Raw genomic sequence first — 68,582 nt, 5'->3', positions numbered from 1 at the left:
ACTCCCCCATCTCCTCCCTGCTTCCCAGTCACACTTATGTAGTTTCTGTGCTAACCTGCATATCCTTTGCCTGTCACTTAACAATAGATTTTGGTTTTAGTTTGTTTTTTTGTTTAATGCATCAATGGCTCTCTGGGAGTATATAATCTGAATCCATGCAAACACCCAAGGGGCCATAGTAGAGCCCATGTGACTGGCAGCTTCTGTAAAGCATCACCATCCCACAAGCCACTTGGGCATTCTTTATGCCTCCGCCAGTGAGTCTCAAGTATTCCACAGGCAAAGCAAGTGGGTTGGTTTCTCCTAAAGAGAAGCCTGATTGCTTGGGTTTGAATCCCAGCTCTTCCACTTACTCTGGGCAAGTTACTTAACCTCTCTGTTCCTCGGTGCTCTCATCTTACCAGATAGGTCAACAATACCTACCTCATAGAGTGGCAGTGCCAATTAAATGAGTTAATACAATGTAAAGCTCTTAGAATACATAGCATGTGTTATAATATGTATGATAACATTTATAAGAGTATATATTATATAGTATGTATAATAATAGCTTATGCTATTATTATTATTGTAGGAAAGACAATAACTCCGAGAAGCTGTGCCCTCACCCCCACCCCCATACATACCTGGGTCGTGCGGCCCAGTCCCCCTTTCTTGCCGGGATCCCATATTACCCTTCTCCAAACCTGCCCATCTGGCCCCTGTGCAGTCTTACCCTTACCCAGCCCCCTTCTCTCCCCTGGAGCCCAAACCGGGGTGTTGGGGAGGGAAGGAGGAAAGGAGGGAAAACATGGCCATTTTAGGGCAGAGGAGCTGTTCGAGGGGAGAGGGCATGCGAGCAGCAGGGGAGTGGACCCGGAGTTCAAGACTCCTTATTGGGAAAGGCCCCTGTCTGATTCTGTGAGACAGAGCCCAGGCCTGGGCACTCAGCCAAGTGCAAAGAGCGGGCCCCAGGCCCTCATCCTGGCCCCGAAGGCAGCACCGGTGAAGGGACTAGATGCTCCGTTGCTTTGGGCCCTTTTCCACACAGCACAGTCCCCTACAGCAACCCCACCCCTTCTGCCTAAACCTCCGTGGCCGTTAAGATGGCTGGACTCAGGAGTACCACCTCCGTGTGTGTGTGTTTGTGTGTGTGTGTGTGTGTGTGTGTTGGGAGCAGGGGGCTCCTGCTTTGGCACTCTCTGGGACACTGCCCACCAGACACAACCCCTGCTACTGCTACCTCCCCTCCACGTCCAACACCGGAGCTCCTCCTATGGGAATTCAGCCAGTTCTGGGGAGACGACTGCCGGTGAGGGGGGTGCCCAAGGGTGAGTAACAGTTCCCGTGGGGATCGGGGCGCCCATGACTAATCAATGGGAGAGTGAGGGAGGAAACTTACATTCCTTGACTTGTAGGGCAGTGGATGGAGGTGGGAGGTGGGGCAGGGGCAGACTGAGGCAAGGACAGCCAAGTAGGGACACAGAGATGGAAGCCAGGCTGGGGTGGGGGTGGGGTGTCTCTCCAGCCCTGATCTCTCCATACCCCAGGCTGAAGGAGAGGCAGGCTCCAGGTAACCAAACACCTGGGCCCCTTCTTTGCTCAGAGAGCTTCCCACTTGGCTGGCCAATGAGCCCCTCCCTCGATCACTCAAGTCAGTTTACAGACCTTGAATGGGTTGAGGGAGGGGCTCACTGGCATCTCATTTGCATTCCTCAGCCCCCATTCCCATTCATCTGGGGGTCCCCATGCCCAGAAACCCAGCGTGGAAAAGCTCTACGGTGCCAGGTCGAGGGCTGCACTAAGGGCATAAGAGCGGAAATGAGCTGGGAGCCAAGGTGCCGTGGGGAGGAAGGAAGCCAGTCTGCCGCCACAGAGGAGTCAGGAAAGAGGGGGAACAAACAGCCCAAGGCTTCCTGCCCACCCTCATCCCTGCCTCCCCCTCACACGCCCCACCAACCTCCTTCAGCCTATCCCAGCATCTTGGGGCTGGGGAGAGGGAGAAGAGGGGTGCAGAGACCCACACCAGACACCCAGTGATGCTTGCCGCTCAGTAGCCTTCACGGCAGGGTGCCAGGGGCTACTCTTACAGCAGCCCCTGCACCCGCCCGCTGGGTGATCATCCCCCACCCCAGCCAGCTCGGAAACCCCTTGCCCCAGTTCCTTCCATGGGGACGAGAGTGACCCATTCCTCTCTCTGTTTTCTGGCTTACTTTCTCCAGCCTTCCCGTTGTCTGTGGTTGAAAGAGAAGGCCCTGGGTTAGGGAAGGGATGGGGTGACGGGGAGGGCAGGCAGCTGTCTCACCTCCCACTGTACTGGGAAGGGAGCAGGGTGGCCTCACTCACACACACACACACACACACACACACACACACACACACACACACAGGTTTTCACCTCACATAAACATTCACATCACACAGCATCTTCCCAGTCCTGCCAGTGCAAAATGGTCAACATTCACGTGTAGGGATAAAGAAACCTGGGCCAACTTGGGCCCAAAAATCTATCCTAGCTTTGGCTCTTCTCAAGGCCAGTTTCTCCTGTGCCCTTGCTCCTCCCCCAAGGGCTTTCCATGCTGAGCACAGCAGAGGTGGGTTGGGGGCACCTGAGGGTGTCCCATCCCCAAGCCGGCTTGTGAGACTAGGTCAGCACTGTCTGGGTTTCTGGAACCCAGCCCCCCTCCCTGAGGTGATCACATGGAAAATGTCCAGCTGTGGTTGCTTGGAGAGATGAGCTCAGCCAGTCTGAGTGGGGCTGGGGGCCTGGACTCAGCGTCAGACTTTCCACCTCAGACGTTTCCCCTCCCCCCACCCGCAAATACCACCCCAGGGACTCAGGAGCAGGAAGGAGGCTAGAGGGACTTCTGATACACATTCTCAGCCCTGCACTGGTTTGGAGAAGGAGGGGGACCACTGAGTGCAGACTAGATCAGACCTGGATGCAACTCTGGTCTGTTTCATCCCTGCCCACCCACTTCAAAGACAGAAACCCAGAAAAGAGGGCCACGGGAGACTGCCCCGCAATGTGATGAGTGGGAAGGACGTTGACTTCAGAAATCTGTGCCCAAGAGATGAGGGTGGGGAGGGAAGGGAACCAGAGGAGGAAGAGTCAATTCAAGGACCCCAAAATGACAAAGGACATAGAAAGTCCTAAATGGGAAGGGGGTAGGGAGCAGACAGGTGGCCTGCAGGCTGTCTGACCGTCCAAACTGCCGACAAGAGGCCAGAGGGGAGTGTTCCCCTTTTCTACCCATCTCCCACTCCCCATGGCTCTGCACCCAGCCTCTCTCTCTCTGCCGGTCCTCTCCCTCCATTCCCCTCCCTCTTCTTTCCTTCTCCTTTCCTTTCCCCTTCCCTCCCTCCTACCATCTTTTGGAGGCCCTCCTTCCTACTTCCTCCACCACCTTCATTTCACTCCCCACATCACTCCTGGCTCGCCCTCTGTGGTCACTCTGCCTTTTGTCTCCTTGGAAGCCTCTCTCTACCTCTTTGCTCTTATCTGTGTCTCACCTCAGCCCAATTACCCCTCTTCTTCTCCCTCTTTATGCCTCCCAGCATGGCCCACTGAGCTTTGTACATAATTAGCACCCAAAGATGTATATTGAATTGGATCACTACACTTACTATGTGACTTGCACAGTTTTAGACACTTTATTTTCTTTTTTATAAATTTATTTATTTTACTTATTTATTTGTGGCTGCATTGGGTCTTTGTTGCTGCACGCTGGCTTTCTCTAGTTGCAGCGAGCGAAGGCTACTCTTTGTTGCAGTGCAAGGGCTTCTCATTGCGGTGGCTTCTCTTATTGTGGAGCACAGGCTCTAGGCGTGCGGGCTCAGTAGCTGTGGCCCATGGGCTCTAGAGCGCAGGCTCAGTAGTTGTGGCGCATGACCTTAGTTGCTCTGCGGCATGTGGGGTCTTTGCAGACCAGGGCTCGAACCCATGTCTCCTGCATTGGCCAGTGGATTCTTAACCACTGTGCCACCAGGGAAGTCTCAGTTCTAGACACTTTAGAGTAGATATATCTTTACTGATTAAAAAGTTGAAGCCAGGGAAGGTTTTGAGCTGACAAGGAACATCCTTTGAGCCTTGGTGAAGAAGATTAATTTGTCTGCTTGCAGTGAGTAGGGTGAGTTGCAGGGAGATGAGACCCTTTTTTATGTCCTTTCTCTCTCCAGCTGTTTCCCTCTGGCTCCTCTTCATCTTCACAGGCTTCCCCACCTGACCACAGCTTCTCCCTCTCTCCCTTCCATGGATCTCCCTCTCCTTCCTTCAGTTTTCCTTCTCTGCACCCCCTTTCCACCCTCCCTTCTCTCAACCCCCCCCTTTCCTAGAACATCTGTAAGCAATCGGCTTGTGGAGGGGGGGTAGGGTTGAGAGCTCTTCCCAGCCAGCTGTGGAGGGTGTGGCCTAAAGGAAGGGCTGATCTCCAGGAGGTGAAAGCTTAGAGCACCATCCCACCTTCCCCTCCCCCAGCCACTCGGCTCTCTACCCAAACCCCAAACTTTCCTTCTTCTCCTATCAGTCTCTACCACACACCCATCCTCTATCTTTGAGACCTGAAGGCCCTAGCCCTGCCCCTAGCCCCACAATTCCGTCATCTGGGACCCTCTAGTCAAACCTAGATCAGAGAGGTGTCCCAGTGCCCAGCCTCTGAACTGCTGGACAGCTATTGAAAGGGATCTAAGCCAAAAGGTCAGGGAGTTCCTCTCCTTGGCTTTTCCCCTGGGGCTTTGAAGTCCAATCTAGGGTTGAGGCCAGAGGTGAGAAGAGATGGAGGCTGAAAGGGCATAGTCCATTCGACCTTTGCTGCAGGTAAGACAGGAAGCCCAATATATTTTTATGCATCAGACTTGTAAATTGTATCCACCACTACCTTCTATGATATTAATATCTCAACTCAGTAAAGCCACAAGCTTGAAGTCCAGAGGTTGTTTCAAAATCTTTTAGGGCTTGGTTCCCCCTCCAGCTATAGCTATGGAAGAGAGGGCTGTGGAGAGGAGCTCTCCCTATCACTGGGCTCCTGAATCTCAGCCCCAGAGACTTCTCATTTTCCCCTTGGGGTTGGCTGCTGGGAACACCTGGATCCCTTGCAGGGATCACTGTATACCCCATTTACCCCCTAATTCATTACCCCAACATGTTATATCTCCCTGAAGGGAAGGGCAAGGGGAGGGACCTATTCTTAGCCCTGTACATGATAGCTGGCAAACAAATGTGCTCATTACGAGGTGACGATGGACAGGAAGGAATTGGCAGCCAAGGAAGGAGTGTGTGTTTGTTTGGGGGTGGAGGGGTGAGAAGTGCCAGAAGTCCAGAGAACTCATGGGAAGACTTACCCCTTTTCATGAAAAGCAAGAAGGGGAACATGCTAGCCCCCATCCCCAACCTGATGCCAAAGCCAGTTTATTGTGTGTTTAAGGACAAATGGCATACCTATGCTGTACACACACACACACACACACGCATGCACGCACGCGCGCACACGCACACGAACATCCTGATTCCAAACTGATCAGAGATGCTGTCTCTTTTTTTTTTTTTTTGGCTGCACCACATGGCCTGTGGGATCTTAGCTCCCCAACCCGGGCCCTCAGTAGTGAAAGCAAGGAGCCCTAACCATTGGACAACCAGGGAATTCTCGCTGTCATCTTTATAGAGCCAGAAAAAGCTGAAGCTAGTGAAATAGTATGTCTGTGTTTTGGGTGCAATCTCTGGCCCTCTTGCCCTCCTCCCGGCCCCTTCCAATGCCCTAACTTTCTGGCTGGGATTGGTAATCTTTCCCAAGAGCAGGCTAGAAATGGCAAGTGTTGTGGGGGTGGGAGGGAACGTCTGGCTCATCCTCAGCTCCGCACAGCCCCAGTTGGGTGTGCAGTGGGAATCCTGGTGCTCCAGGTCCCTCCCTGATGGGCTCCAGATGTGCTTACATCTGGGAAGGCCATCCCAGGAAACAACGCTCCCGCCCACAGCTCCCACCCTGGATGGATCTCTCCTTCAGCTGCCAGGCCCTTGAGCCCAGAAGCTTCAGGCACTCCTTTCTTCTTCAGAGGTAGGTACATGGCAGCAAAGGAGAGAAAAGGATGGAAAGCAATGGGGGTGGGGTGGGTGAGCAAATAAAATGAGGTCAATGCTTAGGACACCCCAGAGAATCTTATTTCCCTTTTAACTTCCTATGTGAAGTTGTTACATTTTCCTGCAGAATTCTGTTGCCTCAAAAAAAAAATGCCAAAAAGTAGAACAGAAAAACTGAAGAGGGTTTGGAAAAGAAGACACTAGCTTGAATGGTGGAAATTCCTTCCCATTAATCTGATTGTTCTGGACCCCTGGGCCTTGTATTTTTTTACCCCAGTGTTCCCTTAGCCCTGCCCCTCTGCCCCTCCCAAACCTAGTGCAGCCTGGAAAAACTCCCAGTTTCGTCCCTACAGAGACACCTGAGCACAGTCTCAAGCCTTAGGTTCAGAGCCCTAGAGCAAGAGAACCAAAGCATCTCACCTCCCAGGACTGGTCTTGTCCCCATGATGTCTAGCAAACATCCTTCATCCACCCCTCCTGTGCTCTGAGCAAAGTTGGGGTAGAAAGGGGAGGGGAGTCTACATTTATTTTAGGTCAGGACGTGGGGGAGGGGTTCTCCCCCGCCCCCCCCCCCTCCCCGAGTCAGACAGGGAGTGCGGATGGTGGTGGGTGACTCACAGATGATGGCGCCATCAGTTCCCCTAAGCAGAGACCTGAGTCAGGGTGGCGACAGAGCTTTAGGGTTCATAGGGCCCACGCCTGTACTTTCCAATTTCTCTCTCTTGGACACACATACGTTTCAATGCTCCAACTTTAGCAGGCTCCGGATCCAGACTCCTGGGATAACCAGGATCCTACTCTACTTCCAGAATCCTCCCCCCAAACCCTTGCAGCTCCATAATTTGTATACCTTTCCCTCCTTCCTTCCCTCTGGGAGACCCCACTCCCACTGATCACCCCACCACAGGGCAGGAGGAGGGGGCCCCAGGAGCCGCAAACCAATAAGCTCCCCTGATCCCTTTGTCCAACAAAGTCTTCCCACCTTTTTTGCATCGTATCACATTGAGAACATTTGATTTGGACCATCCCCAGAGGTAGTGAGAGAAGTGGCTCTGGCCAGAAGCCACTAGCCTGGGGTCTCTGGTGCTCCCAGGTCTTACCAGGCTGCGAGGGTTGAGGGGATTGATACCTGCCTCAGCACACCTACAGCCCATCTGTGTGTGTTAACACGCACCAGTTGGGAAGTGTTATTTCAGGAAGACCTCACCCAGCCTATGCCACCCCACCAGGCTTCTTACAGGCCCCACAAGGCTCAAGTCTATTCCCCGAAATCAGGATATCCAGCCTCAGTGCTCTCAGAGTTTCCAGGCATTTGAGAATCTGGAAGAAGCAACCCCAGAGAAATCACACACACACACACACACACTTCCATCCTCTTTCTGAGGATTAATGAATTGTGCACCCAATCTTCCCCACCCCCACCCTAGGAACAATGGTCCTATGTTAAATATCTCTGCTCCAGAATCTTCCCCCTGTAGAAACCGAGCCCAGTTTGGAGGACTAAACTAACAGTGCAGTGGGAAAAGCAAGGCCTTTGGGATCACTTGGGATGAAATTTGGATTCTACCTCTGCCCCCTTTCTTTCTGCTGACCTTGTCTTAGTCACTTCATTCTCTGGGCCTCAGTGTCCTGACAGTAAAATGAGAATCATAATACTGGCAGTGCTGGAGATATTTGGAAGATGAAATGGGATAAAGGCAGGTTAATGGTCAAGCCCAAGGCCAGGCATATAGCATATGCTAAATAAACTATTATTAATATTCCTCACCCCTCTCCCACACCACTGACACTCAGAGTGGCTCCTGGCTTTAAAACTTGCACCTCTACCCTGAACTCCTTGGCGGAAATTCAGTCTCCTAGTTCTAAGCTCCAGCCTTCAGGGGCAGACAGGCTGGTGACAGCAGGAGTCTGGTGAGTGTCCTGCCCTTGCCCTTCACCCCTTCTGCCCCTCTGTCAAGCAGACCGTGATTAATAATAATCAGTCATCACAGCAAATCATTCTTACTAAGCAATGAAGGGACAGAGGGTAGCAGAGAGGTCAGAGCCGAGAGAGAAAACAGAGACACTTGGAGACACACAGACTGGCCAGAGACAAGCTGAGAGATACACAGAGAAAAAGCTGACAGGAGACAGAGCATTTAGTGGGCAGTGGGCTGAGAGGAGAGAGTATTGGGTTTAGAGTCCAAACACTTAGGTTCCAGACTCACCACTAACTGGTAGCCATTTGACCTTGGACAAGTCAATTCACCTCTCTACACCCATTTCCTCTTCTGAAGGAGAGGGTTGGGCTGATGATCCCTAGGAACCCCCTCCTGGCTGACCTTTCTAGGCCAGCTTCCAGACCTGGAGGGCTGCCTGAAGCAGCTCCAACTAGGAGGGAACCCCAAGTGCAGGCCTGACCCGGAGCAGAGGAAGGGAGGGCCAGGCAGCGGCAGGCATGGTGAGATGGAAGGCAGGAGGGTTGGGGCCACTGGGAGAGGACTTATAAGGGCAGAGAGAGCCAAGAGAGGAGGGATATTGGGGAGAGTAGAAAAGCCAGCCAGAGAATGACTAAGGGGCTCCCGGTGTAAACAGGAGCAGGGAATGGACAGGGAGGGGGCCTGTTTGACTTGGCCAAGCCGGGGGTGTGTGTGTGGGGGGGGTGGAGTGGGGAGGAGAACTGGGGCAGGACGCTATGTCCCCTGTCCCTCACCAAGGCTCCTGGGAGGAGCTGACTCACACACCTCCCTCCCTGTATCCATTCCCACCCCCACCCCAAGCTCCCAAATCCTGGGAAAATCTAAAGAGCTTGTGCCTGCGCTGAAAAGGAGAGATTTGGGTTCACACACACATGCTCTGCTGGGTTATACAGCAGTCAGCCCTCAACCTCTTTCCTCCCAGAGAGGGTCTCAGCCCTTGGCTTGAGTGGTTTTCACCTAGAGGTTACCTTCACGGCAGTTGCTGTGCTTAAGATCCTGACCCAGAGATTCTTTGGGTTCCTCGCCTAAGAGGGGGTCAGGACCTGCAGATGTGAGAGTGGGATGGGAGCCAGCATCACTCCACAGTCTGACCAGCTGCCTTCTCTCTTGGGCTGCAGCTGGCTCTGGAGAGGGGCTTTTAAAAAACAGCTGGGTGATTTGGGACAGGAAGTAGAGTAGTAGAATGAGGAGGAGACTCGTGGCGAAGGAAAAAGCATTGATTCTGAGTCCCCCAAGCCAGAGTGGGGCAGGGGACTGGAGAAGAGAAGGGGCAGGGTTCTGATTCGGGGGATTATTATTCTGGAAGGGGAGGAGTCCTGGAGGAAAAAGACAGGAAGAGGGCTGGAAAGGAGAGGAGGTTAGGAGAGAATCTAGGCCCCTTGGTCCCCCTCCCCCAGACTAAGATAAAGACTAGAATCCTGAAAGGTGATCTCATCACACAGAGCCAGGGCTGGGGGAAGGGATGGGCAGGGGGTCACTGCCTTCTCCTGCTACAGTCCCTTCCTCTACATCCACAGGGCATCTTGGGAGAATGGGGTCCTGTGTTCCAGCTCCCAGAGCCTAAAGACAATAGAAGCTAAAGGTTGGGCCCCTTTGCAAGACACCACCCCACCCCATCCTACGATTCTCCAGGTTTGTAGGAATCAGGCCAGTTTGATCAAGGAGACACCGAGGGGCCAAAGCAACCCTTTCCCCCCCACTACCAGGCTCTTGGTCAACTGCCAGATTCTCGGAAGGGACTCAGCAGAGATTTCCATATCCTACAACCAAGAAAGGGGGAGGCCTGGACCGGAATCCTCCTGGTGAAGTAACCCCAAATTTCTGGACTCCTGGGTTTTCAATTCTAGCAACTTGTGGGGGCGGGGGGCAGGGAGCGGAGAGCCGGTGTAGGTCCTCCATCGGATCAGGCTGACTGGGAGCACACGGTACCTCAACTCCTGAGTCCCAAATCCAGCTGGCTGGAACCCAGGCACCCCATGGCCCCGGAAGGCAAGGGGGAATCCCAGCTGGCCAGATGCCAGAGGTGTCTCCTCTGCCTTTAGACCCCGAAGCCTCCTCCTTGAATTGGTGAGGGAGACCCCACACACATATTCAGACTCCTTCCGCCCTCCGGAGGTGATTCCTTTCCTCATTAGGAAATTCTCCGCTCCCTTTTTCCGACTCCTTTTCCGAGCGTTTACGTTGTACATCTGGAAAGGAGGCGGGAGGAAGTAGGGGGAAGCAGAGAGAAGGAGGGGGAAGAGCCCAAACCAGCCCAGTCTGACCCAGTCCAGACAACCGGCCTCCAGCTGGGGCTGGGGCGAGGGAAGTGGAGAGGTGCGTCCCCCCCACGCCCCTTCGGGGTGGGGGGCGCGGCCTCAGCGTTCCAGGGACCCAGGAATGCCCTCCCGCCCGCCCCCCCGGCAGGCGGGGGGAGGGCTCAGCCGGGAGTTTGGCAAACTCCTCCCCGCGTTGAGTCATTCGCCTCTGGGAGGTTTAGGAAGCGGCTCCGGGTCGGTGGCCCCAGGACAGGGAAGAGCGGGCGCTATGGGGAGCCGGGCGCCAGGGTCCGCTCTCCTCGCCGTGCAGCTGCGCTGGGGCCCCCGGCGCCGACCCCGGCTGCTGCCGCTGCTGCTGCTGCTGCTGCTGCCGCCGCCGCCCAGGGTCGGGGGCTTCAACTTAGACGCGGAGGCCCCAGCGGTGCTCTCTGGGCCCCCGGGCTCCTTCTTCGGCTTCTCGGTGGACTTTTACCGGCCGGGGACAGACGGGTGAGTTGAGGAGGGTTGGCGGCGGGCTGGCGGGGTCGGGGGTGCGCGCCTGGAGACAGGGGGCGCGGCTGGAGTCTGGAGGGGACCAAGGCTTGAGTTTGGGAGGCGGAGTTTGGAAGGACTAGGGTTGGAGTTGGGGGCCCTCGCCGGAGTTGGGGGCCCGCGATGGAGTAGGGAGGGGACAGTGGCCGGCGTGTAGGGTGGCCAGGAGTTTGAGAGCGATCTGCAGGGAGACGTGTGGGGTGGGGAGAGGACACGAAGCTGCAAGCTGGAGAAGTCTGGGCCGGAGTCTTGGGGCCAAGAGAGAGGAGGGCGCGGGAATGGAGAGCAGAGGGTCTCTGGTTGAGATCCGAGAGCTGCCGGGACCGGAGGCGGATGGGGACGGAGAGGGGGCGCGGAGGCCAGGGTGGGCTTTTTGGAGCACTGGGGAACCCCGGGACCCCTGAGGGCCATTGTGCGGAGAGAGAACGGGTCGAAGCAGAATGAGCTGTGTGTAGTAAGAAGGGAGTCGGAGGCTGAAGGGGTCCAGAGGTTAAATGGGGGCCAGCCTTATCCTCCCCTCCCCCCTCAACTCAGACCGGGAAAGACTCGGGAGGGGGACGGCGGCTTCCTCCCCTTTCTCCTCGGTCTCCTACTCCGCCCGCCACCCCCAATCTCTGTTCAGAAGAGGGGATCCGGGAAGTTGGGGAGAGTCCCGGGACCGTGGTCCTGGGGGGCGCCGGGGCTGGGGGCTGGCTCAGCCAAGGGTGGGGGCTCGGATGTGCCGGGAGGGGGGTGTGTGCGCCCGTGAAGGGGGGTGGGCGGTTTCCCTCTTCCTCTAGCTCTTGGGAGGAAGAGAAAAACTGATTTCCTGTAACTTGTCGGCTGGAGCTGAACTGAGACCGGGACTTCTGGGGTTGGGGTCGGAAGCTGGGGAGACGCGGGCTCGCAGGGCCCAAGAGCGTCAGAACACTGGACTTCAGAGACCGGGGAAGTCTCAAAGGAGGATCCCCCATTCCCAGCTCAGCAGGGTGACAAGCAGAGTGGACACTGTGTGCCAGGAAAATGGGGAGCCCACGGGCTTGGGGAAACGAGCTAGGCAACATTAGAACAAGGGTGTTTGCTTAAATGTGTGTGGGGGGGAGTGAGAGGGGAAGGAAGCTGCTCCTGGGGTGGGACGGGGACACCCAGGTGCCAGGTGCCTGATCCTCCACGATGTCTGGAAGAATCCTCTTTCTACACCTCTGGGCTCTGAGATTGCCACTGCTACCCACCGTCGCCACCAGCACAACAACCCCTAGTATCCAGCTTTGATAGGACCTCTGTCAGAGGTGAGCTGTTCCTACACATGATACAGTTAACTGATCTCTACTCATTTCCTTTAAATTTTGGAGAAAAGGGGTTAATCTAGGTAATTCACTTGGGGTATGGGGCAAATTTCTCCTTTGTCTGGAGGATGGTTAGGCCCCAGCTGTTGGTTCTGGGCTATTCAAGGTCCCCACCCAGCGCCCACCCCACCCCCCTGGCCTCCTGCCCAAACCCCATTGCATCACCCTGGCCTGGAGCTTCTGCCAGGCCCGGCCTCCCCCAGGCCCCTTGCGACTGCTTACCACAAACCTAACAGGGTAGAGAAGGGGGAGGGAGGGAGGGGATGGGATCCTCCCCCACAATAGGGTATCCAGTTATCTGGCTCTTAACCTTCCTCTTATCCCACCCCCACTCCCACCTAACAAGAGTGTCATCTCCCTTTTAAAACACTCCTCTGAAACATCTGGACTTTCACACACTCCCAGTTGGTTCCCTAGGTGTCTGTCTGGCCCCTGGCCTGATCCTAAAGTCCCCAAAGCCCTTTTCTAAAGCAGGACCCAGCAGTCTCATCCCCTCCCCCTCCCCTTCTGCTCCTCTCTTCTCCCAAGGGAACCCAGGTGTCCAGCTTGCGCACCTCCCCCTCTCATTTTCTCTCTACAAAGCACTCTTAGAATAGGACTCAGAACAGCCCACCTCCCCAGTGACCTCCCTCCCCACCACATCTGGGACTTCAACCCCTCCTACCTGTGGGGGACAAATGTAGCCCCTCACCTGGAGCCTTTGCTGGAGAGGGAGGGCCTCAGTGTTCTTGGCCCCCTTCATCACCTCTCACTGTGGAAACTGAAACAGCATCAGAGGGCAGGGTAAGCACTAGAGAGGTTACACGGAAGGAAAGGGGCAGGCTTTAAGTCAGGCCAAGCTGGGTGTGCGTCCAGGCCCCACCACTTACTTGTTCTTTGTGTGAGCTGGGCTGAGTTACTTAAGACTTAAATCCTGGAGCCTGGTCTTCTCATGAAAATCAGACACCTAACTTATGAGGCTGTTCTGAGGACTAAACGAGACAATATACATAAAAAGCACCAGGTCCATGGAGGCATGACTTTTATGAGGTAGCTATTTTCTGTTTCTGGTTCTCTCTTCCCTGGACACCACCTAGTTCTTTGTCTAAGATTTTCACTATTTCTTACTTGCTTTTAATATTTGCTTATGGCAGTGATAGTAATAATAGTGCCGCACATTCTTTAGCACTTTCATATCAATTTTTCTGTTGGATCATTACAAAAATCTTAGCCTTAGACAGATGAAGCATTATTGCTCCCATTTTATGCATGTATATGAACTGAAGCTTCAGGAATCATAGAAGTTTAGAATTAGAAGTTTGTTTAGGGACCATTCAAGGGCAACCCATCATTTTATGGGTAGAGAATTCAAGTCTTGGAGAGGGGAAGTGACTTGACCCAAGACATGTGTTGGAAAGGTGCACCAGCCTTAGCCCAGCTCCTTCCCCTTGTGGAGCTGCCACAAGTGGAGGCAACTCTTCCTTTCCAGCCAGCCAGGCATTTCCCTGGAGACTACACTGGGGGACCCAGAACCAGGTGTCTCCTCTGGCCTGGCCAGGGCTGCCATAGGACCTGCAGGAGCTGGGTCCCGTCCACTTGCTACTCTCCACCCCCGACCTTGTCAGTCCAACAGAGTCAAACAGTAACCATGTATTGAACAGGAACTTGGTTAATCAGAAGCCTGACTGGGGAGATAGTGGCGAGGAGAGGAGGGAACAAATTGGCAACGGGGTAGACCAGACAGTGGCCTAGGTATCAGGATTCCTGGCTTCTGGTTCTTAGGTTGAGAAGGATTCTGAGTGACCCCAGGACATGTGACTTAATTTCTCTGGGACTTAGTTTCCCCATCTGTACAATGAGGACATGGGACTAGGTCAGCAGTATTTTTTGTTACAGTTTTTAATTTTCTTCCTTCCCTTCTTCCTTTCTTTCTTCCTTCCTTTCCTTCTTCCTTCCTTCCTTTCTTTCTTTCTTTTTCTTTCTTTCTCTCTCTCTCTCTCTCTCTTCTTTCTTTTCAAATGATATCTTACCAGAGCATTCTATATAAAACAGAGAAAAGAGGTTGCTCTGAAAGAAGATGGAGAGGAATGTCAGGACCAAACTGGCCTCTGCTTACTCCATGTGGCAGCCCTGAGGCATCTACAAGAAAGTCTTCAAACCATGGTGCTGAGGCAGCCTGTGTCTCCAAGAAGCAGCTCTAGAACATCAGAGTTCTGAGGCTTCAAAATAAATTATGGCAATTATTTCTTCCCTTGGTCTCTATATTTTGGAAGAGTTTATCTGCCAAGCTGCATTTAGGAAGGAATAATTAACTCCTTTTTCCTGTTTCTTTTTATCAACCAAAAATTAGAACAAGAAGACATCTATAGCTGCCAATCAGAGCATCTGACCAATATGAGATAACTAGGTTCCCCACAGGAGTTGGTATAATTCCAGCCCAAAGCAAATACACTTGAGGTTTTAATTAGCCTGGGCTGCCTTATCAGGTAAACGCATGATTTCCGTTAGGCTCTCTGAAATATTGAAAAGAGCCCAAGGACCCTCCATTGTTACCTTCTTGGACCCCTAGTAGGACCCAACTGCTGCAGGATTTAGGAAGCAGGAACTAGGAGTGGGAGAATAAGGATAAGGTATGTGACGTGCCACCCCCGACACTGGGCGCCTCTCTTGGCACATGGGGGAGGGCACTATTTACTGGACTGACTTGGAGGAGCTGGGAAGGAAGGGCCACTGCATCCTCAGGTATAAGCCATGGGCGGCACGGGGCAAGTCTGCGTCGGAATCTGTGTCCCTTGCCTGTAGCCCAGATCTGCTGAACCTTCACGCAGCCACGGCATATGCCCCTGGCCCACAAGTTTGTGGGCTTTCTAACCCTTGTAAGGCCTCTCTCTCACCTTCCCACCCTGGCAGACTCCAAGCTTCTTCCTCAGGCCATCCCAGGAGCACTCAGGCTCAGCTCCCCACCACGGAGTGGTGGGAAAATTGGGGGTGGGAGCAGGGTCCCTTGGCCAAGCCCTTACGCTCTCCTGGAAGAGTATGGGGGCTCCGGAAGACTTTGAGATAACCTGTTCAACCTCTTCACCCAGAGGAAGAGGGAGAGGGTATTCCCAAGTCCACACTGAGCTACTGCCTGACCCAGAACCCCTGTACCACTGCTGTTTTCTGCAGCAGCCTCTTCTACAGAGGGTTGCACCCCTCTATCCTCCCCCAGCCCTGGGGCAATGCAATCTCTCCCCACCACCAACCTCACCTACTAGGCCTGGCAGCCCACCAGGTCACTGTGCCTCCCGAGTAGACAGCCAGCTCCCACCCCCCTACTGAATGTACTGCCTGAGTGAGAGGGGTGGGGCCCAGCAGGCGGGCCGGTGGGAGACAAACGGCGAAGTGAGAGGTTGGAAACAGACAGGAAGCCACAGGCTGTAAACATTTCCTGTCCCCAGGGTAACCGAGGCTGGCACCCCACCCCCCATCACTCCAGGAACTCTCACTCCAGGCCTCCCCTCCCATCCCTCTGGACCCTTTCTTCTCCCATCCTCATCCTCTGGCCCTGCTAGACCATCCTCACTCTCTGCTTCAGTCCCTTGGAGCTGCTCCCTCTGGGGTTCCCATTCCTATTCCTCTTGAACCCCCCTCCCCCCTCCCCTACTCGATTGTCACCCGCCCTGTCTCCCATCCCCCATCACACACACCCCCGCTTTTGTGACCTCTACCATAATCCTTGACTTGGGGACTCCTGGTAAGAAAGGCTAATGAAGGGATCTCGGGAAAAGGGTGGGTGTTGGGAGTGCTGAAAGCTGAAAGGGGCCAGAAACCAACAGAGATGGAGAAGCCCAAGATCTGAGATCAGAGAGAGAGAGAGAGAGAGAGAGAGAGAGAGAGAGAGAGAGGGAGAGAGGTCCCTAAAACCAAAACCAAAAGAGCAAGCAGTCATAGGGGCAGAGGGACAGATGGAGAAGCAGTGCCAGAGTCAGATATGGGAGGAGAGCAGAGGCCAAGGCTGGCGGCTGGCAGGGACACTGGTTCAGTTGCCCCGGCTGCCAGATGCAGTCCACGTGGGACACTGGAGGAGAAAGCCCAGAAGGCTGACAGCTGCACAGAGGTCTTGGAGGCAAGGGACCCAGGAATGATAGAGTTAGAGCCAGAGGCAGGACAATTATCCAGGACCTTAGCAATCACCACCCCATTACATAGGACCCCCCAGCAAAGGCAACCTTCTCATCATCTCAGGGGGAACGAGGCACTGTGTCCAAAACTAAGACCCCAGTAGAGCAGGATCTGAATTCAGACTCCGAGCAATGGTGTATGGGAAAGGGGTTCAGAGGCTGAGACAGAGACCTAGCCAGGATGGGGAGGTCCCACCACAGCCCAGGGTGAGGGCAGGTACAGGCCCAGGCCCAGGGGAACAATCTGCTATCACCATTCTCCAGCTCCTCTCTCAATTTCTACTGCCTGGTTTCTAAGACTCACATTTTCCTCCTACAGGCCCCAGGGCTGGGCAGCTGGGCAGCTGGACGCCTGGGTTTTGCCCAGAGAAGGGCTTTGGCTTGGGAGGAGAGGGTATAGGCTAGGTAAGAGGACCCTGGGGTTCTAGGGGCTGCATCTTCCGTCTTGGCAGGCCCATAGGGGAGATAGAGAAGCTCTGGCCCCGGCCTCTTCCCAGAACTGACTCTGGTTCCTCCTTCTAATGACAGGGAAAGGTAGGAGGGGAGAGAGTGGTGGGAGGCGGGAGAGGCTGTGTTAGTGACAGCGGCACATGGGGACCGCCTGACTCCGGCCTGTGCCTCTGGCATCCGTGGCATCTTCTGAGATATAAATACAACCCGGGGGGCATCTGTGCCACACCCACCCAGACCCTGGCCCAGAGGCCTGGGTCCTTCCCGCCTGGGGAGACTGGAGAAGAGCTAGGAGCCCCCCCTCTGAGCTGCCTCTCCTTTCCCCTCCGCAGGGTCAGCGTGCTGGTGGGAGCGCCCAAGGCTAACACCAGCCAGCCGGGAGTGCTGCAGGGCGGTGCCGTCTACCTCTGCCCCTGGGGCACCAGCCCGGCACAGTGCACCCCCATTGAATTTGACAGCAAAGGTAACCCCCTTCGTAGGTCGGGGAGGTTCAGGGTGGGACTAAGGGGTGGGGCTGAGGCTAGGGGGCGGGGCCCGGGCGGGGTCTGGAGCGAGGGGCGGAGCCTGACCAGTTCCAGGGCCACGTGCTCTGAGGCTCTGGGGCTCCAGCTCCGTGCAGCGGTGCAGCGGCTCCCCGTGGCACTCACACCACGTTCCCAATCCAGCCCAGCCCAAGGAGGGCGGGCATGATTCAGAAACATGTGGCTCTCATTTTCCTTGAATCACCCACAACTCAGGGAGGCCAGGGCAGTAACACAGACAAAGACAGGGAGAGTCACAGAGCCTATTCGATTCATTTAACCAAGCACTGACTAAGTGATAATGCGTGCCAGGCTCTGTGCTGGTACTGCAGGGGATTGAAACATGATTAAGCCCCCGCCCTCAAAGAGCTTAAGGTCCGGAGTAGATGCAGAGAGGGATGGAAGGAGACAGGCTGAGAAACAATAACAGCTAACGCTTCAAGAGCACTTGCTGTATACTGGGCACTGTTGTAAGCACTTTACATATATTAACGCACTTAATCCGTTCAACGATGGTGCGAAGTGTTATTATCCCCATTTTATAGGTGAGGAAACGGGTTAAGTAACTTGACTAAGGTCACACGGCTAGTAAAAGGTGGAGCGAGGACATGAACTTGAGCAGTGTGGTTCCAGAGATAAACTGGGGTGAGGGGACAAAAGAGGAGAGCATCAAAAGATGGAGACAGTGGGGGAGGGGTGGTGTAAGAGCACAAAACTGACCGATTTTTTTTTAAACCTGGAAGATAGATGAAAAGCAGAGGAATAAAAAAGGCTGTCTCATGGAGGCAGAGAGGGTTTGGAAGGAGAGAGACACAGACAGACAGATGTGCGCACGCATACACGCAGACACAAGGGGCAGAGAGAGATTCAGTGACGTGAGAAAGGTCAAGGACATAGAACACATGCTGCTAGAGACACAGGCCCAGGTACTGACAGAGAAGTGCAGCCAGAGGGTAGCCCTCTCAGGAAATAGCCGTTCTTCCCCACCTCACCACAAGCATCCTTGTCCCAGCTGGGTGAGGAGGCAGGCAGACCAGGGGAATGCAACTCTAGAAACCCCAGGTTCTCTGTGTGTGTGCGTGTGCACATGTGTGCACATGGGCTTGTGTGCATGCGTGCAGGGGAAGGTGAGTCAGGCTACAACAAGCAGACTGTAAGGACCTTCCCCACTCCCCCTCCCATGAGTCACGGGCTCAGGGCTTGCAAGTGCTTGGGTGCCCCCAGGCTGAGGGCACGGGGGCTGCTCTAGGGCTCAGCTGCCCGCAGGTGGCATGACTCCCCTTTCCAACTTCCCCAAGGCTCTCGGATCCTAGAGTCCTCGCCACCATCCAGCCTCGAAGGAGAGGAGCCTGTGGAGTACAAGTCCCTGCAGTGGTTCGGAGCGACGGTGCGAGCCCATGGCTCCTCCATCTTGGTGAGGGCCAGCAGGCTGACTGGTGTGGTGGGCAGGAGGGGCAATGGTTGCGGTTAGCAGAGCGCAGTGGGGGAAGCGGGCCAGAGAGTTCCTGTTGGACTAAACCTGGAACCCCTCCTCCTGGGCCCTCCCAGGCCTGTGCTCCCCTCTACAGCTGGCGCACTGAGAAGGAGCCTCTGAGCGATCCCGTGGGCACCTGCTATCTCTCCACAGACAACTTCACCCGGATTCTGGAGTATGCACCATGCCGCTCAGGTAGGGCAAGAGGGGGCGCAAGCCCTGAGTCTGCCTTCTCTGTGAATCCCCACGGTCCCCCACCCCCCATCAGCCTTGATGCTCACTGTCTGGTCCAGAGAGGTCCTTTCTCTGGCCCCCTCTCCCCTCTCCTTCCCCAAGCTTTCTCCTCTTTCCTGCCTGACCCATCTGTGTGGAGCTCCTTCCCACCACCTTCTCCCCTTGCAGATTTCAGCCAGGCAGCAGGGCAGGGTTACTGCCAAGGGGGCTTCAGTGCCGAGTTCACCAAGGTGAGGGGGTATCTGGGAGGAGAGTGGCTGTGGGTGCGGGATGCAGGGGAATCAGGACCAGATGTGGACTCACCTCCTTCCCCCCACAGACTGGGCGTGTGGTCCTGGGCGGACCAGGGAGCTATTTCTGGCAAGGTAAGCCCTTCCTCCTCTATCCCTGCATCTGTCTCCCGCACCTGGCCTCTCATCCCTCTCCCAGCCTGAGATCACCATCCTTCCCTCCTCTGCCCCCGTCCCAGTTCTCCTCTCCCTTTCCTGAAACTTACCCATCCTCTCCCACCACCCTCCACAAGCTTCCCCTCCTTGAACCAGACTTCTGAAATCCTACCCAGTCAGCCCCCAGCGCCCCCATCCCTGCCAGCTCCTCCTCAAGCCATCCCCTCCTCATCCCCTTCCCCAGGCCAGATCCTGTCTGCCACCCAGGAGCAGATTGCAGAATCCTATTACCCCGGGTACCTGATCAACCCAGTTCGGGGGCAGCTGCAGACTCGCCAGGCCAGTTCCATTTACGATGACAGCTACCTGGGTGAGCGAGCAAACAGGGTGGGAGCTGCAGGGGGAGAACCTCAGGGGCCCCTGTCCTCGCTCACCCACCCCCCACCCCACCTCCCTTCTCCCACCCAGGCATCCCGAGCCTCCTGCCCTATGTGTCATGTGCAGGCTGACTGTGAAGGCCCAGTAGGGGTGGGTAAGGGATTGAGGATAGGCCAGGGCAGAGGGGTCCCCAAAGCAGGAATCCTAATATCCGCCCACCCTGTCTCCTAGGATACTCTGTGGCTGTAGGTGAATTCAGTGGTGATGACACAGAAGGTGAGTGTGTCCCCAGGCTGGGGCCAAGGGAGGGGGCAGATGGAGACCCAGGACCCAGAGCCACAGGGACTGAGACACCATTTTTGTCTGACTCCCCTTTCCCTGACCTTAGCCTACAACTTTCTCTTCCCTCTACAGACTTCATTGCTGGTGTGCCCAAAGGGAACCTCACCTATGGTTACGTAAGGCCCAGTCTGACTCTCCCTCCCTCCTCTGCTCTCCCGTCCCCTGGCTAATCACAAAGAACCATGCAAGGCAGTTTGGGAGGGTGAAAAAAGTGGATCAGAACACGGGCTCTTAGGTCAGACCAGTGTTTGAGTTCTGGCACTCACTCTGGATGAATCAATCTGTGATTTATTCCTACCCCATTTCATTCCATAAAAACCTTGAGTCTGCTTAACCTCTCTGAGCCTCATTCTTCTCTTTATAATGGGATAATAATAGTTCTGACCTCACAAGCCTCTTGTAAGGATGAAGTGAGATAATGCACGTGAAAGTACTTAGTGAACTGTAAGGCAGTGTACAACTGTAGCTGTTATTATTAGACCATGGCGAGTGCTTTAAAAAGGATATAGATAAGAATGCTATAGGAGTCCATTCAATTACCAGCATTTATTAGGGCAAGGTAAGAGATAAGAAGTTGAATAAGACATCATACCCCATCTTGTTAGGTGCTTCTAATCAAGTATGTAAGATAAGACACACATGTGATTGTAATCTAAGGTGCAGCTCCTATTCACGAGACCCTCAGTGCATCGGGCACTGTCTACTCATGATTTCTAGTCTTCGCAACAAGCTTATCAGGGGAGATATTACCATTCACATTTTACACATGAGAAAGCTGAGGCTCAAAGAGACTAAGTAAGTTGTTTAAGATCACCCAGTTAGTAAGTGGCTGGAAAGAGTTTTTTTGTTGGTTTTTTTTTTTGCGGTACGCGGGCCTCTCACGGTTGTGGCCTCTCCCGTTGCGGAGCACAGGCTCCAGACGCGCAGGCTCAGCAGCCATGGCTCACGGGCCCAGCCGCTCCGCGGCATGTGGGATCTTCCCGGACCGGGGCACGAACCCGTGTCCCCTGCATCGGCAGGCGGACTCGCAACCACTGCGCCACCAGGGAAGCCCGCTGGAAAGAGATTTAAAACCAGACCTGTCTTATTCCAAAGTCAGCATTCTTTCTGCACTAGGATAAATTTCAGAAAAGTGGTCAAGATGATATAGCAGTTTAGAGGGTAGAATAACCTCTTTTCTAGGGCAGGGATGGATCAGAAAAGGTCCTATGAAAGATCAGTGGGGATGAGGAAAGAGCATCCTAGGTGGGAGCATGAGAAAAGGCAGGGAAGGAAAGGAAAAAAATTCAGGCCAGTTCAGCATGGGCTCATTGGGGATAAGGAGACTAAAGAGAGGTTGGGCAAAAACAGATAGGTTGGGGCCAGATTCTCCAGAGCCTCAGAGGACCAGCCAAGAAGCTGAGACTGGGCCATGGCTTCAGGGAACCACCACGGATTTCCAAGCCAGCCACGTCCCTCCTAGACCGGCTCTAGGGCGATCGGTCCCGCTGCCATGGAGGAAGGCTGCCGAGGGGAAGGGAGAGCCCGAGGCAGGGGGAGGCCAGGGGGCTCTCCAGCATTCCTAGGGGAGGGCTCACACCAGAGGAACAGCAGCAAGACTGGGAAAGAGAACAGGGAGTCGAGAGACTCAGGGGACTGGAAGGGCCCATCACTAAGGGGGCATGTCGGGGGAGCCATGAGTGTTTATGATTTGGGAGGGCTGGTGGATGAGGCCTCAGTCATTCAGCTAATGATTATTGAGTGTCAGCTGCTCACCAAGCACTACTTTAGGCTCTGGGGAGAAAGCAAAAAACAAAACAAAGCTCCTGCCCTCACTTATCTGACATTCTTGTAGGTAGACAGGCACAACAGACAGATAAGTACGAAATCTGTCAGTAGTAGTTGATAAGTGACATGGAGGAAAATAATGAAGTTGCCCTGGGATGGAGCTACCCAATATAGAGATGGGAATGTGAGGCAAAGCAAAGGAGGGAATTAGGAGATAAGTGGTCTATGTCTCCAAGGAATGCCTGTCCCTGGGTGTCCTGTACTCATTTGTCCTCCATCCATGGGATGATCTGGGAGTCTGGGACCAATGGGTATATCTCCTCGTCCCCAGGTCACCATCCTTAATGGCTCAGACATCCGGTCCCTCTACAACTTCTCAGGGGAACAGGTGAGGACACCCCCCCCACACACACACACACACAACCCAGCTTGGCCCTCTGCCATCCAAGCCCCCGCCCTGAGCCAATAAGCTCAGCCCAACTTCTCAGGCTCCCTGGAGTCCCTGATTTCCCCCCATGGCCCTTGTTGATTGACCCCCTAGTTCTGACCCACCGCTGCCCTTCTGTCCCTCCCAGATGGCCTCCTACTTTGGCTATGCAGTGGCTGCCACAGACATCAATGGGGACGGGTGAGTAGTGGGAAAGGGGCACAGCACAGGACGAGGAGTAGGGGAGGGACAGAAAAATGCAAGGAGAGTTTTTCTCTGGATTCTCCTCCTCCTGCCTGCGTTCCCTAGGCTCAGGGGCAAAGAGAGAGCTGAGAACCGAAGACCACAAGACCTCAGGTCTCTCACTTGGGTGGGAAGGAGTCCGGATCCAAGATGCCTGGGATTTCCTGGCACTGGGATTGAGGAGGGGACGTGGCCGGGCAGGGTCTCAGGATGGCTGGGTTTCCCCTACCCTCAGGCTGGACGACTTGCTGGTAGGGGCGCCCCTGCTCATGGAGCGCACAGCCGACGGGCGGCCGCAGGAGGTGGGCAGGGTCTACATCTACCTGCAGCGCCCGGCCGGCATGGAGCCTGTGCCCACCCTTACCCTCACTGGCCATGATGAGTTTGGTCGATTCGGCAGCTCCCTGACCCCCCTGGGAGACCTGGACCAGGATGGCTACAATGGTAAGCACCCTGGGCTCAAGGTGCTGAGGAGGAGTGGGGGCCTGAGTCAGAAGGGAGTTGGGGAGATATGGCTGTCAGATAAGATACCCAAGACCCCCAGTGACTTCTCCAGGAGGTGTGGAGATTTTAATCCCAATGTCTGGATCTTGGGGCTTGAAGAGGTTAGAATACTGGGAATGACAGATGGGGAAAATAGGATCCCGGGTCCTGGGGTCTGACGGTAGAGATTTGAACTCCTGGATTCCTGGCCTGCTGACTGCTGTGTGCTGTGTGTCTTGCAGATGTAGCCATTGGGGCTGCCTTTGGTGGGGAGAACCAGCAGGGAGTGGTGTTTGTATTCCCTGGGGGCCCAGGGGGCCTGGCCTCTAAGCCTTCCCAGGTTCTGCTGCCCCTGTGGGCAGCTGGCCACACGCCGGACTTCTTTGGCTTCGCCCTTCGAGGAGGCCGAGACCTGGATGGCAACGGATACCCTGGTGAGTTGTGCCAGCGGGCCCTTTCACCTTAGAATTCCCTGGTCACAGAACCCTAGCCCCTCTAATGCACTTTCCTAAGCCCCTGGGTGCAGTTCTAGGATGATGCCACCAGATGGCGGTGTCCCCTCACTTCGGCCTCCTTGAACAATGCAACTGGAAGGGGTTGGGAAGGATTCTGATTTGGGGCTTGCTGTAAGAGGTAGTTTCTTGACTTCTTGCAGATCTGATTGTGGGGTCCTTTGGTGTAGACAAGGCTGTGGTGTACAGGTATGAACTTGGGCAGGGGGCAGCCTGGGAGACGTGGGAACTGGGGGATTTCTCAACAGGGCTGAGTTTGGGGAAGTGTACAAACTGGGATCCTGGGGCTTGGGCGTCAGCTTCCTGTGCCCAGGTTCCTGAGGAGTCTTAGTTCTTTGACCCCCACATCCACTCTTGGCAGGGGTCGCCCCATCGTGTCTGCCAGTGCCTCCCTCACCATCTTTCCCGCCATGTTCAACCCAGAGGAGCATAGCTGCAGCTTGGGGGGGAACCCTGCGGCTTGGTGAGTGGGGTGCCCAGGAGACTGCGGGGACGGAGTCTGGGGGTGCTTCATCTGTGCCTGGAAGTGGGGAGGGAGACCAGGTCTTTGGAAGTGGACCAATGGGACTGTCCCAGTCTGGGTCTGTCTGGGAGGCAGGTAGGGAATAGGATGCCCGTTCTAGTTGGATACACCAGCTTTCCCTTTGGTCTTCCTCCAGCATCAATCTCAGCTTCTGCCTCAATGCTTCTGGAAAACACGTTCCTGACTCCATCGGTGAGGGAGAGACCGCCTGAACCTTTCAGGCACTGGGATGGGGATGGAGGGGCTAGGGACTCGGGGACCTCTTATCCCTCTGGATAGATTAGAAGGGAGGGGCATATGCTCCTTAACATACGTGCCCGGCTGCAGGCTTCACGGTGGAGCTCCAGTTGGACTGGCAAAAGCAGAAGGGTGGAGCACGGCGGGCACTGTTCCTGGCCTCCCGACAGGCCACCCTGACCCAGACCCTGCTCATCCAGAACGGGGCTCGGGAGGATTGCAGAGAGATGAAGATCTACCTCAGGGTATGGGCCCAAGGGCAGGGAATGGACTGGCCTGGGAAGAGTGGCCACGTAGAACTGGGGACCCCTCATGAAGGGAACGAGACAGGGAGATTTCAGTGAAAGGCCTGGGACTTTGGGGGGCTGGGGAAGGGGGCCCTTCTGTTGGAAGAGCTGGGAACCAGGCTGCCTCTGAAGCAATGAGCATGGTCAAGTTTGGACACCTGAATCCTTGAGGGTCCTGAGTGGACAAAGGGAGATGTGAGGAGCAGGGCCACCAAGTCCCCTGTGTCCCCTGAATCTGTGAACCCTCTCCCCTGGCCCCAGAACGAGTCAGAGTTTCGAGACAAACTCTCCCCGATTCACATCGCCCTCAACTTCTCCCTGGACCCCCAAGCCCCTGTGGACAGCCACGGCCTTCGGCCAGTCCTACACTACCAGAGCAAGAGCCGCATAGAGGACAAGGTGAGGGCAGGGTGGGGAGATGGGCCGGGAGGAGAGGGGCCTGGGCCGCTAGGGGTGGGGCCCTGGAGTGGGGAGCCGACAGCTTAGGAGGGGGTCGCAACTCCCCCTCTCAAGGCTGCCCTGCTCCCCAGGCTCAGATCTTGCTGGACTGTGGAGAAGACAATATCTGTGTGCCAGACCTACAGCTGGAAGTGTTTGGGTAAGTGAAGGCTGATGTCAAACTGGGGGGTTCCAGATGCCAAGGTCTCCTAGCAGAACACGTGGGGCTTGGAAGCACCTGGCACGTGAAAAAGTAGAATAGGAACATATTAGCTGGCTGTGTGACCCTGGGAAATTATGCAACTTCCTCCTCTGTATAGTGGAAATAAGAGCATCTATTTCTCTGGCTTTGGGGAAGGATTAAATGAAATAATCTACATAAAGCATCTAGCCTAGTGCCTGCCATAGAGTTGGAACTCAGTAAAGTGTCTATTATTGTTATGGCCCATTGTCTTGGTTTGCAGATTAATTCCCCAGTGTCCCTGACCCTGTGTGTCCCCTCCAGGGAGCAGAACCACGTGTACCTGGGCGACAAGAACTCTCTGAACCTCACTTTCCATGCCCAGAATGTGGGTGAGGGTGGCGCCTATGAGGCAGAGCTTCGCGTCACGGCCCCTCCGGAGGCTGAGTACTCAGGACTCGTCAGACACCCAGGGGTGAGAGGGGACTCTTAGGCAGGGCTCGGGAGATCCTGCCAGAGGGACACCAGAGCCTTACCTGCACCCACCCCACCTCCAGAACTTCTCCAGCCTGAGCTGTGACTATTTTGCTGTGAACCAGAGCCGCCTGCTGGTGTGTGACCTGGGCAACCCCATGAAGGCGGGAGCCAGTGTAAGTCTGGGACAGGAGAGAGGACCCAAGGGAACGTGACCGGCCCATCCTGAGCAGAGCTGTAGGATAGGGAAGGAGGGCTGCAATTGGGATTTGGCAGACGCCCAATCTAACAGCCCCCTTGTCCTCCCTCCCTGTCCTACAGCTCTGGGGTGGCCTTCGGTTCACAGTCCCGCACCTCAGGGACACGAAGAAAACCATCCAGTTTGACTTCCAGATCCTCAGGTAGGGAGTGGGTGGGGCCAGGCTGAGGCTGAGTTGGGGGCGGGGCCTAGGAGGGCGAGGCAGGGGCGGAGTCTGGTGCAGGTGAAATTCTTCCTGGCTGGGCTCCAGCACCACCTGAGTCTCTCCTCCATCCCACAGCAAGAATCTCAACAACTCACAAAGCGAAGTGGTTTCCTTCCTGCTCTCCGTGGAAGCTCAGGCCCAGGTCTCCCTTAACGGGTCAGTGCCCGGGCAAAATGGGGCTCTCTGGGAGGCAAGATGGACTTCTAGGAAAGGATGCATATGGGATGGGGTACCTTCCACTGTCCACTAAACCACCCTCCTCTTTAGTGTCTCCAAGCCCGAGGCAGTGCTATTCCCAGTGAGCGACTGGCATCCCCGAGACCAGCCACAGGAGGAGGGGGACGTGGGCCCTGCTGTCCACCACGTCTATGAGGTGAGGAGGGACAGAGGCAGGGAGGCCTTGGTCCCCAGGTGGGCTACTGGGAGTGGAGGGCCGGAATAGAATGAATGACACGGAAGGAGGAGCTGTATGAGTGACAGATGGCTGGGACCAGCCTGAGGGATTGCGAGCAAGAGACGGGGAGTGGAGAGTGAGAGGTAAAGGCCTGGGCAGGATCAGTGTGAGAGACCGGCCAGTTGAGCAACTTAGAAGGGAAGGATGGGGCTTCCCTGGCGGTCCGGTGGTTAGGACTCCACGCTTCCACTGTAGGGGGCCACGGGTTCAATCCCTAGTTGGGGAACTAAGTTCCCGCAAAAAAAGAAAAAAAAAAACAATAGGGGGAAGGATGGAGCCACCTCCTCCAGGACGGTTGGCTGGAGAGGATTTCGCCTCTGCCCGTTGATTTCCTCCCTCACTCCTGAGATGGGAGACTCGCAGCAGGGATGAGAGGGCCACCAGGACCTGGGTTTCAACAGGGCGGAATCACTCCCTCCCTTCCCATGATAACTGTGGCCTCCTCTCCTCAGCTCATCAACCTGGGCCCCAGCTCCATTAGCAGGGGCGTGCTGGAGCTCAGCTGTCCCCAGGCTCTGGAAGGTCAGCAGCTCCTCTACGTGACCAGGGTCACAGGACTCAGCAACTGCACCACCAGTCACCCCCCCAACCCACAGGGCCTGGAGGTGAGGGGCCTAGGGACTGGCCTGGGGGTGAGGGGACCAAGCCGAGGGTGGTTGGGAAAGGTCGCCGGGAAACTAGAAGAGCCAAGTAGGGTGTGCCTGGAGCTAGGACTTAGGCCACTGGAAGGGGGTCCGAGGGCCCACAGACACCTTGAGACCCTGGGAGGGGAAAAGACTGTTTTATGCACTGCACTTCTGTCTTTCTGCCTGAAGTATCCTTCCCTGACTTCTTGCCCTGGTGTACTCCTAGGGCCCAGCTCAGCACCACCACCTCCGGAAAGCCTTCCTCAGAGCCGCTCCCCTGGGCCCCAGTGCCTGTTTTAAAGCTCATTTACACATAAACAACAATGCACTGAGCCATGTTACAGGCTCAGGAAAGATCGCACCAAGCAAAACTCAACAAGGTCCCCACTCTCATGGAGTTTATGTTTTAGTGGAGGGTAAGAGACAATAAAAATTAAAAAGAGAGAGAGAAACAGGTATAGCGAAGTATTGAGAGTGCAGTGCTAAAATGCTGGGGCAGGGCAGGGCTCAGAGCCTGTTTGAGTCATCAGGGGAAACCTCTTGAGGAGGGAACAGGTGAATTGAGGCATGAAAGACAAGGGTGAACCTGTGTGTGAAGACTCGAGAAAGAGCATTCCAAGCAGAGGGGACAGCCAGTGCAAAGGCCCCAAGGCAGGCACGGGGCCCTAATTATTTATTGACATCTCCTCCTTGTAAACTCCAAGGATCAAGTCTCACCCGTTTCGGTATTTCAGTGCTGAGGTCGGTGCCTTGCCACAGGAGATGGTCAGTTGTATGGGTGGAAGACCAGGTCGAAGCTGCTCTGGACCCCAGAGGCAGGCTGACTTAGAGGCTGTAATGAGGTGAGAGAGGCAGCTAATGGTCCCTTTCCTCTTCCAGTTGGATCCCGAGGGTTCCCAGCACCACCGGCTGCAAAGACGGGATGCTCCAGGCCGAAGCCCTGCCTCCTCAGGGCCTCAGATCCTGGTAAGTCCTCCTGGGAATGAGGTCTGGGCCGAAGCACTGAGGATCTGTTTGCATCCTCAGAGCCACCAGCAGGGCGGAACGCCGCATTCAAGCCTCTGCTTTCTTCCCAGAAATGCCCGGAGGCCGAGTGTTTCAGGCTGCGCTGTGAGCTGGGGCCACTGCACCGACAAGAAAGCCGAAGTCTGCTACTGCATTTCCGCGTCTGGGCCAAGACCTTCCTCCAGGTGAGGGAGCCTCACCTCAGTCCTGACCCCCGACCTTCGGGCCTGCCTGGACTGACGCTCGCTTTCCCCACTGCCCTAGCCACCCGCTTTGGTGACTGGGACCCAGGCAGCCGCGCTCCCCTCCCTCACCCTTGTTTGAACAGGGCTGTGTGTCCTTGGCGCCACCTAGTGGCCACACTGGGACCGACAGCTTTCCTTTCCTGGCCCATTCAGAGGAGGGAGGGCTGGAGGGAGACCAGTGGCAGAGAATGATAGAAAACAGAGACGGAAGACATATCCATCACAGAGAGGCAAGCAGATGTAGGAACAGTAAAGAGTAGTCATTTATTGAGTGCATCCTATAGGCCAGGCATCATCCTGGGTGCTTCACCCATATTCACGATTCCAAAACAATGCTTTTTCTATTGAACATGCTGTCATCTAATTGTAACTATTCAGTTACACATTTATTATCTCATATAAGGAACACAGAGAGAGATTCAGAAGAGAATGAGTCCAAAATAGGGAAAGATCATAACCAGAGCCAGACCATGGGGAGCCCAATGACCTCCTAGATACCATAAGAGGCCACCCTGAACACCTTTCCACCACCCACAGCGGGAACACCAGCCATTTAGTCTGCAGTGTGAAGCTGTGTATGAAGCCCTGAAGATGCCCTACCGAATCCTGCCTCGGCAGCTTCCCCGAAAGGAACTGCAGGTGAGTCCCGGGCCAGAGGTCTGGGCCAAGGAAGATAGAGTGCTGGGCCTGGCGCTAGCACTGGGATGCGACGGGGGCTGGCCTGATTATGGTAACAAATATTCATTGAGCATCTACTGTGTGCCAGGCACTGTGCTAGGTCCTGGGAACACAATGATAAGCAAGATGGACAGGGCAGTGAGAAGACAGTGTGACAAGTGCCAGCATGTTTATGGGAACACCTCATAAGGACACTTGAACACAGGCTTGCAGAGTCGGGAAAGGCTTCCTGGAGGAAGTGACGTTTAAGCAAAACCTGAAGGATAAATAGGATCTACCAGGCTAACCAGTCAGTAAAGGAATATTCTCTGGGGAGAGGGAATTAGCAGGTGTGAAAGCCCAAAAGTAAGAGACAATAATGCACATTTTAGGAATTTGAATTTTGAAGATCAGAATTCTGTTAGCCCAAGATGGAAGGGGAAAGGTGGGTCTAGGTCCAGTGGCAAGTGGGAGCCAAGTGTAGGGTGGGGAGAACTAACAGCTTTTCAGTGACCTCTCCTGACTTGCTCCCCAGGTGGCCACAGCCGTGCAGTGGATCAAGGCAGAAGGCAGCCACAGCGTCCCGCTCTGGATCATTATCCTAGCCATCCTCATTGGCCTCCTGCTCCTAGGTCTGCTCATCTATATCCTCTACAAGGTCAGCCACATCCTACCTGACTTGGCCTCTCTCTCACCAGGCTCTGCCCTTGATGCAGCACAGTTCCAAGCATCTGCCTCCAGACCAATTCTCCAGCCACATGTCCCCACCTCTCCCTGGCCACAGGCATCCCATCTGGACACTGCCTATAGGATCCTTTCCTTCATTCTACAGCCCCTAGCTTAGAAAAAGTTCTCTTGACTCAAGCTGCTAAGTTTATTTATACATTCAAAATCAGTGTTACTCACAAGTGGCCAGTATGCGGCATTTGTGCTGTCACTTCCTCCAGAAACCCATGGCAGCCATCACTAATTGTTCATACCCTAGAAGTAGCCTCAGAATCCTTCTCAAGAGGCAGCCACTACTAAGCAATGAGACTTAGAACTTGACTTCAAACCTATTTGCCATCTCTGGCTGAACTGGGGGCATTTTTACAGCACCAAAGTGCCCCCAACCTTAGCCCCCTTAACCCACTGGACCTCTTGGAGAGGTAGTCTTAACAGCTGGGCCACTTTTGCAAGATGGGGAGATTGGAATCACTAGAGTCATCTTCATCCCCCCCTTGGGATAAGACCTGCAGAGAAATGGGAACCAGAGTAACTCAACTCTCCCTCCTTTTCCCCTCATTAGCTCGGATTCTTCAAACGCTCCCTCCCATACGGCACCGCCATGGAAAAAGCTCAGCTCAAGCCTCCAGCCACCTCTGATGCCTGACTCTTCCCGATCCCAGACTCCCAATCCTGAAGGTCCAGTCCCCCCACCCCTCAGTCTACTGACAGGGAGGGGGCTGGGCGCTTCCTGAAGGTGCTGAGGGCCAGGGAGAAGCTCCTCTCCCCAGCCCAGAGACATACTTGAAGGGCCAGAGCCGGGAGGTGCGGAGCTGGGGATCCCCTCCCCCCATGCACTGTGAAGGACCCTCGTTTACACATGCCCTCCTCATGGATGGGGGAACTCAGATCCAGGGACAGAGGCCCCAGCCTCCCTGCAGCCTTTGCATTTTGGAGAGTTTCCTGAAAACAACTTGGAACCAGAACTGGGGGATCCAATACCAGTTCTCCGGCTCAGACGTGCCACCAGGACTTCCTGTCCAGCTCCAGCCTGCAAAGATCTGTCCTCAGCCCTGCCAGAAGCCCCCAGTTAAGAACCTGGAACCTGGGGAGCGAGACATGGCAGCTCTGGACAGCCCCCACCCCGGTGGGCCAACAAGGAACAATAACCGTGGATGGTGCCCCAGGCCCCGCTCAGGACAGATCCCACACCAGGATCCACGCTGGCCCAGAACCAGCTGCAAGGGGAATCAGAACTCTAACAGGGCCAGATCGAACCTGGGGCCTGGGGTTGATCTGGGACCCAGACTCAGACATTGGTAACCTAACTAGGCAGATCCAGGACTACATTTGAGCCTGCTCCAGACCTGGGCCTGGAGGCCCAATCCACCTCTGACTCAGGAGAAGTCAGGAATTGCCCAGGACCCTGAAGGGGCCACGATGGCAACAGATCTGGAACCTTAACACTGGCGGGACACAGGCCCTACCAGTCCCCTGGAGAAAGGGGGAGCCCGCTGTCCCCGGCCTGCAGGATCTGGGTTCTGCCCGCCAGCTGCACTGACCCTGCCCCTCCTCTCCCTGCCCAACCCTCCCTTCACCTTGGCTCCGGACACCCGGGACTTATTTAAACTCTGTTGCAAGTGCAATAAACCCGGCCCGGTGCCCCCACTGACCAGAGCTGGAATCTGTCCTATCCCCACTCTTTCCAGAACTTTCCTGGAACCAGACCGCTTGGTGGGTAGGAAATGTTTGTGTTTCTGGCAGCTTCTTTCCACTGGGAGCCAAGAGCATGACCCACAGCAACTGTGGAACTAATTCTGGGGTTCCCTTTTCTTAAGTGAAAGAGATGATGGTGGGGGTGAAAGAAGGGCTTGACTCCTCTGCTCATCACCCAGCCCCGCCACATCTGGTCCCGACACCTCCAGGAGAAAAGGGAGCGGAATCCCTTCTCTTTGGGTTTGAGGGTTAGGGAAGGATGCAAAGGGGGAGGTCCAGGTTGAAGGTGGGGGGAGATGGTCCAGAAGACTCACCTGGGCTTTCCGAAATCAGAATAATGAAATGGGTTTCGAGAAAAGGCCACAGAACTAAATCAGAAGAAAGCCAGTTGGGTTTTTGTTTTGTTTTGCCCATTGTATTCTAGTGCATAGAGGTAGTGTTAAATAGTTTACATACAGTATCTCATTTAATTTGACAGAAATTAAATGTGTGAAGTAGGTACAATTAACCCCATTTACACAAGGGGAAATTGAGGGCCCCAGAAGTTATGTAACTTGCCCAAGGTCACAGACTCAAATTCAGCCTTGCCTGACTGTGAAAGCCCTCATTCTTAACCAACATGGCCTTGAGGTCTTTGAAGAGAAATCAGAGTGAGGGAACCCCTCAGGATCCTCTGTTTCCTCTAGGACTGTCCTAATATCCAGGAAGAGGACAGAGAGGGGTGCCGAAATGCTAGCGGGATTGTTAAGAGGCAAAGATGTTCATGTCCTGCTAAACCAGAGTTTAGCCGCCAGAGGGCAGCATAGCCACAAATTCATGGGAATTTGGGGAGGGGAGGAAACGAGGTCCTCCTCACCTTTCTTCCCCCATCAACAGGGCTAGTCTTATTAACTTAGACTCCTGCCTATCAGTACTCATGTGATCTCAAAACTATCTCTCCTAGGAGGCCAAGCCCGCTCCACACTCCAGTCTGTGACTTCTTGATAATTCCGTAACTTGGGAACTTCTTCCCCAGAACCCATAAATGAAGAGGGACTGACAGGCAGGGTGAGACCTGATGAAGCAAAGAGCCACGCAGTATTTCCAAGGATGACAGCTGTGGCATAACAAAGCACTGGGAATTCTCCAGGAAGGAAATCCCATACTCGCCCTCTCGGGGGATGGGTGGGAATGGCATCAGCCTAACTCCAGGGGCCAAATCTGAGATTTCTTATACTATTATGAGGAGGAAATAAGGAGGGGAAGTGGGCTGTGAGTACTGGGCTAGTATCATGGGCGTGTCTGTATAGTGCCTGTACCTTTGAGTCTCAGAGAGTGACAAAGTCTCTCCCGAGGATGCACAAAACAAGATAAGAATTCCTTGGGCTCAGCAATGCTGCAGATGTAACCCAGCACCAACCTCTCTGTCCCTGAACTGTAATTCTCAGGCTCTGGTCTGTTTCTCCTTCCCAATCTCCCGGCCCCTCCAGAGCCTGTCTGCCTCCCATCTTGAGACTTGAGTGATGCAAAGGGACAAGAGGGGAAGGGGAAGGCCTGAGCCCTAGCCTCGTCTGTGTCAGTGGGGATGGAAAGGAGGCCCTGGGAAGGGAACAGAGCAGCTGGGGGCACAGAAGGGGGAGGGGGCTCAGGAGAGGCAGCTGGCAGGCGGGAAGCTGATCTGGGGGTCTCAAGTTTCTTGACATCAATTAGAGCAGCCGGCCTGGGCTCATTAGTAGCCCAGGGTGCAGGGCTCATCAATAATGAATTCATCCCACACATTGTCCCCCTCCAGCTGCCTGCAAGGTCACCCCGCCCTCCAGTCAGCTGCCTCCCCTTGGTGAGCTAAGGAACCCCTCTTCTAAGACCTCCCTAACTCAGGGTCCCTGGGGGTAGAGAGGGAGGATGGACAAGGCTGAGGGCAAAGGGGTCTCTATCACTGATCAACCACGCCTGAGGCTGACTCTGGTTTGTTCTCTGAGTCCACCCAGGAGAAAGAATGGGAAGAGGCAAGGGGGGTAGATAACAAGGTCTGGGAAAAGCAGGCTTTGTGATAGTAGGCGGTAGGTCGTTTCCGGAGCAAGAGGACCTCCTCTGATGGGCTCGGAGACCCTACCTTCTCCCCCAAGGCCAGATTCAGGCAGCAAGGCCACAGTCCCCTCAGATCTCTGGGTCTCTGGATCAGAAAAAGACCAAGGCGTTAGCACCCCCAGAATTCACTTGCCTTTGAGCTGGAGCATCTTGGCAGGTGCAGAAACAGATCTTTTTTTCAAACCAGATCAGTGGGGTGAGGACAAGAGACTGCTGAGGCCCAGAAACAGGAACTTGAACTTCCTGTACCTTAATTAGCCGTATGGTCCTAAATTCCCTGGAGAACCCAGGAATGCCAGTCTTCAGTCCCCTTCCTCTTTCCTAGACTGTTCCAAGACTCCAGTCCTCCCACCCTTCTACCGACCTCTTTCTCCCTGCCTCCACTGTCCCTAAATCCCAAGTGTTCTAGTTCCTACTCACACCTCCTTTCCCTCTGGCTGGGGTTGGCCTGAAGCTGGCTGCTTGGCATTCTGGGAAATCCTCCTGCTGCCCTCCCTCTTGGGGCAGGTACAGACAGGTCCAGGCTTCAGCAGCTGCATCTTCCCCAGACACCTCGTAGACTCCCAGACTCCAGCCTCATGCTGCGGTCCCAGTTGCCTGCCTTAGAATACATCCTGTTGGTCCTTAGAATACATCCGGTGTCCTGTACTCCGCCTCTCCCCTGACGTTCTCCCCAGCCCATACATTCTGTCCTATCCTCCATCCTCCCCTCCACCTCATCAAAGACCCCCTACCAGGCCTTTTCAGTCCAAGCTCACCTTAATGGGGAATGCCCTGGATAGATGCTCCCATCCCCACACCAATCCAGGTCATCTCTACAAGGCTGAGCCTCAGTTCTTGATCTTCTGTCATCTCTGGTTGCCCTAATGATCTCAGTTGCAAGCTTCTATTTCCACCTCTTTGGGTCCACTGATTGCAATCTCTTCCCTCAGACCTTCCCTAAGGAAGGTCTAAGGACCTAGGCATTCGGACCCCGGCCAGAGATCAAGCTGGGGTCCATCTTCAACCCCACATTTCACCTCTGAGACCCAGCCCCCAGGCATCCTGCTCCAGAGCCAGCGAAACAAACTAGTACCTAAACATTCTCTGCCCCACCCTCTGCTCCTGCTCAGCCCATCACTCTGGAGAGGACTCAGGTGTCCCATCCAGCCAGGCCCCATCCCTCGCCAGAGTACTTAGGCACTCCCCACCCCATATCAGCCTGTGACCAGACTTCCCACCCTCAGACTCAGCCCTTCCCGGGATCCCAGGCATCTTAGTTTCCAGCTTCCTGTATCGACACACACCGTCCTCTAGATGTCTTGTTCCCCCAGCCCTGGCTGCAGTGACACCGTAAATCCAGGAGACCCAGGGCGGCAAGTAGAAGAGAAAGCAGCGGGAGGAAACAAGGAGACGCCAGGACGCCCTCTCCTGGAGCCCTGGGTGCCCGGGTCCCCCCTCCTCCCGTCTTCACCTGCTGCGGGCTCCGCCCCCGCTCCGCCTCGGCCGGCCTCTGCTCCTCCCCCGACTCCACCCCCCGTACCCCCAGCCCGGCCAGAACGGCCCCCGGGACAGAGCGACGCGGAACCGCGGACGCCTGGGTCCCCAGCATGATCCTCGGTGAGTGGGCTCTGCGGCTCCGCGGCTCCAGGCTCCTGGGTCCCTCTCAGTAGGTCACCCCCCCACCTCCCGCACCGCGGTGACTGCGGCCGCCCGTCAGCCACCGGTTCCCCCTCCCCCTTCATCTGGCTCCACATCTGGGGCCCCCTCTTTCCCTCTTCCCCAAACTGCCGCTTCTTCTCCCGGTAATCCAGGGAGTGGTAAAGGGGGAGACAGAGCCGAGTGAGACCCCCGCCCCATAATGAGAACATTGCGTATTCATGAGGCTCATGAATATTATATGAAGTCTACGAGAGGCTGGGGGAGGGGCTGGTCCTGGCCTGGTGGAGTTGAGCGAAAGGTTCTGACCCTTCCCCCCCCTGCCCCGCCCCCGCCCCGGGGCCTTCCCCCACCCTTAGCTCAAACACTCCGACATCCTTCTGGGCCCAGGATAAGAGGGAAAGGAGGAAGTGAGGGGCGGGCGGGGGGGAGAAGATGGTGGGTGTAGCTTCGAGGTGTGTGGTGGGAGGTGGGAACCTGAGGGCTGAAGATAAGGGGTCTGGGGAGAAAAAAGGGTGGGAAACTGTCCATCCCAGGGCCCCTGCGGCTCGGATCCTGTCTCCGCAGCCATCCTGCCCCGACACGCCGGGACCTGCCCCTCTCTCTCCCTGCTCTGGCTGCCTGGGCCCTTCCTTCCCGGCTGCCTTCTTCTTCCTTCCTCCCCCACCCCACCCCCACCCCTGTCTTGGGCCAGGGGCACCAGCAGAGGAAGGGGCCCCGGGGAGCACAAGGATGGCGGAGGGAGACTCCCGCGCGGCTCTGACATCCCTTCAGCCACAGCCACCCCAGCCTCATGACCTACATGGGAAGGGAGCCCCGGGAGGGGGAGGAAAGGACTTCTTCCTCATCAGCCGGGCTCCAGGCCCCTGCCTCCACGATAGTCCACAGGCCTGCTCTGTTCTCTGACCTGACCTCTGCCCTCTGTCCTGGCTAGGCTGGTTCCTGGGCCCTGTTTGTGGTGGGAGACCCCCCCACCAGGCCCAGACACCTGTGGTCTCCCTGCCCCCCACCGGGGACACCTGGTTGCATGCTGGACCCCAGGGCTCACCTGGCTCCCACCTCAGCCCTCTGCTGGGGCCCCCTTGGCTCTTTTGCTTTTCTTCTTTCGTTTGACCCCTACTGACTCCCACTAGGTGGCTCTCTCCCCCTCTGCCCTCCCTCCACCTCTTTCTCTCCCACCCACTCCTGTAGCTCCTCATGCTCACCACTCTACATCTGCCCCCCTCCACCTGGCACCCCATCAAATCCATTAAATGAATGAGCCAACAGAGGCACGAATGACTGGTTGCCTGCCTCCTTCCCAAGAGTGTCTCTAGCAGGAAAGAGACTCCAGGCCCATCTATGAAGACTGTCGCGACCCTAGAGTGACCCCCACCAGCACACTTGGACTCAGGTTCCCAGAGCTCAGGCTCCACATGCCTCCAACCTGTGCAATCCCTTCACCCTGGCCCCAGCCTGGGCACGGGCCCCAGAGGCAACATCATGCTTGTCCAGGACAGGCCAGTTTGAGCCGTGCTTCTCCTGGCCAGTAGGCCTTGGAGAGGACCTCGGGAACCTGCTCGAACTAGCCCAAGATCCCACCACAGGAGGAATGCCAGGGGCCACCAACCGGATGCCCAGCACACCTCCCTGAGGACATTGCGATTAACTCCCTCCTTGTGCCCAGCCCACAGAGGGGTGGGAAGCCTGGCAGGCCACATACCTTAACCCTCTTTGACGAAGGAAGGCGGAAGGCGAGGGAGGCAGCTGGCCAGGCCTGAGGCCCATTCTAAGGTTTTCAGGTTCTGAACGCTGAGATCCACTGAATCTGTGTGCAGGTGCTCTGCCCGGCAGGTGAGGCCCAGCCTGCCTGCTCAAGAGCTAGACTGTGGGCCCAGGTTTAAGGTGGTGGTTCTGGGCTCACGTTCACCGTTCTGAGCTTTGCTTACCCTCCTCTCCAACTGGGCCCTTGGTGTGGTGTGTGGAGCTGGGGGGCATTGAGGGAGGCTTTTCCCATCAGGCTGGGGAAAATTCCCCAGGGGTCTTCCTTCTGCCTTTCCAGGCCACCTCCCCTCTTTAGGCCCTGCCCCCACCCACATCTCCCCCAGGGTTATTAGGGATGATGTTTTGAGTAGTTGTTCATAATCATCCCCTTGTTGCTTTCATCTTTGACTTCAAAGCCTTTCCAGCACTCAGCCGGCCTTCTGCCAAGAAGGGGGAAATTGCAGCAGAAGGGGACAAATACCTCAAATACCTGAGACTTGCTCAAGAAGGCAAGATCTAGGGGTTCCAGGCTCTCCCCTTAATCCCCCAGTTTTAGGCGTTTCTGGAGTTAGAAGAGGCCAAAAGGCCTGAAGTGAAAAGGGGATGGATTAGAGATGAGATTCCAGTCCAGACGCCAATCTCATTTCTCCTTTGGCCCCTGAGCGTAATTCCCATTTTAACCCAGCGCTGACCCCATGTTTTTCACCACCTTGGGCCCTAACGCTACTTGCAACCCTATCCCCAATACCTCTCTGGGATCTGAATCTCATCAGGGCCCAATCTCCAGAGCAACACTAACCTGCAGCCTTACCCTAACATCCTTCCTGGCTCCTGTTCCTACCCAGAAACCGCCACTCCCAGAGTCAGCTCACGGCAGAAACTCCCATTCTTTGCCACAGGGGCTTCAGGCCCTAGGCCCGACCTGAGATAGCCAAGGGGCTGGGACTCCCACCTGGCCAGAATTTCTGGGGAAGAGAGGAAGGAAAAGACCGGCTCTGAGTGGGAATGGAAGGAGTAAGGAGTCAGACCTGGCTTGGTTGTGGCCTGGTGCTGGGGGGATACCTGAGCAGGATCAAAGTGCCTAGATCCAGGTAGGGTGCAGAAATGGACAGATGGCCATCCATCTAAGGGACTGAGACTTCAACCCCCCTAAAGTGGTTGGTAACTGTCTTTAATAAAGCATTTGGCAGCTCCCCACGGAGCTGGGTGGGGCTCTATCTGCTGGAGCTAATGATCTTCCCTCTGGAGTGGCCTGTCTCAACCAGGCCTCAGCTCCTCCCTGCCACGCCTGACATGGTGTGTAGACCTGCGCGCGTGTGCGCACACACTCTCTCTCTCTCTCTCTCTCTCTTTCTCTCTCTCTCTCACTCACACACACACACACACACACACACACACACACACACACACACACACACTCCAGTTTGCTCTCCACCTCCTCCTCCAAACCCACCTGAAGCCCTGGATTTCCTACTTCATTTCCTCCTTCACAGCCCTTATTATATTCCTGCCTTTCCCCCCCTCCATCCCTAGGAAAGTGTGGTGCCTGAAAGCCCTGTCTGGAGCCAGCCAGACAGGTTCAAATCCCTCACTAGCTGTGTGACTTTGGTCAATAAACTCCCCCTCTCTGAGCTGACCGTCATCTCTAAGATGAGGATTCGTTTATTTAGCAAACATTTATTGAGCTTTCTTTGTGGCAGGCCAGCACTTTACATGGATTTGTTCAATCCTTTCAACAACTCCACAAGGCAGGTACCGTTGCTCTCATTTGACAAAGGAGAAATGAGACAGAGAGGGTTCGGAAAGGAGCTAGTCACCCAGCTAGTGAGCAGTAGAGCCATCCGCAGGGGGGTGTATATGTAAAGTGCCTGGCATACAGTGGGCCCTTATTATTCTCAGGATGGCGAAGAGGGGACTGAGGCGTGGGCTACCTGACACCAAGGGCCCAGTTTCTCCCCACTTGGTCCGTAAGTGGTCATCTGCCCCCTCCCACCTCAGATCTCAGTGGAGTGGACCCAGGAATCTGGGAAAGAGACACATGAATCTCCAGTTGCCCACTTTGCTTCCGTGCCTCACTCCATCCTTCCTTCCTTCCTCCCACTTCCCCTTCCCTCCCCCGACCCCAGGGCTCCTGTCAGTGGGAAAGATGAGTTGCTGGCTAGAGGGAACTGATTGGCTGCTACCTGTTTTCCTCCAACCCCAGGAAGTACATGGAACTTGTTCTCCCCTTCCTCTCCTTGGACAAGATGGAAGCCTTTCTCAGATCTCTGCTGAATTCAGAGTTAAATCGGAGCCCTTTGGGGTTGTGTAGCAGAGCAAGAGGGTGACAGATCTCGATGGAAATCCCAGCTCTGATACTTAAAGGCTGTGCAACATCAGCCAAGTCTTTTTAAGCTCTCTGAGCCTCAGTTTCTTCAAGTGTCAGATGGTTAAAAGCTAGTATCAGCTACCCCATAGAATAGTTAGCTCAGAGATTAAATGTGCTACTACTCAGAGCGCTTTACCTGAAAACATTCTTTTTTCTGTTGCCCTTTGTGGAACTCGTCTCTCTCCTCTGAGGTGGTTGTTTGAGGGATGGGGGCCTGGAGACTTCATAGCCAGGAAAGGGTCAAGGAGCTGAGCTGCCTTCCTCTCTGGGCCCAGAGCAAGTGCCAGACCCAGGCCAGCTGCCTGGGGTGGGTGCTGGGTGCCGGGGACTCTGGGAGTGCTCAGGTTTCTCTCACCATTCCTGATGCCGCCTGGGGCTCGTTAAGGCTGCCCTAGCCTTGTGTGCCAGGCAGGAGGAGGCGGGCACAGAGGGGAGAAGCCATGGGGGGATAGAGGGGAAGGGGAGATGGTCGCCCTGCCCCATCGGTCTGTCGGTCCCTCTGTCTCCTCTCTCCCTCTCTCGTTCTCTCTGTTCTCCGTCCTCTGGTCTTTCTGCCCTCGTCTATAGCTCTGTGTGCAGCTTCTCAGCAGTGTCTCTGTTTCTCTCTCATTTCACTCTCTTCATCTCTCCACTGTCCCCTGTCCTCTTCTCTCTCAGTGTCTATGTCCCTTTTCTCAGTCGCCTATTCCTGCTTCTGTTAGTCTTTCCCGTTCTATCTCACTCACTTTTGTCTGTCTGTCTCTCTCTCTCCTCTCTCCCTACCCCATCTCAACCCTGAGGTGGCAGAGGAGGGAACGGACATGTCATACAGACCCCCAGCTGTCCAAGGGCCAAAGCCAAGCATCCTGCCCTTCTCCTTCAACCCTTAGATGTCTGCAGCCCAAGCTCCCAGCGCAGCCTTGACCCCTCTCTGCCTCAGGCACCCTAGCCGCCCAGTCATAGCAGTGGGTGGAAAAGACAGACCCCTCCAGACCTTCCTGGACCAGCTCCCTGCCCCCAGCTGTGCCTGAGCCCTCCCCACCCCCATCCTCTCGCATCCGATTCCCCTAATCCCTGCTCCCCCGCCCTCCCCTCTGCCCCACTTTTCCAGGACTCTGATTGGCTGATTCTACTGACTGGACTGGGGGGGAGGCTGGCAAGGGAGGGGGCAGGGGGCAGAACCAAGGGAAGGGGACGCTGTCAGGCCCAGGCCCCTGGGGGGCCAGGGCCAGGCCACTGCCTGGGGGCAGCAGGCACCAGACACTGAAGGTATGAAAAGGGGCCATCTCTGGGGGGATTAGGAAAGGATCCCAGGGGGACCCTCTGCCCCAGTAAGGTCATGGGAGGACGGGGCTAAGCTTGCAGCCTCCTGGGTTTGCCTTTGTTCCTGGGAACCCCTGTTGCTGGCAAGGGGTTGCTAGAGCCATGAAGGGCATCCAGAGTTCCCTGACTGGTTGACAGAGAAGTCGCAGAAGGGAGCTGGGCCAGCAGAAGCCCAGAGGGGTCCTGAGGGCCTCTGGGCCAGCCGTGTGGAGCCTGGCAGGGCTCCTCCCATGGCTCTGGGGTAGGAGGAGAAGCTTTCAGGGACGGTAGTGGAGTGGCTGGCCCGGAGTTTCATTTCCCCTTGGGGTCAGACGCAGGCATTCCCCTCCCAGCGGCTGGGCTGGGCGCAGTTCCTCCCGCAGAGCCTGAGCTGAACATTCCTGACAGAGGAACTGACTCTCCTGACTGAGGGGCTGACAGAGGGACCTGGGGAGGACAGGAAGGTTGGGAGAAGGGGCTCTGAGAATGGCCACAGGCAGTGCACCTCCCAGATCGAACGCCACTTTCCTACCCCGAGACATCGACAGTTAATTAAGAATGATGACTGGGACAAAATCATAACTCTTTGGGGAGCCTTAAAGATCCAGCAGCCCTCCTCCAAATACAGGCCTCAATAGTCCTCTCTAAGCAGTGGGATGATTCACTCACCTGACAGTTCTCCCTGGGGTAAGACTTAGCCTTTGGGATTCCCTTGTCCAGCAGGCGGCCTGCAGAGAAGGCCTGTGATTTTCCTGGGTCTGTAAAATGCCTAAAGGTCTTGGGGGAGGGAGGCTGGAGAAGGGGGAAGTGAAAATCACCCAGAAGGGAAGAACAACAGGTCTGCGCCCTCCCCCAGGCCCACAGGGCACCGTGCTCCATTGCTCCGGAGCCAGCCAGCAGGGGAAGTGTGTGTGTGTGTGTGATGGGGGTCACACTTCTGAGTGTGGGCCCCCAAGCCTGGCAGTGGGCTCCCGAGCTTCAGTCTTCCTGCCCCACATAATGTTTTCTCTGGTCTCTAGGCAGCTTGAGCCGGGCAGGGCCCCTCCCTCTGCTACGGCAGCCCCCCATCATGCAGCCCCCACTGGACCTCAAGCAGATCCTGCCCTTCCCACTGGAGCCGGCACCCACCCTGGGCCTCTTCAGCAACTACAACACTGTGAGTAGCAGCCTGCCTGTCTTTCCCACCCTTCTTCCACCCCGGCTCCTTCTCTCCCTGCCCTCTTCTCTTGTATCTAATTCCTTATGTCTTCTTAGGGCCCCATCTCCATTACTTCTAGTCAGTTACAAGTGTCGTGGGCTCTCTGGTATGCTATTGACAGCAATAACAATAATAACTAATATTCGCTGAAAGCGGCTATGGGCCAGTGTGCTAGGTGTTTTATATGAATCTTCTCACGCAGTCCACCATCGAGAGAAGTCACAGACCTAGACTGGTGGTAGTGAGTACAGGGAGGTGGAAAGAGAGACTCTTCAAGGGCATAAGCAGCCTGTATGTAAGCTCCAGCTCTCTGGAGCCCACACCGTTGGGTGGGTAGGGTAGGGTCAGTGGGGTAGGGCTTGGAGGGCTGGCAAAGTTGTCTAGATTTAATCACTATGAAATAGGGAGGCATCATCCATTCCTGAGCAGGACAGTGAGTTGGAAGGAGTGGTGTTTGAGGCAGGTGACTGGGGCAGCTGGATGGAAGGGAGCAGAGACTGGAGGATGGTGGCCAGTTAGGAGGCTGTCCCAGCAATAAGGGCCTGCGGGGGAACCTGGAAGCCAGACTGGGCCCGTGGCATCGGCAGAGTGAGTGAAGGAAGGGGTGGTGGGTGAGGTTTTTCCAAGGAAATATTGACAGGCCACGGTGATCAACCAGGGTTTGGGGGTGGGGGAGAGAAGATGAGTCAAGGATGACTCCAGGGTTCAGGCCTCTGTCATTGGGAGAAAGAAATCACCTTGCCGGGGGCAGGAGGTTAGAGGAGGAGGCTGGCCTGGGGTGAGGCTGCTGAACACACTTTAGGACATGGCGAGTTGGTGGACCAGTGGGATGTTGAGCCAAAAATGTCCAACAGACAGTTGGAATTTGGATCCTGGAGAGTGGGCTGGAGCTAAAGGTTTGGGGGAAGTCAGCTTTATTCAATTCAGATAACCCACCATCAAAACATATTCAGGGGCTTCCCTGGTGGCGCAGTGGTTGAGAGTCCGCCTGCCAATGCAGGGGACACGGGTTCGTGCCCCGGTCCGGGAAGATCCCACATGCCGCGGAGCGGCTGGGCCCGTGAGCCATGGCCGCTGAGCCGGTGCGTCCGGAGCCTGTGCTCCGCAACGGGAGAGGCCACAACAGTGAGAGGCCCGCATACCCCCCCCCAAAAAAAAAAAAAAAACATATTCAGGTACAAACACATATTGAGCATCAACGATGCACCAGGCCCTGCAGTAGATGTGTTTTGTGTGTGTGTGTGTGTGTGTGTGTGTGTGTGTGTGTGTGCGTGTGTGTGTGGTTTCTGTTTGTTTGTTTGTTTGCCTGCACTGTGTGACTTGTGGGATCTTAGTTCCCCAACCAGGAAATTGAACCTAGGCGCTCAGCAGTGAAAATGTGGAGTCCTAATCACTGGACTGCCAGGGAATTCCCTGCAGTAGATGTTTCTATACTTGATCTCATTTAATCCTCACCACAACCCAACAAAGTAGACATTATTATTCCAGTTTGACATCCTGGAAGACAGAAACTAAGGCCCAGAAGGGTTTAGGAATTTATCCAAGCTGACGCAGTACGTGCCTAAGGTATGACTTGATGCAGTACGTGCCTAAGGTATGATTTGAACCCAGAGCATCTGACTCCAAATACAGTTCTCTTTATACCTGCTGCTTCCTCCAAACTCCTCCCAGAGAATCCAAACCAACATTTGCATTGCGCTTTGAGGTTTACAAAGCATTTTTCATATCTCAGTTTTTATAGCAACTCTATGGGGTAGCTGTCGTTTTATCCTCGTTTTACAGACGAGAAAATTGAGTAATGACTATCAGGAAGGCGCTGTCCTAGATAAAATGGAGACATGAGGGTAAATATGACATGCTCCCATGCTAAAGGCGCTATATTCAGGAAAGAAGTATAGATGTGTATGCAGTGATCTACGATGCAAAACAGAGGAAGGGTTATAAATATTGTGACAGAGACACTAACAAAAATTCAATTGAACAAAAAAATTTTTGAGCACCTACTATGTGCTAGGCACTGGTATCAGGGACACAGGACTCAGTCTGTGCTTGGAGAGCTCATGGTGTAGTAGGAAAGACAGCAAGTTAGCATTTACCCTATAGTGTGAGAAGAGCTGTGCTGGAGGCATGTAGCTTGTAGGGGAGCCCAAGGGGGTGTCAGGAAAGACTTGTTGGATGTGGTGAGGGACCAACCAGAGCTGAGCAGGAAAAAAAAAAAGGAACAGCAGAGGAAAAAGGGATTGAAGCTGGAGCAGGTGACGTTATGATTTGGGCTTTGAAGAACTATTAGTAGGATTTTAAAAGGGATTTCAGAGAACACTCCAAACTGAAACAAGGGCTAAAAAAGAGCACTTGAGAAACTGCAGTTGACTGGGCGTGACTGGAGCAGAAGGTGCTGGGAATAGTTTCCACCCAGTCTACATACCTGATTTACACTTAACCTTGGGTCTCCTATCTTTGTCCCCATTTTATAGATGAGGAAACACTGACCCAGAGAGGTTAAGTGACTTTCCTAAGATCACAAAGCTACTTAGTTGATTCACGTGGATAATCCCAAGTTTCTGACTCCTCAGGTTCGTGGCTCCATGGCCTCTAGTGGGGAGGAGCTATTTAAAGCCATGAGAGTGGATAAGCTTGGAGAGAGTGTGGCCAGGTGTTGAGTGATACCAACTTTGGCATCAGACTGGCAGGATTTGAATTGATGTTCCAAAAGTACTGGCTGTGTGACTTTAGGCAAATTACTTAACCACTCTGAACCTCAATTTTATCAGCTGTAAAAGAAGACAGTAATAGTACCAACTCGCAAGGTTGTTGTGAGAATCGTATTACATAATCGTAATGCCTAGCACCGCACAAAGTAAGTTTTCACTCGGTGTAAGCTGCTATGATTATTACGTTATTTCGTTGTTTTTATTTAATAGAGGATCAGAGAGAGAAAGGTAGTTTTCAAGGCCCAAGCCTTGGGGAATAAGCAGAATTAGGCAGTGGGAACAGGAGGAGGCCCCTGCAAAGGAAATGAAGGAGCCACAGGAGGGGGTGGGGACAGAACCAGGTTCCTAGAGTTGGAGAAGCCAAGGGAGAGAGTGTGGCAGGCTGCATCAATAGTGCCAAATTCTGCAGGGGAATGAGGACTGCAGAAAAGCTGCAGACATGCCTTGGCAGTACTGTGCAGCAGTTAAGCACAGGGCTTTGGAGTCAGGATGCCCAGGTTTAAATTCAAATCCCAGTTCAGCCACTTACTAGCTTATGACCTTGGGCAAATTATTTAGCCTCTCTAAACCTCAGTTCCCTCATCTATAAAATGAAGATAATAATAGTACTTACTATTATAATAGTGGTTGTAAAGATTAAGTTAGATAATCCATGCAAAGAGCTCAGTCCAGACGCTGGCACATTCCAAGGGCTCAAATTCACGGAAGAGTCTCTCCTTCCCTGCACTAATACTTCCAGATCTCTCCTACTCGGGTAGTTCCTACCCCTTAGACCCATGCCTGCATTGTGCGTCCCTCTGCCCTTGGACATCCCGCACTGTCTCCCAAAGACAGCCTCTCTCTACATCCAGGCCCCTGCTTCGCTCATCTCTGGGCCCTAGGTGGAACGGAGGGGATGAGATCCAGAGATGAGAGAGCCGGAATCCTAGGACCTATCCTGAGAGGATAAGGAAGTGTTTGGGGCAGTGGGCTGTTCTGCCCTCCTGTTCCTCGTCCCCCAGTGCTGCCGCCACTCTACCGCCAGAGGGCAGCAAGTGCACGAAGCATAAGCCCTTCGGGAACCTGGTTCTCCAGCAGGTGGCGGGCGAGAGGAGGTGGGAAGAGGTTAGGGATGATGTCCCCAGTTTGAGGTCGCTTCTGTCCTGGGCGACCCCAGCTCCACCGTTCAGAGGAGTCACTAAGAGAGCAGTGCCTGACACCTGGGTACCTGGGCTCGGTCTTGCATCCCTAGTAGGGGAAGTGACAGGTATAAGGGGCACAGGGGTCGTGTGCAGAGGGAGCAGGGGAACGGTCGTCTGCGGACTCGAAAGAGAAGCTGTCAGCAGAAGAGCGAGGGGGTGAAAGAAAGGAGAAAGGTCCAAGCTGGAGAAACAGGGTCGGCCATTGGTAGGGATACTGGACCCAGCAAGGGTCCCCAGTGGAGGAAGCCCAGTGGAGCATCTGGTCAATGCCCCGTCGCCAGGCCGAGGGACCCTTCGCCAGGACCAGGTCTTTCTGGAACGAGTGTCTGGACATGGACACCCCGTCCTCTCTTCTTTTCGCCCTAGCGCCCCTCCATGCCTCCCGAGCTCCCTATCTCCGCCCCCGTCCTCGGCCCCGCCTCTGGGGCGGGCTCCGGGCCGGGCCGGCGCCGCCTCCCCTTCTCCGGGCCGGCCCGGCCGCACAGCCCCGAGCCACCCGGGCAACGAGCGCCGCGTCCCCGGCCTGCCCGGCCCGGCCAGGCTCGGCCTCCCCGCCCGGGTCCGCCACCCCGGGCCATGGAGCCACGTCCCCCGGGGTCTCGCAGGGTAAGCCACCCGGCCCCTCCTCTCTCCCTGGCTCACGCCGCTGCCGCAGCGCCCCCCCACCCCATCCCCGCCCGCCCCTGCCCGGCTCCCTACCTCTCCCTTCGCCTGGTCCTCGGGTTATCCGGCCCATCCCCCACGACCGGCGCGGCCCCAACCAATCTCCGGATCCCATCTGGCGCCCCCCAGACTGCTGCCACCATACTGGATACCCCGGCCTCTGTTTCTCAGATCCTTGAAGTCCCCCAAATTTTCAGACTTCCCATCAGGTCCTACACCTACCCTCAAATTGCCACGCCGCCGGTCAGATCCCTTATGCAGCCCTGACCCCATCTCAGCCTTAGTCCCCTTTCTAGCATCCCTCCCCCACCAGCTTCCACCTGCTCTTTAGACACCCTTTAGCTCCCTCTCTTTCCTGTTTCAATCCTTCCTGTCCCTCAGGTCTTCCCATCCCTGAGATTCCATCCCCCTTCCCTTTTTGCCTTTATTTGGGGCGGCGGCGGGGGGGAGGGTGGTCAAACAGGGGCAGCGGTGCCATCAGATAAAGGGCAATGGAAGGAAATATAATCATAGCCCCTCCTGGTGTTCCTGATCTGGTTTCCCCCTTCCCTCCCCCTTGCCCTTCCTGATTCATTTTGCCCCAGCTTAGGGGAGCGATTCCCTTTCATGTCTGCTATTGGAGGGCAGGTGGGAGGAGACTGTTTTGTGGACCTTTCCAGACAGTGTCTAGGCCAAAATCCTAGGGAAGGGGCTCTGGAGTGAGAGGGCTCCGGGAGATGCTGGCCTTCACCCCTCCCCAGAGAGCCCTCATCTAGGTCACCAGGGCCTCTTGACCTTGGCCTGGAGCAGCACTTCAGTGGCTCATATTCCACCTGCGCAGGGATTGGGCCCAGGAACCCTCACCTTCAGCCTGGTGTCTCCTCATTTCCCGGAGGAGAGGGTGGGAAGGACCCACCTGACTGGGTTGCTGCCCTCCTCTCTGCCCACCTCCCACCCCTAGTTGGTGTTTATGGACTTAAGCCTGAGGAGAGGGCTGTGCAAAGGAAAAGGCTCTCACCCTGGAGGAAGGACCCAAGCGGGACAGGGACCATTTGCAGGAGATGGATGTTGGGACAGTCAGCTCACAGGTCATCCTCAGGGCACTGGGTCCTCGGCCACCCTGGGGAGCAGGCTGGGGTCCTGGGGTGGGGCACAGACAGAGCCAGGGACCTCTGCTTTCCCCTCTCCATCCCACTCCTCTCTCCCTACCATTTTCATCGACTTAGGTTTCCTGGCCCAGATTGGGTTTCTGTTTGGGCTGAATTCCATTCCCCACCCAGCATGTGAGGACGTCCAGGGGCTATGGAGAACCCTGGGGCAGAGTTGGGGGTCCCTGGTTAGGGAGGACTGTCTCCCAGAGGCTGAGAGCTGAGTGCAACATCTGTCTCCCCTTTCTGATTAAAGCCTGTCTCCAACTTGGTCTGTCTTCCTGCCAGACACATCATACATTCACTCCGATAAACACACAGCTGAAGATTGCACAACCTGACCATTCATGGCTTCGGCAGAGCCCCCGACACAGAACTGTTGATACAGAAATGATGTACACACAGCACGTGACACGCCTTCATACTCCACCCCTGCACAGATTGATCATAGACTGCCTAGACACACACAGACATACCCAGTCTTCCCCTTTTTGGCTTTTCCCTGCAAAGGACCTGGGCTTCCAGGAGGTGAAGAGTAAGCCACTGAGAGAGGCTGCTTCCAGCCAACGGCAGGCCAGGAAATTGACACTGGTCTCTCAGACTGGTTATCTGAACCTGGCTCCTGCCTCTGCCACTGCCAAATGGGATGGCGCATTTCACAGGGATGCTAAAGCCCCTTTCCTGACATTAACCCCAAGCAGCCAGTGAGACAACTTTGGGGAGTAGAGGGGAGACAGGATGTGTGGGCTTTCCAGACCACCTTCTTCCCCCTGCTCCATGTTCCTGTCTCTCACCAGTGCCTCATGGGGAATCATGAAGACCTGGGCACATGGGAGGGCCTCAGCTGAGGAGCTAAGGACCCCCAAGTCTCCAGCAACTGTTTTTTCACTTGATCCTTCCACCTAGAAGATAAGGTTTCAGCTCTAATCTGGTTCCATGCTTATGAGAGATCCCAGCCATCACCCAGTTCTGCTCAGCCTCAGCTGCATTCCAGGATCGCCTCTCCCTGGCCGCCTGGGGGCCAGAAGGGAGGAGGACAGGGCAGGGAGGCAGTTTTCATGCCTCTAGGCCCCTGGCTTTATCCCCATAGCAGAAAGCCTCAGAGAGAAACTCCCATCCTCTTCCCGCCTCATGTGAATTCTTGGCAGGAGACTGCAAAGACATCTGCTGACCCAGGGTGGGGGCAGAGGCCGTTCCTAATCCCTCCCAGCCCCCTAGCCCTGCCCCAGAAGCCCTGTGACCAAGGGGAGGGAGTTTAGAAGATCCCCGGGCAGCCTCAGGCTAGCTCAGCTTCTTACGTTCTCCTACTTATTCCCGCTGGAGCCACCTACTCTCTCCTGAGTTCTTTTACTCCCTCTAGAAGCTACTGCTTTAAGAGGTCCAGGGAATGAGTGTGTTAGGGCCACCTGGGGCCCAGAGATGGGAAGCTAGGAACATCTGTCTCCTGGGACCAGAAGCTTGGTTTGGTTGATGGTCTTGACCCAGAGCGGTGGCCAAAAAAGGCTTCAGCTGAGGACCCTAGGATCTGGGATGCTTTGGGACTTCCTGAGTGGGCCTCTGGTAGATCAGCCCAGGAGAAAGGTCAAGATGACAGAGCTTGATCTTCATGGTATAACGGATGGAGACAAGTCCAGGTTCAAGTCCAGGCTCTGCTCTTAAGTCATGCTCTGACCTTGGGCAAACCACTTCTACTTTCTGTCAAATAGGAGCACTGGGCCAGGGGATCTCTCAGGTCCCTTCCAGTGCTATGAAGATTGGGCTGGGAGGGAATCAGGGAGCTGAGGCTCAGAGCCCTCTGGCATGCTGGGGGATTGGGAGGAGGCTCTGGGGACTTTGGTTCAACCCAGCTGCTGCCAGTGGGGTTGTGATGGACATGAGCTTGTGCTGGGGTTCCTGGCTCACCCCAGCCTGCCTCCACAGATGGACCCTGTGCAGAAGGCTGTACTCTCCCACACTTTTGGGGGACCCTTACTCAAGACCAAGCGGCCCATCATTTCCTGTAATGTCTGTCAGATCCGCTTCAATTCTCAGGTAAGAAACCCAGCTGCTCACCCATCCACTGGCTGGGGCAGGGACGACCAGGGGATCTTAGGGGAGGGCAGGATCTGGGAGCTCTGGGTGAGGGACAGGGATTAAGGGGATATGAGGGGATACTGCAGGAGAGGCAGGGCTGATAGAAAGCACTTGGGAGGGACAAGAGATGGCTGTATATTTTGACATGAAGTATATAGCCCAGTCCTCTAAGGCTGACCCCTCCCTCCCTTGGGGACTGAGGCATCCCTGGCTCAGAACTTCTTGGAACACAGGTGGCCATCTGTGTCTGGGTGGGAGTGTGGCCTCTGGCCCTCTGGTCTTGTGTACAGGGCTGAGTTACGTCACTGGCCCCCTGCAGAGCCTGTGCCCTCCTTGGCCTCTGCTAAACTCCTCCCCGGCTCACCCATTTCCCTCTAACCTCCTGGCTTCCTCCTCTCTCCACCGTCCTCCCTCCAAATTACACACGAGGCCTGGCCCCCACTGCTCTCTCTAGGGAAAGTTTCTCCCATGGGAGAAGCCACCCCAGACTCAGAACCTTGGTGTCTGGCCTCCCAGATTTTCTCCCTCGGAGGCTCCCTTGGGACTTCTGTGTGCGTCTAGAGGGGGCTTTGTGGCGTGCAGTTTCTGAGAACTTTTGGAGAAAAACAGCAGAGCCTCATTCTGCTGAGTAGGGAAAAGAAAGCATGTTCTGTTTCTCTACCCAGTACACACACGCACACACGCACACACGCCACACCATGCCACCAGGCTCTGCACACCCCTGCCCCACCCCTGGGCTGTCAATCTTTTCCTGCCTATCCACACCTTTTATTTCTACTTTACGCCTGTCTGGGTGACCTTGTGCTTCCATGATTGTGTGTTCTTAGCAGGGGGTGCACACAGTGTGGGGTGGAGCCAGGACCAACCCAGATTTAGACCTCCCCTTGACCTCGACCCCAGGCATCCCCTTTCCCAACCCTGGCTCCGCTCACTGCTGGAGGGTGGGAGACTGGAGGGGCCAGGGGCCAATAGTAAACAGCCCTCTCCTCTTTTTGCCCTCCCCTCCCCTCCCCCACCAAGCGCCTCTGTTTTGACAGCTGTCTCTGCTGCTCTCTGTCTCCAGAGCTGGGCTTGGGGCCAGGGTCCTCCAGGGTGTCCGCAGAGGCTTCAGGGAAAATGAGACCCAGAGGGGAGTAGTCAGGGTACAGCCCAGGCTTCAGAGCTCCTGGGAGTACCAGCTTGAGGGTGGGAATCCCAGGAGCAGCAAAGGCTGGATCCTGGAGCCAGGGGACACAGGCACAGAAGGCCCGGGGTCGAAGAGGATGCGGACTGGCTAGATTGCTCGGCCCCTCCCATTTAGGTTTCTCCTGTAGGTGTGAGGTCCCCTTCCCTCACCCCTGGACAAGGTGGGAAGCCTGGGACAGCAGGCAGGCCCTGGGTGTGGTGGTGGGGTGGAGCCTGGGCTAGGTGGGGACCCAGGTTCCCAGTGACTGAGTAACCAGGGTCCTCGACATGGGGCTTTACCTCTCCCTGGTGTAGGGAGAGATTAAGTGCAGCCTGCTGAGGCCACCCCAGGACCTGAAGGAGCTCCATGGGGAGAATGTTCAGATGAAAGATGATCTCAGATTCCCTTTTCTTCCTCCATCCCTAAAGAGCCAGGCTGAGGCACACTACAAGGGTAATCGCCATGCCCGAAGAGTCAAAGGCATCGAGGCCGCCAAGACTCGAGGCAGGGAGCCCAGCGTCCGGGAAACAGGAGATCCAGCTCCCCCAGGCGGCACGCCCCCAAATGGAGAGGGTGTAGCGCCCCGTCCAGGTATGTTTGACTCCGCCCCAGCATCCTTCAACTGAACTTGTCTCCTCCATTCTGTCCCCACTTCCCAGAACTCTCCTCTGCTTTCATCTCTCTCTTCCTCAGCTCCCACGCCAGCCCCACCCAAGGTGAGTCCTGCAGCCAAACCCAGTGACGCAAAATTTCCATCCTGTCACCCCCACTGCCACCCCAGCTCCTCTCAGCAGAGTCCCCACTGTCTGTCCTCCCCACCTCCCTGTCTGTCCTCCCCACCTCCCTCACCCTAGCCCCTGTGACTCAGACAGGGGCTAGGGTGAGGCTACCTGGCAAACTTCCTCAAGAAAAAGGGAACCACCAAATCCAGGGAGAGACCATTTCATCTAGGGGAGAGGGGCAGGGGAGAGAATCAGGGTATCTGAGAGCCTGCCCATGGGGGCTCCCCCCAGGGAGGACTGAGCCCAGGAAACCCAGGCAACTCCCTGGGTGATCTTGGGTAGATCTTTCGACCGCTCTGGGCCAGAGTTTTTTGTCCCTCGGAAATGAGGGAGTGAGACTTGAAGATCTGTGAGGTCTTTTCCGGGTTTACAAAAAGCAACTCTGAGATTCTTTGTCCCTCATGGCTGGTGGCCATCCTAAACCTTACTCCCAGCCAAGAAACTGGAAAGAAGGAATATCAAGATAGGACGATCCGAGCCACCCCCATCCTGGGATTACAACATCAGATGTCAGTCATGGCAACTCCAAGAGAGACCTGGCATCCCCATGTCCTCCTTGTCCTTGCCTCTCCTTCCTGCCCTACCCTAAGGAGAATGAAAACCAAGGAGCTGCACCACCAGCTTGGGAAGCAGGCCCCACTCTCACCACACATACACACACAAACACACACACTGTCCTTCAGGGATGCACAGATAGGGCGAGTGGGTGAGCTGAGTTCTAACTGTGTTCTGACTGCTTCTTAGCCTGAACATCTTGGGTTAACTTGGTAATGTCTCTGTCAAAGGGGGATGATCATGGTGGCGGTGTAGCTAACGTTTCCTGTCTAGCACTGTTCTAGGTGCTTGATACATATTACCTCACTTAGTTCCTAGGGTATCTCCCTAAGGAGGTAAGGATACCTGCCCTGCTTTTGAAAGCCAGGAGGTTCTGTCCAGATAGAGATGTGAGTGTGCTGTCTGGATTGGGATGGAGATAAATGATATCAGAAATGAGGAAGAGAAAAGAAAGGGAAAGATCACAGGATGGACCAGCGAATGGACAGGTGCAGGACTCAGGAGGTCCCCTCCCACCAGCTCCCCAGCCCCACCCCCGGCCTCCCCCTGACCCGGAAACTGGATCAGCTGCTGGAGCAAGAATGGGAGCGCTAGAGTTTCCCCTGTGCAGAGGCCAGAACCCAGCGCTGAGGCCTGGGGCCTGTGCATCTTTAATCAAGCCATGAATTATAGAGCAGCCCACATCCCTGTTTCTTCCCTCTCTGGTTCTGCTGTTTCTGTTTCCCTTTTGCCATGTCTGTGCCTATCTCTCCTAACCTCTCCTTACCTCGCTTCTGCCCCTTCCTAGAGTTCTTTGGCATGCTTCCCTGGGGACTGGGCAGGCCTCTGAGAAGGGGCTGGCCGGGCAGGAAGCCCAGGCTGGCTGGCAGGCCTTGGAGGGGAGGTTCCTTGTTCCATGCCCCTCTCGCCCTCACCAGGCTGGCTGCCAGCTTCACCCTGGCTGAAGGGGAGGCTGGTGGGGCTGGACCCCTCAGCCATTCCCAGCTTATGGAGAATGAGCCAGGCACTGGAGTCTCACACCCAGCCTGCGGCAGCTGGACCACATCTGGCTCTGGTCCAGGTCATGAGAGCATGCATGTTGTCACAGGGTGGGGACTCCTGGGCCCTTGCCCTCCAGGAAACGGGGCTAGGTCTCCTCCACATAAAGAATCTTCTCCGGGCTTCCCTGGTGGCGCAGTGGTTGAGAGTCCGCCTGCCGATGCAGGGGACGCGGGTTCGTGCCCCGGTCCGGGAGGATCCCAAGTGCCGCGGAGCGGCTGGGCCCGTGAGCCATGGCCGCTGAGCCTGCGCATCCAGAGCCTGTGCTCCGCAACAGGAGAGGCCACACAGTGAGAGGCAAAAAGAATCTTCTCCGAAAGCCATCTGGGATGATCCCTCTGTTTCTCCTCCAGTGACAGTTTCCATGGAAAATGGACTGGGTCCAGCCCCGGGATCCCCAGAGAAACAACCTGGCTCCCCATCACCTCCCAGTGTTCTGGAGACTGGTCAGGGTGTGACCAAGGGTGAAGGGGGGACTCCAGCCCCAGCTTCCCTGCCTGGGGGTAGCAAGGAAGAGGAGGAGAAGGCCAAGCGGCTGCTCTACTGTGCTCTGTGCAAGGTGGCAGTGAACTCCCTGTCCCAGCTTGAGGCACATAACAAAGGTATGGGCTCCCCTCCCCCACACCCACTCCCCTGTCCTCATCCGCTCCTGCTCCCTATATCCTAACTCTCCTGGCTTCCAGCATCCCTGGACCCTCTAAGACTCACCAGCCTATCTCCCTCCCTAATCATCTCCCTCATTCCTTAGCCCCTTACCTCCTCAATTCCCTCCCTGCCCCCGCCCTATTTCTGGTAACTGTGACTCTCCCCTGACCCACCTTGTGTCTGGAAGGGTCCCAAGGGCCTTGGAAAGTCCCCACACTTGATGCCCCATTACTATATTTCCAATATAGTAATTGGAAATTTGGGTATTTGAGGTGTAGTAAGCCTGGAGAATTTTTTTTCCACCTCTTACCTCCTGCCCTCTGGGGGCTCCAGGTACTAAGCACAAGACAATTCTGGAGGCCCGAAGTGGACTGGGCCCCATCAAAGCTTACCCTCGGCTGGGGCCTCCCACTCCCGGGGAACCAGAGGCCCCTGCCCAGGACCGAACCTTCCACTGTGAGATCTGCAACGTCAAGGTCAACTCGGAGGTCCAACTGAAACAGGTGGGTCCAAGGCCCTTTCCGAGAATTCTGGAGAGTGTACCTGCTGAGAGAGGAGGGAGGACAGGGAGCTTGGGTGAGACTCTTCTTCAGGGTCATCCTTTGGTGCCACAGAAGGGGCGGGGCCAGGTGCTGAGGTGCGATCACCGTGCTCCCTGGCGGTTGCTCCTTTCCCCGTGGTTCACAGCCCCCCACCCACTGGTCCCTGCAGCACATTTCCAGCCGGCGGCACCGAGATGGCGTGGCCGGGAAACCCAACCCCCTACTGAGCCGTCACAAGAAGCCCAGGGGCGCCGGGGAGCTGGCGGTGAGGCCTGGACGATGGAGAATTCGTCCAAGGGGCGGGGACCGGAGCGGGGAGGGGAGGGGATGCCGGCCGGCCCTGGGAGAGGTGGAGTTTGCGGGGCCACAGAATGACTTTTCCCTCTCCCCGCCCCTCTCCCTCCTGCAGGGCACTCTGACTTTCTCCAAGGAGCTGCCCAAGTCCTTGGCCGGAGGCCTGCTCCCCAGCCCCCTCGCGGTGGCTGCGGTGATGGCAGCGGCAGCAGGCTCCCCGCTGTCTCTGCGCCCGGCTCCCGCCGCACCTCTTCTCCAGGGACCGCCGATCACCCACCCCCTGCTCCACCCGGCCCCCGGGCCCATCCGAACTGCGCACGGACCCATCCTCTTCTCCCCCTACTGACCGGAACCCTGAACCCCCTCCCATTCAACCCCCCCACCTCCAGCCGGGACCCAGGCCTCCGGGCTCCCAGTCCGTCCCTCCTCCCGGCACTCCCTGAATGATCTCTCTCCTTCCCCCCCACCCCGAGGTACGGGGTTCCAGGAAAGGGGAGGGGTAGCGGGGGAGGGGGACTTCAGAAGGGGGGGAACACCCCAGATCTCAGGGAACCCCGCCCCCTGCCCTTCCCTCTCCCCTAGAAAAGGGGGGGCTGTCTCACCCCCGAGCCCCCTTGGAGACAACCCCTCCCAAAAGCCATGTGCATCCAGCCCTTCCCCCCCAAACCTAGCACAAAACGGGGTTCACAAGCCATGATCGGGGTCCAGGGGGGCAGAAATGGATTTTCTTGGCAATAAGCGGACTCTGGGACTCCGGCCCCCTACCCCCAAACTGAAGCGCTTCCGTGAACACCCCCGTCCTCCGCAGGGGGAGGGGAGCAGGCGGGATCCTGGGTCCCTCATAAGCACTTTGGTTTTACCGCCTGCAACCTCACTGTGCCCGCCCCGCATCACGCCCCAGCCCAGGTCTAGCCGGGCCCATGGGCAGCACTTGGTGGCATCTCTGGCACTTGGGTGGGACCAAGTAGATGCCCCTATAGACCCTTCCCTCACCTTCTTCCTTCCCAGTCCGGATTCCATTCTTTTCACCAGCACCCATCGCCCAAGGGGTACCAAGGGGGGCAAGGGGTGTCCAGTCCAAGCCCACCCCCACCTCGCCTTCCGCAAAACTGTGAGCAAAAAGCAATAGAAGCCTCGCCCCCGCCCCGCCCCTTTCCGCAGGATTTGCAGAGTCTGTAGCCTACCCCATCCCAGCTCCTAGACCTCATGGCTGTCCCCTCCCACCGGACACCTCCACTGCACAACTCGGGCGGGGTCGTGACCTCCCCTCCACCTTGTGGTTTCCGTATCGTCAGTCCTTCCAGCACAGACCCGGGAGGGAGACAGGCCCCCACTGGCCTTCCCCTCCCCATCAACTCTTTCTGCTTGACGATGTAGCAACCCCGGCCCCCAACCCACGTCTTTCCCTTTTCCCCCTCCCTGACAATAAAATCTGGATTCGTTGCCCTCCGTCCCCCAGACTCAGACTCTGTATCTTTGCCCGCTGATTTGGGAGCGACTCCATCAGGAAGTGTATGTGTATGGTGAGGGGGGGCGGCAAACAGGAAAGAGGGCCAGAAGAAGGAGGGGGACGGGAAAACGGGGCTGGGAGGAGGCAAGATCCGAGGCTTGCGCAAAGTGAGCAGAGCTCCCCATCCCACTCACGCCTACTCCGGCCCGGCTCAAGTGTCAACTTGGCCCTGGGGAATCATTTCGAGTCCAAGTCTCGGATTGCAGCCACGGCTGTTGAGGATTCGCCGCAACTCCACCAGGCGGCGCCAACGACATGGAAAAGGAGACCGCTAGGCTCCAGTGCGTGTCTCTAGATTCTAGGCAGACAGGTCTAGACCCGGTCTCAGACAAAGGAAGAATCCAGGTTTTTGTACCTCTGGTGGGAAACGCACGCCAGCAACACTCAAGGCGTGGGAATAAGTGGGGGCAGGGACTTGGGAATCTGAGCTGTAGGCTCTACTCGGCCCCATATAAACAGTGACCTTGGGGTTAGTCCTTACCCTCTCGAGACCTCAACTTCCCCATCTGCAAAATGAGCAGGTTTGGGTCTCTTAAAAGTTCATTGAGACTTCATGGATGCACGACTAAAGTGCTGGGACCGTGACATTTACAGATATGCTAGAGTGCCTTCTCATCTGGTTCCCTAAATGGTCTATGGGACGAGAGGGCACACATCGCTCACTGCCTCCCACATGATGCTGGGGGAAGGGGTCTCTTCTCTGTCTTCAGAATTCGACTCAACCACACACTCACAAGAGCAGCCAGTGATTCTGTGACCCCCCCTTGCTCTAGTCCAGCTGGGCAGCAGAAGGTCAACAAGAAAGGAGGCCAGACCAGAGCCCAGTCTCTACATGGGCCCGTCCTGAGTTGCATTTTCTTCTTCTTTTTTTTTTTTTTTTTTTCGGTACGCGGGCCTCTCACTGTTGTGACCTCTCCCGTTGCGGAGCACAGGCTCCGGACGCGCAGGCTCAGTGGCCATGGCTCACGAGCCCAGCCGCTCCGCGGCACGTGGGATCCTCCCGGACCGGGGCACGAACCCGTGTCCCCTGCATCGGCAGGCGGACTCTCAACCACTGCGCCACTAGGGAAGCCCCTGAGTTGCATCTTCTTTGCTCACTTCCACCTCTCTACCCACTTCCCAGTCTTGCTGAAGAAAGGGTGAGGGAAGGTGAGATGATGACTGTTAAAGAGGAAGGAGAGGGGGAAGAGGGGCCTCCTGAGTTAGTCAATTACGAAGTTGGGGGTGGGAGTTTGCTGTAGGCTCAGAAATGGAACCCAACAAGGAGTTTGGGGGGTTTTGTGTGTGTGTGTGCTTTGTTTTGTTTCAGGTCGATCTAGCTCAAAAAAAGACAGAGACTGGAGATCTAGAAGTCTGAGGGGCAGGAGTGGCTGAATAGGAGAGTGGAATGAGAAAAGCCAGGGCTGGATCACATGTGGGGAGAGAGAGGGGGGCTGGAAGAAATCGGGGTTAGAGGGGCTGAGATATTGGCATGTCCCACAGGTACTTCAAATCTGGTATGAAACTGAATTCATGATTTACCCCCTTCCCTAAGCCTGCTATGCTTCCCACATTCCCTATCTCATTGATTAAGAGAACCACCATACACCTGGGAAACTGGGAGTCCTCCTAGTCTTCCCTCTTCCTAACCCTTTATCTAATGAGTCATTAAATAAATCTTATCTGATCTCTTAAGGACCTATGGATCCCGATCGATCATTGTTCTCTATTCCCACAACCGCTGCTCTAACCAGGACCGGCTACATCATTTGTGGGGCCCAATGCAAAATGAAAAAGCAAAATGCTCAAAAAGGATCTCAAGGCTGACTGCAGAGCATTAACTCAAGCACTGGACCCTTCTCAGCACAAGGACCTGTGCGATTACACGCGCAGATGGCATGCCCACCAAACCAGCCCTGGCCCTAACTCAGGCCCTGCCCACCCCTTGTCTGAACTGGTGCCTCTTTACTGGTCTCTCTCCCTTTGGCCTGAAGGCTTTCACTCCTTACTCACAGCTCTCCAAGTGTAAATCTCCTCCAGGATATAACCCCAGCTCCTCAGCATGGCACACAGGCCTTCCTTGATTCTGACCCCACTCACCTCTCCAGGATCTTCCCTCTTGCCCCCTCCTTCACATGCTTTGTTCGCCTCTACCTAAACCTCCGTGACTCTGTGCATCCTGTTCCCTTTATCTAGAATGTCCTTCTACTTATCCGCCCAAAAATCTCCTGTTCATCACTCACAATCCAGTTCAGGTGTCTCTCTGTGAATGCTTTCCTGATCCCCTCCTTGGCAATTCGCTCCTTTTCTCTAAGTCTCTGATGTATTTCACAGAAGGGTCGGCAACCTTTTTCTTAAAGGGCCAGATAGCAAATATTTCAGGTTGTATTGGCCAAGAGGTAAAATTGAGGGTACTGTGTAGGTACCTACATAGATAACCATGTTAAAATGAAAGAAAACATTCTTGGCCCATGGCCCATATGAAAATAGATAGTAGGCCAGATTTGGCCCAAAGGCCAAACTTTGCTGACCCCTGCTTCAGAGGACCAATTAGGCATTTATATATTTACATATCTGTCTCCTCCCCTAGACTACTCACAAGGCCATGCACCATCCCCAGGGTCTAGCTCAGAGTCCAATGCATAGTAGACACTCAATATGTTTTTGGTGAGTGAATGGATGAATGAACCAATGATTGGGAGCCTGAGGCCCTGTGGGGCGGGAAGCCAGAATCCTAGATGCTTCATTTCCCACCTTTCTTCGTCTGAATCCTTTTTCAGATGTGAACCATCTCCAAGTTCTGGAGAGAGGGAAGGCAGTGTTCTCCCAGAACAAACCCAAGGCTTCTGGGGTGCCTAGAGTTGCTCCTAGAACTTGGTCTTGTCCTTTGGCCCCTTAAGAAGTGGACCAGATACTCTGATGCTCTGTCTCCCTGTCCCAACAATTCTCGGCAATGATCTTATAGGTGTCCTGCCATGCAAAGTGAGGAAGGAAACAGAGCTTGGGTTTCAGGAAGGAGAACTGAAGGAGTGATAAGGCTTTGGGGTAAGTAGCAGGGAAATTTCAACAGAGAAGCCCAGATTTCACTAGCTAAGGCAAAGTGAGTAGGACCAGAGGCAAGGGAGGAAGCAAGGGAGGAAGTGGCTGAGGTTGTGTAACTGGGGAGTTTCTTGTTCTTTCCGCCTAGTATAATAGGAGACAGGAGAGCAGGGCACCTCCTGCCTGAAGCCTAACTGCCCACCAGAAAGGACTGCTCTTTGAGTGAGTTGGACATCTTCCATCAGAGAGAGATTTGAAGGCTGGGAGACTCAGGTGAGTACTTTGGTGGTGGGTGTACTTTCACGTTCTCTGTCTTCTCGTCTCCCAGGTGGTAAAAACAGAAAAAACTGAGGCCTGGGACTACAGACAGAGGGGACTATCCTGAATACAGAGGAGAGGGGACTCCTGCGTGGTCTTAAGGGACAGGGAAAGAGTTAGAAAGGTCGGAGGGTGCTGGGGTTACTGAGAGCATCTGGATGGATATTGAAAAGGCTGGGAGTTTGGAGTGGACATAAATTAAAGTTAGATAAAAATTAGAGGGCTTCCCTGGTGGCACAGTGGTTGAGAGTCCGCCTGCCGATGCAGGGGACGCGGGTTCGTGCCCCGGTCCGGGAAGATCCCACATGCCACGGAGCGGCTGGGCCCGTGGGCCGTGGCTGCTGGGCCTGCGCCCCCGGAGCCTGTGCTCCGCAACGGGAGAGGCCACAACGGTGAGAGGCCCGTGTACCGCAAAAAAAAAAAAAAAAAAATTAGGGAAAATCTTTGAAAATGGGAAAGGAAGGGGTTGGGGATCTTGGGATGAAGAGGCCTGGGAATGGCTCAGGAGGCTGGTGAGATCCTGGAGTGGTTCAGGTGTTCAGGAGCCCAGAGTTTCAAGAGATCTAGGGACTTCCCTGGTGGTCCAGTGGCTAAGACTCCACGCTCCCAATGCAGCGGGCCAGGGTTCGATCCCTGATCAGGGAACTAGATCCCACATGCTGCGACTAAGATTTCGCATGCCGCAACTAAAGATCCCGCACGCCACGACAAAGTTTCCTGCGTGCTGCAACTAAGACCCAGAGCAGCCAAATAAATAAATAAAATTCATTTTGAGAAAGATCTAAGTTCAAGGTCAGGTTCTGACTCCCCCTCTTCCTCTTCCCCCCACCCGACCCCTTTCAGCCTCCATCATGTGGAACACCTCTGATGCCAACTTCTCCTGCTACCATGAGTCTGTGCTGGGCTATCGTTACGTGGCAGTTAGCTGGGGCGTGGTGGTGGCCGTGACGGGCACCGTGGGCAACGTGCTCACCCTGCTGGCCTTGGCCATCCAGCCCAAGCTCCGTACCCGCTTCAACCTGCTCATCGCCAACCTCACAGTGGCCGATCTGCTCTATTGCACCCTTCTCCAGCCCTTCTCTGTGGACACCTACCTCCACCTGCACTGGCGCACTGGTGCCACCTTCTGCAGGGTCTTTGGGCTCCTCCTTTTTGCGTCCAACTCTGTCTCCATCCTCACCCTCTGCCTCATCGCCCTGGGACGCTACCTCCTCATTGCCCACCCGAAGCTCTTTCCCCATATTTTCAGTGCCAAGGGCATCGTGCTAGCACTGGTGAGCACCTGGGTGGTGGGTGTGGCCAGCTTTGCTCCCCTCTGGCCAATCTATGTCTTGGTGCCCGTAGTCTGCACCTGCAGCTTTGATCGCATTCGAGGCCGGCCCTATACCACCATCCTCATGGGCATCTACTTTGTGGTTGGGCTCAGCAGTGTCGGCGTCTTCTATTGCCTCATCCACCGCCAGGTGAAGCGAGCAGCACGGGCGCTGGATCAGTACAAGCTGCGCCAGGCGAGCATCCACTCCAATCACGTGGCTGGGACAGATGAGGCCATGCCTGGTCGTTTCCAGGAGCTGGACGGTAGGCTGGCATCAGGAGGGCACAGCGAGGGGATTTCATCTGAGCCAGTCAGTGCTGCCACCACCCAGACCCTGGAAGGGGACTCATCATCAGTGGGCGACCAGAGCAACAGCAAGGCAGCTAAGCAAATGGCAGAGAAAAACCCTCCCGGAGAGCCTGCCAAAGCCAGGACAACTAAAAGAGACCAGAGAGCTCAGGACTCTCCGTCAGAGTTTGGGAAGGTGACTCGGATGTGTTTTGCTGTGTTCCTCTGCTTCTCCCTGAGCTACATCCCTTTCCTGCTGCTCAACATCCTGGATGCCAAGGTCCGGGCTCCCCGGGTTGTCCACATGCTTGCTGCCAACCTCACCTGGCTCAATGGTTGTATCAACCCTGTGCTCTATGCAGCCATGAACCGCCAATTCCGCCAAGCCTATGGCTCCCTCCTAAAACGAAGGCCCCAGAGTTTTCATAGGTTCCATTAGAACTATGTCCCCAGTCACCAGAATCTGGAAGTGTCTCCTCCAGAACTAAGGTGGCCAGTTGGTATGAGAGTAGATGAAAGACCTTTGAGAATTTCCACAGACAACCTCTCCCCAAGCCCCAAACCAGGCCTCTCCATCCCTCGCTCAACATTTCAGCCCTAGGCTGCTCAAGGTGCATTATTAATTATTAATAAACAAAATCCATCCTTTTCACATTCAGGTGTGATCTTTGGGGAAGAAGAAAATAGGCCAGGGTTGGTTTGCAGCTGGAACTTAATAGTTGAGGGTTTGGGGGGACCTAGGTCAGAGCAGGGAGGGGCAGGAAGCTGAAAGCCCAGGACACAGCCTTCAGCTGAGGGGTTTCCAGGTATAAAACATGTGAGTTGGTTTAAGAGGATTAGCCTGCCTTTTGTTTAACTTCCCAGAAATGGCCCCCACCTCTAACTACTGCTGCCAGGATCCCCCCATCACTGCAAACAGGTTTTTTCAGCTCAAAAAAGTTTTGAAATCCAGCTTTGATAGCCCCTCCAGTGAGTCCAGCTTCCTGGCCCTTGCTCTATCCAAATGGTCACAGAGAAGAACTCCTCGCTCTGTGGAAATGGAGCTGAGCTTAGCTGAGGCAATGGCAGAAGGGTGTTCTAGCTGCCCTAGCAGGGTCACGCTTGTTGGAGCTAATTCACCTGGGTCCTGGCCCCTCCCTTCCCCCAGACTTGCTCTTGTCATCCTGGATTACGAAAGCCGAACAGAGACTCTAGTTAAGAGGGCTCAGGGGGCTTCCCTGGTGGTGCAGTGGTTAAGAATCTGCCTTCCAGTGCAGGGGACACAGGTTCGAGCCCTGGTCCAGGAAGATCCCACATGCCACAGAGCAACTAAGCCCATGTGCCACAACTACTGAGCCTGCGCTCTACAGCCCGCGAGCCACAACTACTGAGCCCGTGTGCCACAACTACTGAAGCTTGCGCGCCTAGAGCTCGTGCTCCACAAGAGAGGCCAACGCAATAAGAAGCCCGCACACCACAACAAAGAGTAGCCCCCGCTCACCGCAACTAGAGAAATCTGCGTGCAGCAACAAAGACCCAATGCAGCCAAAAATAAATAATAAATTATTTAAAAAAAAAAAAAAAAAAGAGGCTCAGGAGCCAAGCTGAGGGGAGAGCATATCATTCCCTTCCTCCAGTGTAACTGACATCCTGTCACCCATGTGCTCGCGAATGCACATGCACGAATTTAAAGCACATGTGGCCACCAGGTGACGCTGGTTCTCTGTGTTTCCTTTCTGGCTTCCCTGTTGAGGACAGAAGGTGCCAGCAAAACTGGGAGTCCAGAGATATCACCACCCTCCTGGCTAGCAGGGGTGGAGACCCAGGAATCCGCACCCCTCCCTTTTCCCCAAAGCTTCGGAAGAAAAGTGAAGAATTAGACACTTATTTTTCATGAGATATTTATTGTCTACCTGGTTGGGCTGGGGGGAGCAGGGTGGGCACTGGGGATAGAATGTGAGAGTCATGTTGATGGTGACACTGCTCTGCCTGCGTGCCGTCCCTTCCCTGCCCCCAAGTCCATAGTTTGAGAGAACAAAGTCCAGAGAGATTAAGACAAGGTCAGAAAGAACCATAGTCAGGGTGGACAGATTGATACCCTCACATTCAACACACTTACAGGGCCCAGGAATCCTGCCTCCTAATGAGGAACATGTGCTTCAGAGTGTCCTCCTCCCGCAAAAATCACAGCAGCCTATACTGAGTCAAATTCAGGTGACTAAGGCAGGGATCCAGACAGGTGGGGTGAACAGCAGAACCGATAAAGAACATCAGCCTGGGAGTGTAGGGACCACGGCTCCAATCAAGGCTCTCTGATAATTAGTTCTGTGAACTGGAGCAGGACCCTGGATCATTCTGGACCTCAGGTTTTATCATCTGTACAAAGATGGGGGTGGGGTGCACTCTTATCATGTGCCTTGTGCTGTCCTAAATCCTATAAATATATCATTTTGTGTAATCCTTACAAAATTTACCAAAAGGTATCTATTATAATCTCTTGCTTACAAATGAAAAAAAGGAAGCACAAATAGGGTAAGCAATGTGTCTGAAGTCCAAGGGCTAATAAGTGATATGATCATGATTTGAGGGCCAAAAGTCTGACTTTAGTACCAGCCCACATGTCTAACCACTATAGGACAGCAGCTTTTTTATAACTAGAATCAAGTGATCAGATGATCCCTAAAAATCCTTCCTGCTCAGACGTTCTAAGATTCTGAAAGTTGAGAGTTCTCTGAAGGGTTGTAAAATGCTTCACTTTTCATATTCCTTGAAGGCGATTCAAAAGCTTTGGCAAGTAGAAAGGAGCAGCAATAGGGATTGAGGTTAGACCCCAGGAGGGACTTCCCAATCATCAGTCGCTGGGAAAAAATGACTCAGGGAACACGGAAGGAAACCCTGGAGTCTGAGACCAGAGAGGACAGATCATAGCGAGAAAGAAACGCCCTCCTATCTCACCCTCCACAGCCCACACACCCATACCCCACCCCTAATCTCGATAGGCGCTGAATGAGGGAAAAGAAGAGGAAGATGATCTCTCAGGCTTTTTCTCTCTTGCGGGTGTGCACGGCGCGCGTGTCCCTCGTGGTGCGGAGCTCACGCGTGTCTCGGGGAAGTGTATGCATTTGTCTTGGGGAAGTGGGTCACGGGGGCCCTCCTGAGGGTGTCAGTGTCTGTCTCTCTTTTCTCTTTATCTCTGTCAGTCTCGGGCTCTATCGCGGACTTTCTGACGCTATCTCTCAAGGCTTCTCTTTGTCTCTCTCCATCTGTCCGTCTCTCCTGTAGGCTGTCTTCATCGTTTGTACCTCCGTTATCGCCTTTTTTCTCCCGAGCTTGTTCTCTCCCGCCTGCCCCCCGCCCGCTCTCCCCGCGCCCCCTCCCCAGTCCCCCACCCGGGCCGCTGTCGCTCGTCGGCACACTCTCTCTCTTTCGCTGTCTCTTACAGGCAGATTTATGGTCATCCCGGGGCCTTTCATTGGCCAAGCACTGACAGGACTTGATTTAACGCCGCCTCTCATTGGCTGAGCTTGACAGACCGATTTACGAGTCACTCTGTCATTGGCCAAAATGCCTTGGCCCTGATTTATGGCTCTGTGATGGAGGCGAGAGGGGGGCGCCGCTGGGGAATGAGGTTGCCCCACCCCTCTGCACCGCTTCCATCTTCCTATCCCCGGCTTTTTCTCCCTTTGCTCTCCCTCCCCTCAAGGAACCGCGCTCCCTCTACCTGTTCCTCAAGCCCTCTCCTTTTTCATCCATTGGGAGGGGAAAATGGGGCGTGGTGGTGGTAGGAACTGAAACAGAGGAGGAGGTCTAAAGGGTAAACAGGAGCTGAGGAATCTGAAGGGTAGGATCGGGTAGAGTAGGGAGAGAAGAGGAGATTGGAGAGGGAGAGAATCCTGAGCTGAAGCGCGAAGGGGAAACTGAGGGGGCGAAGGGGGTGACCGAGGAATAGGAAGGCTGAGGAGAAAAGGAAGACTGAGGGAGAGAAAGGGAGGGGTGCTCTGAGGAGAAGACGGGAGAGACTGAAAAGAAATGGCGTGTATGAGGAGGGCAAATGGGCAGAGACGGAAATTTCCTCTTCAGACAACGGTTCTGAAAAGGGGGAGACTTGGAGGAGCAAACACGTAGAGAAAAGCGCAGCAGAGAGGGGAGAGGGGCGCAGGAAAGAACTAGAAGGTAATAGCAAGAAAAGAGAGAGGGAGAAGGATGGGAAACTAATACAGAAGAACTAACACAGAAGAACTAAGTTTGGTTTTTATTTGGGGGCGTGAGAAAAGGCTAATCCCTAGAGGAACGATTGAGAGCCACAACTCCTCCTCCTCCTCTCAGTGAAGACCCATAGGCGTCTGCCCGGGGACAAGTCAGACACCGCCCCCAGGCGACGTTCTACTTCCTCAAGGCTTCAGTTGGCTCCCCTTCCCTACACCTCACTCCTCCCGCTTGCCCACCTCCCCAGTTAAATTTATGAGTTCAGGGCTGGCCTTCAAGAATTAGGAATATTTATGCTTCTTTGAGAGTGAGGTTTGGAAGGTGATATAAATAAGGGGCCATGGAGAGTCCGCAGCGCTGGGCTCCTATTTTAGCCGGACGCTTTCCCAAGGCCCCCACCCACCAGTTCCCTCTCATCCTGAGTGAGGTGGGGAATGGCTTTCAGATATCAGAAAGGGCCTTTGACTATCCTAGAGAGCCCCTCAGAGGACTGCAGAGTTTTGCAGCAGAAAGGATTGAAGGCAGATGGGGGAGGAACTTTGCAATCATCCTGGCATTCTTATCACCCCTCCTCGAGTGCAGTTACAGCATTTCCGCAGAAGACGGAGAGGAATGGGGAGAAGCCGGTTTCCCCTCTGCCCGCCTAAACTCAGTTGCTGAGGAATAAGGGAGAGGAGCCAGGAAATTCGGAGGCAGGTTTCTCTGGCTTGTCACCTCGCTCAATGGGAGAGGAAGATTTGAAATCCTCCACCGCCCCACAGACCACAGCCTGGGTCCCTGGGAAAGGAGGCTGGGAATGCAGGGCTCAGAGCATCTCCTAGGAGTCTAAGCCCCAAACCTGTCCACCCCCACTGCTGGCTGGGAATTAAAAACAGCCAGTAGTTCACGATACCCCTGGGCCTCCAGGAAATGAGGGAGGGAGAGAGGATCTGTCCTGTGGATCCACATGACTTCTCCAGCCCTCAGCTCCAGGAGCCATGTCTGTGACTCCCAGCCCAACCAGAGGGCTTGCTCTGGCTTGGGGAGGCGGTGAACAAAGGGGGTCCATGATATAGGGGGACCTAAAGAGAACAGAGAGAGGTGGGGAAGAGCTGCCCCTTCCGTCCACACGCACACTGTGCCTCCCATCCACTGTGGCCTTAGCAAGGATGGACACAGCACACACACCGGACTGTGCTGCCTGGAGTGGGAGAAGGGAGGGAGAGAAAGGTCTAGGCTGTCCCTTTAAGAGCCACTCAGGGTCAGAGAGCCTGGGCTACAGAGAGGGGAAGGAGCTGATGTCAGAAGACGGATGGGCAGCAAGATGGGGATGGATGCTAATGGGGGAGTTAAAGCTAAGTACCCAGACACGCAGAGGGCAGAACTGCAGATCTGTCTTCCTCATGCTCGCCCCCCTCCCCAAACCAGGGCTGTAAATCTGCCTTCTCAACTGGGGGAAGAGGGAGCATCCAGGAAAAATGAGATGCTCACTTCTCCCTTTTCCTGTTTTTTTTCCCTTACCCCGTGCAAATCCCCAGCCCACCCCCAGTTCTTTTGTCCTCTCCCAGTCTCTCCTCCCAACCCATGAACGCTTCCCACTGAAATTGCCAATTTTTGGCTTTCCATCAAGAATTGAGGGAATGATTTCAGCTTGCAGAAGAGTTTAAAAACAAACCATGAGGGCTTCCCTGGTGGCGCAGTGGTTGCGAGTCCGCCTGCCGATGCAGGAGACACGGGTTCGTGCCCTGGTCCGGGAGGATCCCACATGCCGCGGAGCGACTGGGCCCGTGAGCCATGGCCGCTGGGCCTGCGCGTCCGGAGCCTGTGCTCCGCAACGGGAGAGGCCGCAGCGGTGGGAGGCCCGCATACCGCAAAAAAATAAAAAATAAAAATAAAAACCATGAGAAGGTCTCCCTCATCAGCCCCTGGGCGGGATTGTGGGTGAGAGGCTGATAGACGGGAAGCTCCCAGTTGCCTCCGTTTCTCTTCCCTCCATCCTCTTTTCACTTGGAGGTAACTTGAGCAGCCTTCTCCTGGAACAGTAGGGTGAAGGCGGCAAGCAGGATGTTGGGTGCCAGGAGCTGGGAGGGGTGCAGCTTCAGAGTTGGGTTTGCGGAGGCCCCTGACACACTGAGATTCTGGAGGGGCTAGTGGGCCTCCAGGGGTGGCTCGGGAAGCTGCAGGAGCTGTCCACTGAAAGATATATGGTCTGGTTTCTCGGAAACTCCCGGATCATACTGTTCCCTCTCCTTGAGCACACACCCTGCCTGCTGAGTAGAGACAGTTTCGGGCCAATAATCTATTTACTGTAAAGGGAGGGTCCAGCTGCTCCTCATCTTCTCAGGAGGCAGTTGGAGGTCTCAGGGAGGAAGACCTACTTTTTTTTTTTTTTTAATCCAATCTGAAGTGTTTTTTAAAAACATGTATTTATTTATTTATGGCTCTGTTAGGTCTTCGTTGCTGCACACGGGCTTTCTCTAGTTGTGATGAGCGGGGACTACTTTTCGTCGCTGTGCACAGGCTTCTCATTGTCGTGGCTTCTCTTGTTGCAGAGCATGGGCTATAGGCGTGCAGGCTTCAGTAGTTGGGGCACTTGGGCTCCGTAGTTGTGGCTCATGGGCTCTAGAGCACAGGCTCAGTAGTTGTGGCGCACGGGCTTAGTTGCTCTGCGGCACGTGGGATCTTCCTGGACCAGGGCTCGAACCCAGGTGTCCCGCGTTGGCAGGCGGGATTCCTAACCACTGTGCCACCAGGGAAGCCCAAGGAAGGCCTTCTCACAGGGCTGGAGCTAGTAGCCCTTGGGGAATTCCATTTCCTTCTCTGCTTCCAGGTGAGACGGTATCTTCCATCTTTCAGGACCCATAATCACCTTTATCTCCCTCTTTATTGGCAGTCAGGGCCTCTTCTGGAGAAGTCCTTCTAGATTAGGGGAAGTTCATCTCGCCTGTTGCTGGGCTAAACCTGAACTCCTTTCTAGTCCTGGAAATAACTGGCATGTGATTCTACCTGGTTTCCAAATCCTCCTCAGTATCCGTAAGAGAACGACCCTAAAACACCAATCTCATCTCTTCCCTCCGCCCAGGTTTTCCTTCAGAGGCCTAAAGCCACCTCGAGGCCATCGTCTCTGTTTCCTCAGTCTTCAGGGACAAAGGAGAGAGCAAGGTTATAGTGGGAAGGGGCGGGGGGGTGAGGGTTGTGAGCAGGAGCCATTGGAACCCAGGCTTCCTGCCTCCCAGCATCTGGCCAAGCACTCCCTCCCATCCAGGGAGGTCAGCCATTGCCCTCAGCCCTGGTCTTGGGGAAGCTTCTCTATCCTGGTGATAAATCCTGTCTTTGTCTTCCCTCCAACCCAGGCCCCAGGTGGCTGGGGGTCAGAGGCTGGGGGAGGGGTCAGTGTGGAGGA

General features: G+C 55.2%; 3 protein-coding genes across 9 annotated transcripts; all 3 read left to right on the top strand.

Moving 5' to 3' along the window:
* Window positions 1-8,893: 8,893 nt before the first annotated feature.
* On the top strand, window positions 8,894-31,451 carry ITGA5 (integrin subunit alpha 5). Its single transcript, XM_059081466.2, has 30 exons — window positions 8,894-10,757; window positions 17,049-17,179; window positions 18,536-18,651; window positions 18,786-18,906; window positions 19,114-19,175; window positions 19,265-19,310; window positions 19,576-19,701; window positions 19,941-19,985; window positions 20,124-20,167; window positions 22,150-22,206; window positions 22,394-22,446; window positions 22,724-22,932; window positions 23,214-23,405; window positions 23,627-23,672; window positions 23,845-23,946; window positions 24,143-24,198; window positions 24,334-24,488; window positions 24,792-24,929; window positions 25,061-25,128; window positions 25,474-25,624; window positions 25,707-25,799; window positions 25,945-26,024; window positions 26,163-26,243; window positions 26,355-26,460; window positions 26,994-27,146; window positions 28,047-28,133; window positions 28,244-28,357; window positions 28,955-29,056; window positions 29,610-29,732; window positions 30,363-31,451. Exons 1-30 carry the CDS (start codon window positions 10,390-10,392, stop codon window positions 30,444-30,446), a joined length of 3,309 nt encoding a protein of 1,102 aa, XP_058937449.1. The 5' UTR covers window positions 8,894-10,389; the 3' UTR covers window positions 30,447-31,451.
* Window positions 31,452-35,012: 3,561 nt separating this feature from the next.
* ZNF385A (zinc finger protein 385A) lies at window positions 35,013-56,019 on the top strand. Of its 7 annotated transcripts, none has more exons than XM_059081488.2 (8): window positions 35,013-35,161; window positions 41,612-41,748; window positions 49,393-49,503; window positions 51,139-51,301; window positions 53,439-53,687; window positions 54,064-54,233; window positions 54,442-54,537; window positions 54,682-56,019. In XM_059081488.2, the coding sequence occupies exons 1-8, from the start codon at window positions 35,152-35,154 to the stop codon at window positions 54,910-54,912; spliced, it is 1,167 nt and encodes a 388-aa protein (XP_058937471.1). In that variant the 5' UTR covers window positions 35,013-35,151; the 3' UTR covers window positions 54,913-56,019. The 7 variants fall into 7 exon arrangements, with proteins under 7 accessions (XP_058937471.1, XP_066865546.1, XP_066865544.1 ...); XM_067009445.1 differs by having other exon boundaries at window positions 35,089-35,161; window positions 49,380-49,503; XM_067009443.1 differs by having other exon boundaries at window positions 35,098-35,161; window positions 41,616-41,748; window positions 49,380-49,503.
* Window positions 56,020-59,251: 3,232 nt separating this feature from the next.
* Window positions 59,252-62,541, top strand: GPR84 (G protein-coupled receptor 84). The gene is made up of 2 exons (XM_059081491.2): window positions 59,252-59,367; window positions 60,256-62,541. Exon 2 carries the CDS (start codon window positions 60,264-60,266, stop codon window positions 61,452-61,454), a length of 1,191 nt encoding a protein of 396 aa, XP_058937474.1. The 5' UTR covers window positions 59,252-59,367; window positions 60,256-60,263; the 3' UTR covers window positions 61,455-62,541.
* The last annotated feature ends 6,041 nt before the right edge of the window (window positions 62,542-68,582 follow it).

This window comes from Kogia breviceps, chromosome 12 (genome assembly GCF_026419965.1).
Source record: "Kogia breviceps isolate mKogBre1 chromosome 12, mKogBre1 haplotype 1, whole genome shotgun sequence".
In the NCBI taxonomy this organism is placed as follows: domain Eukaryota; kingdom Metazoa; phylum Chordata; class Mammalia; order Artiodactyla; family Physeteridae; genus Kogia; species Kogia breviceps.
Note: the sequence above shows the minus strand (reverse complement) of the source record. Positions and strands in the feature narration are given on the sequence as shown.

Excerpts from the sequence above, each read along its gene's own strand:
- ZNF385A (XM_059081488.2), top strand. Across the intron at positions 53,688-54,063 it reads GCTTGAGGCACATAACAAAG|GTACTAAGCACAAGACAATT; the intron begins GTATGGGCTCCC and ends TGGGGGCTCCAG. Across the intron at positions 54,234-54,441 it reads CGGAGGTCCAACTGAAACAG|CACATTTCCAGCCGGCGGCA; the intron begins GTGGGTCCAAGG and ends TGGTCCCTGCAG.
- ITGA5 (XM_059081466.2), top strand. The coding sequence starts at position 10,390 with ATGCCCTCCCGCCCGCCCCCCCGGCAGGCGGGGGGAGGGCTCAGCCGG. Across the intron at positions 26,025-26,162 it reads TTTGACTTCCAGATCCTCAG|CAAGAATCTCAACAACTCAC; the intron begins GTAGGGAGTGGG and ends TCCATCCCACAG. Across the intron at positions 29,733-30,362 it reads TCATCTATATCCTCTACAAG|CTCGGATTCTTCAAACGCTC; the intron begins GTCAGCCACATC and ends TCCCCTCATTAG.
- GPR84 (XM_059081491.2), top strand. The coding sequence starts at position 60,264 with ATGTGGAACACCTCTGATGCCAACTTCTCCTGCTACCATGAGTCTGTG.